This window comes from Homarus americanus, unplaced genomic scaffold (assembly GCF_018991925.1).
Source record: "Homarus americanus isolate GMGI-L3 unplaced genomic scaffold, GMGI_Hamer_2.0 scaffold2539, whole genome shotgun sequence".
NCBI lineage: Eukaryota > Metazoa > Arthropoda > Malacostraca > Decapoda > Nephropidae > Homarus > Homarus americanus.
Window position 1 is genome coordinate 1328902 of NW_024725489.1, and position 72089 is coordinate 1400990.

At 38.1% G+C, this 72089-nt stretch overlaps 4 protein-coding genes across 7 annotated transcripts in view; 2 read left to right on the top strand and 2 right to left on the bottom strand.

The window, feature by feature from the left end:
• Positions 1-5228: 5228 nt before the first annotated feature.
• Positions 5229-9860, top strand: LOC121864946. Its single transcript, XM_042364157.1, has 3 exons — positions 5229-5469; positions 7766-7939; positions 8608-9860. Exons 1-3 carry the CDS (start codon positions 5404-5406, stop codon positions 8797-8799), a joined length of 432 nt encoding a protein of 143 aa, XP_042220091.1. The 5' UTR covers positions 5229-5403; the 3' UTR covers positions 8800-9860.
• Positions 9861-9983: 123 nt separating this feature from the next.
• On the bottom strand, positions 9984-30978 carry LOC121864944 (protein downstream neighbor of son homolog). Of its 2 annotated transcripts, none has more exons than XM_042364154.1 (10): positions 30954-30978; positions 25709-25919; positions 24666-24846; positions 21108-21221; positions 20630-20871; positions 19833-20011; positions 17438-17660; positions 15543-15738; positions 14743-14943; positions 9984-11212 (listed from the first exon to the last, which is right to left on the bottom strand). In XM_042364154.1, the coding sequence occupies exons 1-10, from the start codon at positions 30961-30963 to the stop codon at positions 11051-11053; spliced, it is 1719 nt and encodes a 572-aa protein (XP_042220088.1). In that variant the 5' UTR covers positions 30964-30978; the 3' UTR covers positions 9984-11050. The 2 variants fall into 2 exon arrangements, with proteins under 2 accessions (XP_042220088.1, XP_042220089.1); XM_042364155.1 differs by lacking the exon at positions 30954-30978 and adding an exon at positions 29714-29859.
• On the top strand, positions 30618-50497 carry LOC121864945 (nitric oxide synthase-interacting protein homolog). The gene is given in 9 exon segments (XM_042364156.1): positions 30618-30817; positions 32828-32946; positions 32948-33023; positions 38955-39061; positions 46287-46389; positions 46608-46738; positions 47524-47711; positions 48923-49031; positions 49918-50497. Coding segments are annotated over 8 exon segments (888 nt in total). The 5' UTR covers positions 30618-30817; positions 32828-32844; the 3' UTR covers positions 49990-50497.
• A 2622-nt stretch (positions 50498-53119) lies between these two features.
• Positions 53120-72089, bottom strand: part of LOC121864947 (amino acid transporter ANT1-like) — a 27930-nt gene continuing 8960 nt past the window's right edge. Inside the window, exons 3-10 of one of the 3 annotated variants that reach the window (XM_042364160.1) lie at positions 69700-69859; positions 66409-66556; positions 65354-65501; positions 64495-64639; positions 63240-63415; positions 62548-62699; positions 61607-61748; positions 53120-56306 (exon numbers count right to left, since the gene is read on the bottom strand). In XM_042364160.1, the coding sequence (XP_042220094.1) occupies positions 56304-56306; positions 61607-61748; positions 62548-62699; positions 63240-63415; positions 64495-64639; positions 65354-65501; positions 66409-66556; positions 69700-69859 (1074 nt within the window). In that variant the 3' untranslated portion in view covers positions 53120-56303. Of the gene's footprint in view, positions 56307-60127; positions 61749-62547; positions 62700-63239; positions 63416-64494; positions 64640-65353; positions 65502-66408; positions 66557-69699; positions 69860-72089 lie in introns of those variants that run through there. The other 2 variants (XM_042364159.1, XM_042364158.1) reach the window with 2 other exon arrangements.

The following is a 72089-nucleotide window of genomic DNA, read 5'->3' on the forward strand; positions in this document are numbered from 1 at the left end:
AAACTTACTGTTTCATCACACACAGATTTACTTCACACACTTAATGTTTCTGCCACACACTTTTGTTTCATCACACACACTCTTTTACCACACGCTTACTGTTTCACCACACAGTTTCATCACACACTGTTTCACCACACAAACTTACTGTTTCATCACACACAGTTTTACCACACACTTAATGTTTCACCACACACTTACTGTTTCACCACACACTTACTGTTTCACCACACACTCTTACCGTTTCACCACACACTTACTGTTTCACCACACACTCTTACCGTTTCACCACACACTGTTTCACCACACTCCCTCTTGTCGTCTCGCTTAGCTTTTGTCCCTTGATACACCTCATCTCCCACACTCTGTAGTCACCCCCTTGTGTTCACTGCATTCCTCCGTATTGTTAACATTTGCTTTCAGTTTCTTTTCAATGTATAGAACTCTCTCTCTCTCTCTCTCTCTCTCTCTCTCTCTCTCTCTCCTTTCCGTTCACACATCCAGCTATCCATCTTCCCATCCATTACTACATACTCCCAACCATCAATCAGTTCATCCATCCAACCATCCGTTCGTTTAGCCATCCATCTATCCATTCATTAGTTTCTAAGTTGTACTATCACCACCACCTCATTGTCACTACTATCATCATCACTACCATTATCATTCCCATCAAAGCACCACCATCATACTTTCACTATTGCACCACTATTACTACCACCACCATTATCACCATCACCACCAACTTCCACGCCATTGACACCATCGCCACCATTCCTACCATTATATTTAATAATGTAACACCACGACCAATCACTGTCACAATCATAATACCACCTCCACTACTACCACCATTACCACTGCCACTACCACCATCATCACCACCACTACTCATCAGTGTACCACTATGACTACCACTAGTACCACCATTATCACCAACACTACTCACCAGGGTCCGGGAGTCAGTGTACCACTATGACTACCACTAGTACCACCATCATCACCACCACTACTCATCAGTGTACCACTATGACTACCACTAGTACCACCATTATCACCAACACTACTCACCAGGGACCGGGAGTCAGTATACCACTATGACTACCACTAGTACCACCATTATCACCAACACTACTCACCAGGGTCCGGGAGTCAGTGTACCACTATGACTACCACTAGTACCACCATCATCACCACCGCTACTCATCAGTGTACCACTATGACTACCACTAGTACCACCATTATCACCAACACTACTCACCAGGGTCCGGGAGTCAGTGTACCACTATGACTACCACTAGTACCACCATTATCACCAACACTACTCACCAGGGTCCGGGAGTCAGTGTACCACTATGACTACCACTAGTACCACCATCATCACCACCGCTACTCATCAGTGTACCACTATGACTACCACTAGTACCACCATTATCACCAACACTACTCACCAGGGTCCGGGAGTCAGTGTACCAGTAGCACGGCCTCCTACCACCATCTAGTCACCGTGTCGTTCACTCTATACCTAAATCCACCCCTGGTTGCCCCGCTCTGCTGCCTGCCTCACCCACCACACACCTTCCCCCTCCCTTTCTCTCACCCTCTCTTCCTCCAAACCTCTTCCCTCTCCCTCCATTCCTCTCTTCCTTTTTCCAGGGGCTGATCCAGAGGGGTCCTGGGGTCTGAACCCCCCTTTTCATCAGAAAATTCCAATACTTTTTTCGGTATTTTTGCGTTTACACACCGCACATTCCTGCCACTAATCTATTATCATATTCTAATTAAACGTCTAATTATAAGATAATTTTTATCTATTACATTACCGGCGGAAATGTATAATAACGGAGATAGCGTATCCAAAATCTTCTCTATTTTGTTCCATTAATCTAGCGCCATTATCGCCTGCCTCTCCTCCAACACTGCTGTCTCCTGCGTCTCCTTCATAAATCATCACGCGAATGCGTTCCCGTACACGTCACGTGGCCAATCAAAAGCTTTTTTGTTTTAGCAACCAATTAAAATGATATTGGGTTTAATTCGTGGCATATTTGGCCCAATCAAATTCAAGTTTTATTTTGGGTCTCATATTTCGAAATTCAAGTTCAGTTCCGACCATGGAAGTCTGCTATGGGTGTCACTTAAATTACATGGAGCTGACTGCGAGTTTTGGGGGAAAAAACGAAGAAACTATAGCATTTTTTCGATCGCACGGTGTTCTTCCAACCTCAGTAAAGTGTACTAAGAGCAAAACTGAATGTAAATATCGCAAAGACCAACATATGTGGCGTTGTGTAAGACTCAGAATCCAACGACGAACAAGAACCAGGCCAATAAGGTAAGAAATAGGTGATTCCATCATATGGTGAGTCATTTAGGTTAGGTTAGGTTAAGCTATGTTAGGTTAGGTTTGGTTTTTGTTTTTCAAGTGCTTTTTTGGTGTATTTTGCCATTATTTTTTTTCGGAAAACTTCCAACGAAATAAATTCGATAAAAAAACCCGGCTAATTTCCGCCAGAAATGAAGGTCATATTCGGTCTAAACACACACAAATACACTTCAAAAATTTATTTTTGACTTTCTAACAGAGTGGGGTGTGACACTGCAAATTTACCTATTTTTCTTTAATGCAGTATTGTACTCGGGCGTTTTTGTATAGTAAAAAGAATTTACAGTACTATTTACTTCAGAGTATCTCCTAATATCAAATGCACATGGCTTCAAAATGGCCTTAAAATGCCCATGATATTGGTAATATTTAAAAAAAATCGGGTGCTTACAGCGCCCCCCCCCCCCTCCAAAGCCCCCCGGCTGGGTGGGCTCGCTTTGGTCGCCCTGTTCCCCCACCCAAAACTTCTTGGACCCCCCTTTTGATATTCATGGATCCGCCCCTGCATTCCCCCTCCATCCAAACCTATTTCCCTCCACCCTTCACTTCCTTGCTCTATTCGTCTCTCATTCCTGCCTCCCTCCATTCCTCTCCCCCCCATTCCTCTTTCCACTCCATTCATCTCTTCTTCCACCCATCCAAATTATGTCTATACATATCTTAATAGTGCTCTATTATTACTCATACAAAAATAACTAACTTAATATAACCTAACTTAACCCAACCTAGCCTAATCTAGCCTAACCTACTCTAACCCAATTTAACCTAACTTAACATAACCAAACCTAACTTAACATAAGCTAACCCCCATGTAGCATTAGGGTGTTTAATCATCAGGTGAAACAAGGTGGAGAGGCCAATTTTCAGGTGACGAGAAGTTTATCATTCATAGTTTGTAGAGGAGCCCGCAGGTCCTGGTGTCTGGTCCCTGTGTTCTCTTCTTCGACAACAGGTACATGCATACTCGTACATTTCCGACCGACGACTCTGCTTGGCTTGATTAAAATAGATCACGAGACAGAATTTACCATCGATAACTTCAACATCATTTTATCCGTATTTTTTACTGATTGAAATAATGCCTGTTGTCGACGTACTGAGAGTAGGGAACCAGTTTCAGCGAGATTCTACATGAGAAACAAATGACTCGCCAGGAATAATGGTGGGCGGGGCTGATAATGTTGAGAGCCTGAATGCACGTTTGCAACTCTACCTACCTCGTTCAAGATAGAAAACGTGACTCTTGTCTCATCAAGTGTTTTGGCACTAATTGAGAATAGAATTAGTTTTTTAATGGTTAAGTACACAAATTCAATATTAATGATACCATAAAGCTCCCTCCCTTGATCGGGTCACCTAAGGATTGGACACCCCAGCTTATATCACCTAAATATTAGACACCCCAGCTTATATCACCTAAATATTAGACACCCCAGCTTATATCACCTAAATATTAGACACCCCAGCTTATATCACCTAAATATTAGACACCCCAGCTTATATCACCTAAATATTAGACACCCCAGCTTATATCACCTAAAGATTAAACACCCCAGCTTATATCAGCTAAAGATTAGACACCCCAGCTTATATCAGCTGAAGATTAGACACCCCAGCTTTTATCAGCTAAAGATTAGACACCCCAGCTTACATCAGCTAAAGGTTAGACACCCCAACTTATATCAGCTAAGGAATAGACACCCCAACTTATATCAGCTAAATATTAGACACCAGACACCCCCAGTTCATATCACCTGAAGATTAGACACTCCAGATTATATTTCCTGAAGATTAGACACCCCAGTTGATATCATCAGAAGAATATGTATCCTTAACTAACTTAGCCTAACCCAATCTTGAGATGATCCGAGGCAAGTGTCAACCTTAAATACTGTGTAACGTGACGTATAGGAGCAATAGTGGTAAAACTAGAACACACTACTCCTTTTATAAGATAGATATAGGGGAGAGAAAGCGTGCAGACGGTTGTAAAGGGAGGCTTTGTAGAAATACGACGCAGCCTCCCTCCCTTCACCTATAGTACCCCAAGCATTGCTACTGTACTGTGTACATTCCATGGGGCACTAGGAAAATATGGCACAATTGTCAAATTAGGAGTGAAATGGCATAAAAAAAAGCCACTAAGTTAGATTGGTTAGGTTAGGAAAACTTAGGTTACAATGTGTTAGGCTACCTGGCCCTCTCGTCTGAGCCTCGTCAGCGGGAATCATCAGACCTTGGCAGGGGGTCGAGGTCCCCCACTATCCGTTAATTAATCATCAAGGATGGCAGCTAAAATTAGTGTATATATCACAGTTCGCTTCGTACAGTCGTTAATAGATAGGAGACTTGTGACAAGTAGTGACCGCTTGAAAAAAGAATGAACTGTGGGCGTTGTATTATCTCCCTCCAGATAATTATAAACAAAGCCAACTACTCGTGTGTTGCCTCTATCCCCGCACGCGACGCTGGCTTCAGCTTCAATGGTTATTACTATCGTATTTTGACATCCATATTAGTGTGAAGACAATTTTATATGATGTTGTAAGACTGTGATGAACAATTGTGATTTTATTGAGTTTACTTTTCTTTCATTACGCTAATCAACTGACAGTTCTAATTTTTGGAGATGAGACGAGGGAGGCGTAGATACTACAGACAATTCCCTGGCTGCGTGCAAAACGGGCCAATGTCAAAAAATGCCAATTTAGACTTTGGCCCATGAAACCTGGGTTATATGTGCCAATGTCTAAATTGTTATTTGACATTGGCCCTTTTTGCACTCAGTCCGAGAATTATGACTGGGAGTGCGAACCAGTAATTCTTGAGAAAAATCGAACTTAGGTATTTTCATCATTGTGCTGCTAGTCCTCGTGAGGTTAATATATAGGTTCCCTGAGGCACTTATACTCACTAACATAACGAGACCGTCCGCAGTAACGACGTATAGAAGTATTGAGCTACGGTACGAGTGAGGAAAATATCTAAACTTGTTCGTACCACAACATCCCAGCAATATGCCCATCGAGTTAGAAGCTGCTGTCGTCAAGACTCCGTCTGGTTTTCTTAAGATCTGTGAAATGGTGAGTCAAGATTCTCATTCTCATTGACCCCATTATAAATGTTCAACCCATAACTGGAAACGAGGCAATTGATATTATACAGTACTGTTTTGGGATCCTGTGTGTGTAAGCGTCCGTCCTATAGGTTGCTGCTGGTTGTCGCCTATAAAAAATAAATAAATCCGACAGCCTAATAATCATCGACCAAAATTAATATATATATATATATATATATATATATATATATATATATATATATATATATATATATATATATATATATATATATATACTCATCTTAGTCGATGATTACTTGGCTGTCGGATTTTTTTTTTCTATGCACGGTGGTCAATGTTCTGCGTCCCGGTACCAGTCCATGGACCGGGGGTTAGGAACCCTTGTTATACCCCCTACTTTGCTGTCACTCGCAATCGAGTATGACGATCAATCAGCTATTATACAATGGCATGAGTTATTAAGGATGTAACCTACGTTGCTGAGTTCTCAGATGACAAAATAGGCCGATACGGGACCGGCATGGTCGTTTACAGATGTTGCACTTATGGGGGGGCTACATCTAGTGCGGGAGGGACAGAGGCAGCGTCTTTCCAGCGTTGGCGCTTGTCTGCCTCGTTATGCAGTCGGGCTAACTGGAAGGCATTGACACCTTCTTGTGTGCTCTTTCAAGCATTACGGTGTGGCAAGGGGTGACATAAGAGGGCTATAAACACTTCAGAGGATATTACTCGGTCAAGTGTTCATAACTGGAGCTGGCGGATGTTCGTCCAACTAGGGCCACGGGCTAAAGTTGAAGAAACCATAAGTTCAGAAAACTGTCAGGGTGAACTTTTTTGGGGTGAATGATGTGAACTTTTGGAACAATCTGCCACAGAGTGTTGAGACGACACCGAGTGGGAGCTCATTCAACTCTAGCGAGGTAGAGATATCTACCACACAGTGCAAAATTTCAACCATTCTCGGTAAAAAAAACCCTGACTTTTCCAATCACACGCTCAGTTGTTCAGGTATCGCCGCCAACTCGTCACTCTATGCAAAACAAAAACAAAGTTGGCGGGTCGTCCAAAAATGTCGTTTAAACTTTTCTTAATATACAATTATGTCTGAAATCCCACGACACTCTGCCATCTCTCACCTTATCAAGAATGGAAGTTTCAGTCTCGTGTCAAAATAATTGGTGAGCGCTTGAGAATCCATGCTGGCCGCCTCACTGCATTTAAACAGGAGTCAAATGAAATGTCTTCAGTCTTCTGTAATTTTCATTTGTATGAATAAAAATATTCTTATGATAATACATTAATTCTGCATTAAAATCACTTAAAAATCCTATAATTTGGTATAATAAAATCAATTCCTTTCAATTATGAATAATATAAAACCATAATTGGACCGAAAGCATTGTCGTTGGTCTATCCCTCCTTGAGACCAAGGAATATCTAATAAGGAACGCCACCTCTTACTGAGTGAGTGCACTACTAGAGAGAACACATTAGGTAAACTAAAAAAGTTATTCATAGAAAATGAATATTGTTTCAGTAGTAACCATTTTTGTCACAGGTAGAACCAATAACTATAATATATATATATATATATATATATATATATATAATTCACTATATGTGAATTATTTTGGGAACTGTGTTTTCTTTCCTTGTGGTTATATATATATATATATATATATATATATATATATATATATATATATATATATATATATATATATATATATATATATATATATATATATATATATATTATCGTTCCATTTCTTATCATATCCTTTTTTGTTTTGTCTTGCCTTATCTTGTATCTTATACTCTTCACCATAGTCTGGTCAGCTAACTAGCTGGTCGGATAGAAATACTGTACTTTTGTGTAGACTTACCTTTCAAGTCAACTGGAATTAAAACAGAAGATAAATAGTGCTGCAACACCTTTGAATATCTGTAAGCAAATTTCAAGAAAATCTTTGAGATAATTGATAAAGTTGATAAAGCAATGTTGAAGGCTTACCTTAAGACTGATTTTTGGGGAACTGTTTATAACTACAGTACTGTGCATCCTCCGAGAAACAGTCACAAGTTTGTGTGTAAATTGTGTTACTGGATTACTGTAGTGAATGTCTGATTATTGTCATTCAGCAGATAGTCTAGCATAGAACTGAATAATTACCACTTAAGTTTATCATTTCGTTGCATACTTTTGGTTTAACGTTGCTTCTGTTCACGACTCTAGCTTAGTGGTGCAGTGGAAGACAAAGAACCAAATTGGTGTCCTCATGTTAACTTAATCCATTCAGGCACTGACCATCATAGCCCTGAGTGTCTCTCAGGGAACCGAGAACTTCAGCTTCGGAGACGAATCTCGCACGTTCTTTTGTGGGGGAGTTCTGCTGTTGTCCATAGTTGTCACTCCACTGTTGTTTTACACCTACATCAGAGGCTCGGCTAAGGACATACAGAAGACACCATTTGTAAGTCTCCAATTTTATGTGAAGTTATTTATTGCTATGACTTTTTCTTTTGCATCTGCAGTTGTATCATTCCTTTGTTTCTGAATCAGTTGTCTTCAAATTTAACCCCTTGGCTGCGGGAGGTTACCCTAAGCTGAATAAAATCATCTGGCGGCAGCCAAAATAAAATGGTAAGTGCAGGAATTGCAGCAAAAGGGTTAATGGTCACGTAAAGTTTTAAGTTTTGGATTTAGGATTTGGTTAGAATTTTGGCTGGACAAAAGTGAACAGCATCATCATGAGAGACTGACTGTGACACAGCAGGAGAGGAAATTATATCTTGCTAAGGCAAAAAAGAGCTACACAAACTAGAGTGGCATCACACAGCTTAAGTTTCCTAATTCCTGGTACTGTACTGTACTGTACTATACTGTAGTAATCTAATCTCAGTGAAACATTCATTCCATTAAGTGATTAAAAATTTTCAGCCATTTTGTGAAATAATTGACTGAACAACTTGACTGTAACATTTATGATTGAACTTGCTTCTTAGTTTTGTCAACAGTTGGGAGCAAATTCTCAAAAAAGGATTAAACAGTATTATCTTATATTTTCCCTTCCTTATCACTTCTCTTTGTCTCTTTGTTTTCTGGTCTATTCAAGTAACATGATCTGTCATTCTTAAACAGGAACTCCAAGTAAATCTGACCCAGGCAATTCTGATGATAGCAGCAGGAAGTGTAGTCATCAACACCTACTGCACTTCACCCGGGCAAAACCTAACTTTTGCAGATTCTGGTAAAACTGCAGGTTCTCTCTGTATCATAAATGGAGTGATATATGGTGCTGACACCTTCTTTGCTTACCAGAATATTAAGTAAAGATTTAGGTAATTATTGCTATCTGTACAGCTCTTCATATACACTACTGTATACTGTACATAAGTACTGTACTGTATATTATTTTTTGTGAAAACCAAGATAGATAACATCTTTGTAAGAGGTAAGATTTTTCCCTCACTAATATGACACATATAGGTCAGTTATCAGTTTTATTTAGTAGCACTGTACCTCATATAATGAAGTACAGTACAATCTACACTCTCTCCAGCCTTTCATAATTAAAAACATATTTTCTGGTCCATGAGATACAACTGTAAGGTTGTTGCTAAAGTGTGTACTGTACTGCACTATGTTATGTAAGTCATTTATGAAAATGAAATGACGACTGTGTTCCAGAATTTGAATATTATTTTCTAATGCATCTCAACTACATACCAATCAAAAGCATTTAAATGCAATATTTGTTAATCTTTTAAACCTAAAAAATGAACTTAGAATCCAGACTGCAGTGTAGTGCAAAAACTGCACTGCACTTGCAAATCTAAAGAATTCATCATGTAGATAATCCTGACATGAAAAACTCGCGGATTTTGCTTTCTCGTGGGGTCCATTTTACCTAACCCCAGCGAGCTTTAAGGGAATACTGTAGCTATAATTTTCTAAAATTCAAAGTACAAAAGTCTATATAAAGGATAATCAACATGTAGATAATTCTAATACAACTATAAATGAACAGCATCACTACTAACCTAACTAAAATGACAATAAATGACATCTTATATAATGAAGGAAACAGGACAGCAGATGGTATATGAAGGAAACAGGACAGCAGATGATATATGAAGGAAACAAGACAGTAGAAGTTAAGTGAAGGAAACTGGCAATTCACACACACAGAGTCAAAACTCTCAATCTTCTCCTTACCAGATACTGTTGTCTAAATAACACTTTTGTTTTTGGTCTTTGTAAAGCAGTTTTAGCAGAGCCTTTTGCATGGTATCACCCAACACCTGGTGACACACTGGTGGCTGCACAGGAAGTTATCTGTAAACTAACTGATGTATTTCCTTGTATCTACTTGGCCCTATCATTATATATACAATTCTACAATAAACACGAACATTACAGAGGTACAAAAATAGTGAAAACACTACTCCATTTTTTAGTCGCTACTGTATAAAAATATATAATTTATTTTCACTGGGAATAAGAAGATACACATCTGTGTTCAAAATTCATATTCAAGTTTTGGGACAAATGAATTTATAGTCAGCTCATCTTCTGAAAAATTACAATTAATACTCAACAGTACAAAAAATTACCAAAATACAGGGTATGTCATCTTCAAAAATCACCTCGAGACAAACTAGAGAAAATCCATTTCAAATAAAGGATACAATATCTGGTACACTGATCCCTGAGCTGCTCTGACGGGTTACACTGGTGTCAACTATATGACCTTAAACTGGTGGTACAGCGGTAACGCACATAACTCTCACCAATATGTCAAGGGTTCGAGCCTCGGCCCGGACACACGTGAGAAGGGTGTTATCCAGTGTGACCCTACCAAATACCACAGGTTTCCTGGTCCCCGGTTTCCTCCTGTACTAACACTGGATAAACCGCCCAAACGGCCAGTAAGCTGATAAGTGGCCAATATGAAAAAATAAATAAAAAATATAAAATAATTACTATTATGTATACTAAATATAACAAAATGTCTGACTGATTTGTAGCACAAAACTCATTACAGTACCTCTACAAAAAGATACTTAAACATTGGAATACCTCTTGAACTTGGTGTATGTGTTTGTGTGTTGTGTGTGTTTGTCTATGGTGATAATTACTTAATAAAGTGATGGAACAATGAGTCAAGGTCTGCTTCCTCAGGTGCTTGGAGAAGATGACGAGGGTACTCATTATTTTCCATCATTCTAAGTGTTATGAGGTGTCCAGTAAATGCTTTGTAGATGGCACATAATCTTGTGTCTTAAACAGCCTGGGAGTGAGAGTTAACATTTGTAATAATAAAACCTAGTTAGCATATTGAAAAATATTAAAACTTTATGCTCAAGAAAATTGTGCATTTCACAAAGACAATACTCTTTGGTCCAGCAACAAAATAATATTAAATTACAATATTTCTGCCCTTTCATTTATAAACATGTGCAGAACACTTTACACATATTACTCTGGTGTTGTTAAGATTCAAATTTATCCCAATTAAGCTAATCTTTACATGACATACAATATATACAGCACACTAAAAGAGTTCAACCTAATGACTAAATCATTGTAATCTGTCAGTCCAAGAGAATTTGTTTTCCTTGAAGGTAATTTCCTTGTAAGTAAGTGGGAGTTTGGACTCCCCTTCACTCTTGTGGGGCACACAGATCAGGTGTCGTACTGTAGCGCTGAGGCCACAGTCTACGAGTCCTTCCTGAGCAAACGCCTGAATTAAAAATATAGAAGTTTGTTAATTATTTACTGCTTTTACTGACCTGTTCCTTCCTATGTTAATAGTAAGTTGCATAAATAGTAAGTCCTTGCTTAACGTAGCCCCGCTTAACGTTGTTTTGGTACTACGTCGCTAAACTTTAGAGACCAAAAATTCGTTTAACGTCCCGGTGATCGGATACTACGTCGTTTTGTGTCATCAGGGACTACTTTTTACAGCGCATCACCCTCTCTTGTGTGGCCGCGCTACGCTGTCTCGGCTCGGCGCGCTACCCTCACTCGCGGAAAGTCACAGCGTCCCCAAGCGACTCCGAGTCAGTCTTTGTTACGACTTCACATCATTTGTGTGTGTTTCAGTGCTTTTGCTCTACAACTGTACTCTAACCATTCAAAATGGCTTCCAAGAGCCCATCAAGCGCTACTGATGCTAGTGTAGTGAAGAGGCAACGTAAGAACATTACGTGTCTGTTTTAATATTCTACGTATTAATGAATTGTATTGTTCAGTTCACATACAGTATATAAAGATCAATTCAATTAAAAACATATTCAGTAATAAACAATAATGAATCTTTTGTACATATTCTTAAAAAGATAAATGACACAGTAACCTTAAATGCGCACGTATATGTTGGCGTTCCCAATCCATCTCTTTTTTTTCTTTGCCATTAGTGGTTAGCTACTTCTATTGCTCCATTTATTAACATTAAATAACATTACTTAAAACATATATATTCATTTTTTTACATTAATCTTACTACAGCTACAACCAGTCTTATTTTCTTCATTTTCTCGTGAAGAACTATCGTCCCGGACTCCCGGCTGTAAACACAAACGAAAACAATGGCATCCCATCTCCTCTTGTGTGACCATATTATTATTCATTTATATCGTATAAGGTGCATTCAGAAACATGATTTAAATACTGTAATATAGTTTGCAATTTTCATTAATAATACTGTTTTGGGGGGAAAAAGAGGATAAAAAGCCACACAAAAGATATGAAAAGGTCACACTGGGGAATGCATCTCAATAATATTGCTTTATTTTAATGGTAATTAATGATTCGCGATAAGATGATTCACCTTACACTGCAACATTGGAGGACACATTAACATCGTTATTCGAGGCTTTACTGTGTGTGTGTGTGTATATATATATATATATATATATATATATATATATATATATATATATATATATATATATATATATATATATATATATATATATATATATATATATATATATATATATATATATATATACAGTATTTTCTCAATTTAACACACTAATTTGAGCCACCCATTTCGTTAAATTGAAACTCCAGCTTTCTGCCGTTCAGTCTGAGTCCTGTTGCCACCCCGTGTGTTGTTCACTGCTACCTCTCGGTCAACTAAGTAAACACTGCAGCACCTTAGCTTTTGTTTCCCTTTAAGACATCTTCAGGGGCTACTGAATTTACAAGGATGGAAAGTCAGGTTACCCTTTCTTAGGTGGGGGATTAGTGGATCTCATGACCTGAATATGTCTTGAATAAAGACAAAAGCTAAAACATTTTGGGGGAGACCTGACCTGATGCAATGTCAGGTGGAGGTAAGGTGGGGGATTAGTGGTCTCATATTACTGACCTTCTGATGGAATGTCAGGTCACCCTTTCTTGGGTGGGGGAGATTAGTGGGTCTCATGACCTGAAGATGTCTTGAATAAAGACAAAGCTAAAGTATTTTTAGGGAGATTGTGATAAATATAAGTATCCCTTCAACATTACTTTACATAACATTTTAAAATATGGAGTGAGAAAGCAGAAAGGTGTGGGTGATTACAGAGATGGAATGGAAAGGAGTGGTAACATGCACTGGTGTTGCCAAGCGCTCCTCAACAGCTGATGTTTATCTCACCCCAAGGCAGTCACACAAAAAGATCCCTACTGGATGCGTGTTGTTTTAATTCCTGTGTGTGTGTGTGTGAGGAACAAACCTCAACATCACATACACACACCCTCCAACACCTCCAACACACACCCTCCAACACCTCCAACACACACCCTCCAACACCACCAACACACACCCTCCAACACCACCAACACACACCCTACAACACCACCAACACACACCCTCCAACACCACCAACACACACCCCTACAACACCACCAACACACACCTCCAACACCACCACCACACCCTACAACACCACCAACACACACCCTACAACACCACCAACACACACCTCCAACACCACCAACACACACCCTCCAACCCACCAACACACACCCTCCAACTCCACCAACACACACCCAACACCACCAACACACACCCTCCAACACCACCAACACACACCCTCCAACACTACCAACACACACCCTCCAACACCACCAACACACACCACCAACACGCACCCTCCAACACACAACCTCCAACACCACCAACACACACCCTCCAACACCACCAACACACACCACCAACACGCACCCTCCAACACCACCAACACACACCCCGACCACCCCCAACACACCCTCCAACACACACCCTCCAACACTACCAACACACACCCTCCAACATTTATTATTATATATTCTTGTATGATCAGCCTCTTATGGTGTATGTCTTATCATTGATAATATAAAATATTAAATACTACTATAGAAAAAATACAATACTGTATATAATCAATAATTTGCATACAAATTAAGTGACAAGCTAAATAATAAGGTAAAAATAAGTATGTTATTGTATATGAAGGATACTGGTATTTATAAGCTCAAATTATTACAGTAACAACTTAACTAATTAATAAATAACAAATAAACAATATTTTGTCAAGTTACAGTAAGAATGACAGAGGCAGGGGTGAGCAGTGAGTTCCCCCCCACCCCAAGGGTCTCCTCCACCACCAGTCAATGTACAGAACTAAACAAAGATGTTATTTGAAATACTCTGTAACAGTCAATGACATAGTATCCTGACCACTGGGGTCAGTTATTCAGAATTTTCCATGTGAAAAAGCCATAATTTTGAGCAACATATTACTGTACAATACTCACTTTGTACTCAAAAGTACCAAGCTAAAGGACTAAAAATTTTATCTCTTGTGCAAACTATGAGATGTTTATACTCAAATTAATTGCTATCTTGCAAAGATTCCAGACAAGCATGTTATATTCTGCTAAGTCAAGTCTGTGACATTTTATAAAAGAAAAATTTTAAGCCTAAAACCAACTTCATCCCATTAATCTTTATCACCCACTGCCAACAGGATATCATTAAGGTATTGTTTTATCACCACACAACTAGTGAATGTTATTGTCACTAACTGTAACAACATTAAAGCTCTCTCAAAATAAAGTACTGCAATACTAGCTATTCATGAGTAAGGTTGTAATTAAGTTCAAGAAAAAATAAAACAATATAAACTTAACATGAGTACCATATCGATAGTTTATAGAATTTGGAATACAATATATCAGTAATTCATTAATTACAATTTGCCCCCCAAAAAACTAGTAAAATTAAAAAAAAAAACAGACCTGCGGTGCTGCCATAGTTTCATGATGACTGTGTTGAGAAAATGGAAGCGTAGACGGTACGGAATGCAGTGACACAGAAAAATTATCCACGGCCATAGAGAGAAGAGATGTCAACTGTTGGACTGTGTGAGGGAGAACTGGGCCTGATACCTCCATGCTGTTTTGAACATCACCATCCTGACGAACAACACCGCCCTTTGCCTGTTATTAATACACAGTAAATAATAATATGTACTGTTGATGGATTTTGTGTCATGTGACATGGGGTAGACAATATTTGGGACCTTGATTTAGAAAGGGAGGAGCTACTGTTGCAAAGCACAACTTTTAAAGCAGTAAGAATGAACGAAGGGAATTTGTGTACCCTACTGTATATTTGCTCTTGTTAGTCAAGGAACAAAAAATCACTCATAAAGGTTAATAAATTAGTGTGGTTAAAAAATAGGTTGTGCACAATCACACGGTGCCTTGTACCTTTATTCTGCTCCTCATATTAATTAAATAAATATATTTCTGGTGCATAATCTCGCAAGTCATTCTTCCCATATCCTTTTTTTAAATTACTATTATGTCCAAGTATTCTAATGGCCCTTCTTAACTAGTTAATTATGTCACAACTCTACTTACAACACTTTTCTTACTATAATACAGGCTGGCTGGAATCAAGAGCACATAATTTGTACACATTTAATATCATCCACTCACTGCTATAACAGCTTTGCTATGCTATGGTACAGTATCCCCTCACATGCATTTTAGTACATTCACACCCAACCCTTATGAAAGAAATAGAGTTGTACCTTCAGAGTTGTGAGTGTGGCACCCTGGAAGGCCACTGGGGCCAGGAGGGTTGGAGGAACACCAGCCAGAGACCCAGTGGTAGATACACAACTCTTACTATTCAGTAGGAAGTTAATAAGGCCTTGTGTCTCCATGCCTTCAACATAAACAAGAGATGAAGGGGTGTTATCCACATTCTTGTATTTATCACGTTCTCTGAAAAATTTGAGTGGAGGACAATAAGTAAAGTGGTCCAGTTACTACAGAAACAAGTTTGAAAGAAATGGTAGAACCCAGACAAAAAAGTAGCCTACTGTAGTGTAGTACACTATTAGACATTTATCAATGTGCTCGTATTTAATGATGTGTAACATTGTTTTTCTCTGGTATTAGGTAAAAATTCTACAAGTAAGATTACCTTGTGGTTTTCATGTGTTAAATACTGAATATATAAATATGTGTAACCAAATACGAGGTCTGTCCAAAAAGAAATCAAACTTTTTAAAAAACAAATTTATTGCTTTACTTACAACTTAATCAGACTTGTCTCCTTCAAAGTACTCCCCTCCACTGTTGATACACTGCTCCCAATGTTTTATCCATTTCTGGAACGCGTCCTGGAATGCATTTTGAGGGATGGTGCGCAGGTTTCATAGCGAATTTTCTTCTATCGCCTAAAATCGGCGACCTTGCAGGGTGGATTTCATTTAAAAAAAAAAAAAAAAGTCCGTAGGGCCAAATCCGGAAAGTAGGGCGGCTGGGGGACGATAGTCGTCTCGTGCTTCACCAAAAAGTCACGGATAAGGAGCGACACATGAGCAGGTGCATTGTCATGTGCAGCATCTAGGTCTTGTTTGTCCACGCCTCAGGCCTCTTCCTTCGCACTGCCTCCCTCAAAACGCTTCAGGACCTCTAAGTAAAACTCTTTATTGACTATCTGACCACGTGCAACAAACTCATGATAAACGAAGCCCTTCCAATCAAAAAAGACGATCAACATCACCTCCACATTTGGGCGACTGTGACGTCCAGATTTGGGATCGTCTTCGGTGGATGTTCTTCCCCTTTTGAAACGCTGGTACCACACGTGACATTGTGTACGGCTCAAACAATCCTCCCCATGAGTCTGTTGCAACATTTGACAAGTCTCCTTAAAAGTTTTTCCCAATTTGAAACAGAATTTCACGCAAACACGTTGCTCTTCAGGATCCTTCATTGTTCAACTTGCAACAAATCGCCAAGTGCACTAAACACACGTTCCCTCTAGCGCGTGTAGCTTGATGACTAATTGATGTGGCGTGATGCGGCTAGTGTTAGACTAAACGTCAAGGTCACCGCTACACAGCGTTTCCATTTCGAGCACGCTGCGCTGGCTTGTTGGCGCGCTATTTAAAAAGTTTAGTTTCCTTTTGGACAGACCTCGTATGCTTCAACCTACCTTATGCTAAGCTAATTCAACCCAAATTAATCTAACTCAATGCTACCCCACCTAAGATTCTAACCTAACATAATCTATCAGTTCTGAGCATGAATTTTTCCGCTTCCACACATCATGATGTTGGCAGAATCATCTTGAAGTACAGTATTTAAGTAACCTATCTCTACACATATGAGACCCAGCAAGGTCACGAGAAATTGGGTAGTGGAGAGGGCGACGAAAAACATCTCAAGATATTTTGTTCATGTGGTGTAATGGCGAGACAACAACAGTGTGTGGCAATAAACCTCTCCAAGTGCTGACTTAACTGAAGCTACACATTAAATCTTACTTCCATTTTCAGGTGAACTCCATCAAGTCTTCTAAGCACAAAAACTTAGATCAGTGTTGATGCATAAAATAAAATAATTATAGACTGCACTGTACTTTCATAATATACTGTACAGTACTGTACAGTATAAATAATGACACACTCACAATTTAACTCTGTTAGGATTTAAGTTTGGAAACTGCGAGGTTTCTACACCAAGGTTTTCAAGCCATGATGTTGCTTCCTCTCTCTCCTCTTCTTCCTCCTCATCTTCATCTTCCTCCTGTAATCCTTTTTGTCTGTCTTCTACATCTTTATCCATGTCTTCACTATAACTTGCATTTGTCTTCACTGGTCCAGAGTTTTGGAAAGGCATTTCAAATTCAATATCTGAAAAAAGAGTACTGTAAATGTAAAAAAAAAAAAAAATCCTAAAACATTCACAAAACTTGTTGATATGTCTCAAGTGAAGCGTTATTGAGAATATTGTCAAACTAAATAACTACAAAAAAGATCTATAGCTCTTTGTAATTACAGGGGGTCCCCAACATATGAACATCAGACTTACAAACGCCCGCCAAAATGAACAAAGTTAAACTTTAAATTTACAGTACAGTGGTCCCTCGGTTAATGAGCGCCTCGGTTAACGAGATTTCGGTTAACGAGTTACCTTCCATTAGATTCTTAACTTCGGTTAACGAGCAATCCCTCGATTAACGAGTTTCTTACAAGCCGACCTCAACATGTTTTTGCTTGCATTTGGCGGTCCACCAGCTGTAGTATTAGTCCGCCAATACAGTAATCGGTTCTAGGGCTTATATTCCTTACCATTTTAGTAAATATCAAGAAGTTTGTACTATTCACTAATTTTAAAAGCTTAACATTAAATTTTTTAGTCATTTTAACAATTATTGAACATAATTGAAGGTAATGAAAATAGTTTTATGCACGCCATCCAGCCTGGCAACACACCAAACAGGCACAAGTCTCTCTGTCTTTTCAGTGGAGGTAACATCTTGTTTGAGACTCTCTTCAACTAAATGCTTTTTTTTCTGTGTTTGCAAGCAAATTATTGGTCATTTTGAAATTTATTTTACATATTGACAATATATAATGCAGTGCAGTGTTGATTTAAAGAAAATAATCTTGAATTATACCAAGAGAACTAAAATTTTATGGGTGAAATGGCGCCATGGGGTGACTTCTCTTCCACCCCAATGCCTTCTCTTCTCCCTTCTCCTCCACCCCCATTCTAATTCCCATCATCATCATCATCATCATCATCATCATCCAGGAGCCTTCTACATACACACCTCAAAGTAAGTGTACTTTTCTACCTTTTTTGTTGAATTTAGGCAATTTTCGGTGAGCTGGAACCAATTACCCAGAAGACCCATTGAAACAATGGTTTCGGTTAACGAGCAACCTTCTAGAACGGATTGTGCTCGTTAACCGAGGGACCACTGTACATATATATATATATATATAGTAAATATATATATATATATATATATATATATATATATATATATATATATATATATATATATATATATATATATATATATATATATATATATATATATATATATATATATATATATATATATATATCGATAAAATCACACAGGAAAAAGGAAAACAATGGAGCACCTTAGCTTTTGTCTTTCTTCAAGACATCTAAAAAGATGCTGGAAAACCAATTCTTTGAAGTGAGAGATTGTAAGATATGGAAATATTGTACAGAAAAAAGCAGAGCATTTCACAGTTTGGCTGTGTGAGGAAAGAAGGATATACAGGTACTATAATGGGTTATTCTAGTGTGACTGACATCCACACAGAAACTGTGGGTACCGTGGGCAAGACAAGTGTTACGAACCCACGACCTTTCCGGCAGTACAGTGGTCCCTCGGTTAACGAACACAATCCGTTACAGCTGGTTGCTCGTTAACCGAAACCATTGTTTCAATGGGTTTTTGGGTAATTGGTTCCAGCTCACCGAAAATTGCCTAAATTCAACAAAAAAGGTAGAAAAGTACACTTACTTTGAGGTGTGTATGTAGAAGGCTCCTGGATGATGATGATGATGATATAGTGGAATTTTAAACACTGTTCTGTAAGTACAGTACAGCATGCATATAGCATGTGTTTCAACTTGCATACATTTTCGACTTAGGAACATCCTCAGGAACCAGTTCATAACCCAGGGTCCCTCTGAACTACTGTACAATAAAATACTAAAATTAAAGTACAGTATTGCAGTTTCCTCTCTGATTTTTGGGATAATATTATAAACTAATTTCCGAGAAATCATACACTTAATTCTTTCAAGGTTTCTCTCCCCAAAAATTAATATTTATGTTTTCCATCAATTTTCTCATCCACTTCCAGCACGTGGATTGTACCCGTGGTTACCCAGCCTCATTCAATCCAAGGAAGTGTTCTATAGGTAACCACAACTGTTGTATTCTCTGCCATGATACATAAATAATTTGCTTATATACAGATTAAAACTAAACATTAAATCACGAACAAAGAAAATAGAACATCAAAGTTACGGACCTTCTTGCTTCATTGCTTCTCGGAAACCTCTGGTGGTGGGGGTAATTAAAGCATGGGCCTGCGATATCCCCGCTACACCCGCTGCCCTAAATAAACAGGTGAACGTTGGCCCACAAACATAGAAGTAAGGACACTGACGGACTCTTAACAGCTGGTGCAATGAACGAAGACTTTCACTCCTGTTGGAATAAGACATTATATATACAGTATATTATATAATTTGTATTAACTATTCCATTATATTTGGGCCTTATTATAGTAAATGGAAGCCATAGCATAATGCATCTGTTATAGAAATAAGAGACAGTAAATCAAAACAAACGAAGGAGGAAGAGAGTGTGGTGATCCTGCATTACAGGAGGAAAAAGGTGTAGAGTGAAAAATCTTGAGAAACTGAAAAAAAAATTAATTGAGCTAAAAGGGAGATGACCACTTTGTGAGATCCTGTTCAACAACTGGAACTGTTTGGATATCCTTGACAGCAATACAGTATAGTACAGTAGTTTGTATTTACTGTACAGTATGTCAGTTTCTACAGTTTGATCATCACCTAACTCTTAAGATGCTATTGATAAATCGCTGATAATTAAACTCTACCAATATTGTGTCTGGGAAGTTTAGATAATACTTAGGAATTTATAAAATACTATACAGAAATATCAATATGTCAGGTAACCATTAAATGCAAATTTCTGAGACCAATAACTTATATAATGCATAGATGACATTTTATTACCATTATTACAGTACAATACATTTATTACACATTCTAACATGGTCAAGACAAAGCCTTTTACCATTCAGAGTGAAGTGATTCTGCTAATTTTTGGTCTGTACCAAAAAGTCCAGTTTGTGATGTTAGCTTTATGTTGTCGCGGGGGAACAGTTGTAACCAAGGGAGATTAGGATGCTGCCACACAAGACAACACTGATAGAACTGAGCATTGGCTGAAGTGTCTAGAGTGCGGTCATCATTCTCATCTGATACAGAACTTAGACATCTCACAAATCCTGTGGTTCCTGAAGCTTCCTCGGAGGTCTGTATAATAATAATAATAATAATAATAATAATAATAATAATAATAATAATAATAATAATAATAACAATAATAATAATACGAGTCAAATATTCTTGGAGAAAATAATTTCAGAGGTTATCAATTTCTCTGAAATATGCTGTTTCATTATATAGATGGCCTCTATACATACACACTTGTGCTGGCTAACAATAAGCAAAGTTTTTTTAAATGTCAAAGATAAACTACAAATACCTACCTTAAAGTTATGTTTCCACGGCAGAGATTTGTGTGATTTAAATCTGATTCTGGTTTTTAAACTCCAGTCAACTACCAACTTGTCAGTCCAAGTTACCCTTGGTGAATCTTTGTCCTACAAAATACAAAATAATTGAAAATTACAGTACAGTATTAAAAAATTACAATGTTTCCATTTCTCTCTTTACGTCATAATGGTGAGCAGGAACACTTAACGAGTTATAGCTTAAATTACAAGAGATACATACTGTACTGTGCTGTAATGCTCTCTACTGTATATCAAACCATCTAATGGCTTAATCAGGCTCTGATTCACAAGAGTGGCTGATATAGAGAGAAGTATATACCTGTACAGTACAGTACTCTATTTCACTCAACAATTATGAGAGAAATTATCAGTTTTAAAATTATGGAAACTTCTGCAAGATGGAAGAAAATTAGTAATATTAAAGTCTTTTCCTACTTATAGTTTGTCTATCACATCAACACAATAACTACTTAATAAAAACCCAAATAACAAATTCCCTAGAAATATAAAAATACTGTATAAACGATTAATACAGTACACAGTTTTCCTTAAGAATCATGTACCAGAAAAATTATTTAAAAGATCTATGAAGGTGAAAAAAAAAGTAAACTGGTACTGCATATCATTATTACACTTGAAAGCCTCTTATAATAATAGCTGGTCATTTGTTTCTCAAACGCGCCAGTTCATCTAAAGAATCATTAGCACTCGAAACTCAACAAAGTCAAAGGCAGCTTTCTTTTTTCTTTTTTTTTTACTTATCTGAATTATTATTACAGGAGTATTAAATTTTTGCCCCTCAGGCCCCAATGTGGGTCAGTGACCTATGCCTGGGTGGGCTAATCCCCATAAATAAAAACAACAACAAAGCCGCAGGAAATTAAGGTTTGTTTACATCTGGCAGTTCGGCTGCTCTCTCTCTCTCCCCCTCTGCTTGTCTATACAGAGTACAACATTTAACCCTTCAATATATATGAGCAGTAAATAAGTGTTGCTTTCATATTCTTATGTAGAGTAATGACGATATGTTTTCACATGTGCGCACTTACATAGAGCAGTCTCACTTTTTTTTTTACCATTAATGGTTAGCTACTTATATTGTTCCATTTATTAACATTAAATAACATTACAGGTACTTCAAACAACCATATTAATATTTTTACATTAATTTTACAACAGCTACAATCAGGGTCTTATTTTCTTCAGTTTTATATGTAGAACCAATCAGTCACTGGTTTTGTAAGCTTTAACATAAACAATGCCGGCAGCCGTCTCGTCTCATCGTGTGTTTTCATATTCCACGTGTTATTAATAGATTGTAATGTTAATTTTGCACACACAAACATTAATTCAATAAAAACAAATTCAGAAACATGAATTAAAATATATATGAACAGTAAATAAGTGTTGCTTTCATATTCTTATGTACAATAAAGTAATGACGATATGTTTTCACGTGTGCGCACTTACATATGCGATCTCTCTTTTTTCTTTACCATTATCGTTAGCTACTTCTATTGTTCCATTTATTAACATTAAATAACATTACAGTATTACCCCGCTTTACACGGTTTCACTTTCCTCGATTTCTCATTTACGCGGTACCTTGCCAGAACTGGACTTTCACTTTCTGCGGTGCATCTACTCATATACGCGGTGAAGTATAATTTTTTTTTATTTAGCTCATAAAATTCATACAAATTACCCTGCCAGAATATAATCTACATTGCTGGAATTCTTATAATATGATGATCATTTTGAATATAAACATCATGGATTTTGCATTACGGGTAGACATACAAATTTTAGATCTAATGTAATAATTTGGTTTACACAAAGCAAATATTTTATTGTTTGTGCAAAATATATGAAGTTTACATTCAAAATATTCCCTGACCTGCAAGGAATCTAGAAATGTCAATTATATTATCCTAACTTTAGTCTAGGTTATTATTTATTACTAAAAATGTAAATATGCTATTTTCTCCCAATCGCTTCTCTGGTAGGGAGGGAAGGTGGAGGGTGGGGGGAAGGAAGGGAGGGAGGGAGGGCAGAGGTGGGGTACTTTGATTGACAGATAGTGTCCTTGAAGAATATTTCTTTGTTTATTTACTGAAGATATTTGTTTTAGCTCATAAAATTCATACAAATTACCCGGCCAGAATATAATTTACATTGCTGGAATTCTTACAATATGATGATCATTTTGAATATAAACATCATGGATTTTGCATTAGACATACAAATTTTAGATCTAATGTAATAATTTGGTTGACACAAAGCAAATATTTTATCTTTTGTGCAAAATATATGAAGTTTACATTCAAAATATTCCCTGACCTGCAAGGAATCCAGAAATGTCAATTATATTATCCTAACTTTAGTCTGAGTATTATTTATTACTAAACGTTAAAATCTAGTGCTTTCACCCAAACATTTCTCAGAGAGTAGGAGCTAGTGAGCTGGGAAGGGGGAGGGGGGATTTGAGTCCATTATTTGAGTGGACATTAACCTGGCGACTGTATTTCTCTTAAATATTAATTGTGTGAGCATACCATCATAAAATTTAGATGTTATTTTTACTACAACATAGGTATTGTGTCGGAAAAAGTGGAGTTTGGGGGTCGGGCCAGTCTCTATTGGAATTAATCCCATATGTTCTGTTGTTCACTTTACGCGGTTTTCACTTTCCGCGGTACCCTGTGGGTTCAATTGACCGCGTAAATCGGGGTACTACTGTACTTAAAACAACCATATTAATTTTACTACAGCTACAACCAAGGTCTTATTTTCTTCAGTTTTATATGTAGAACCAGTCAGTCACTGGTTTTGTAATCAACGAAAACAATGCTGTGTCATTTCCTCGTGTGTTTTAATATTCTACGTATTATTAATGAATTGTATTGCTCATTTTGCACACATAAACAATAATTCAATAAAAAAGACATTCAGTAATTAACAATAATGAATCTTTTGTACGTAAGAGAAATGACGCTGTTTACACGATTATGCACGTCGTCTGCACGTTGGCGGGCCGTTCAAACCCGTCGAAATTCAAGTTTCCGCAGTCAAAATTTTTATTTATTTTTTTTTGTGTGTGTTCCAATAAAATACATTGAATTAAAAACTCGCGAATTTTGAGAAGCTACTATACGACATTTAACCCTTCAATATGTCTTCAAAGAGACCATGATGCAGAGAAAGTGGTGCTAGTGCTTCCAAGCATAAGCACAAGTCACTATCTATCCAGGAAAAGGGTGAATTTCCATGGTCCGGCACCGGTCAGGTCCCGAGGTTGCCGGACTAGAGAGGTACAACCTGTACTATAAAAGATCACAAAAACTGACAGTTTGACTCCTATCATTCATAAGAACAACATAAGAAGTATATATGTGTGACTATGATGACTTCAACACTAGAATGAAGATTATATTCCCTATTCTGTAAAATCCATCATGAGACATTTTTTAAAGCAAATAAAACATGTATACTGTACTGTATACAGTACTATACAGTATTTGTATCTCTTACTTCACCAGTTGCTTCAGCACCAAATTCTTTACTGAAAAGATTGGAAAAGCTGAATGTCTGTGGGACCCTGTCCTTGGTGTTCACTGCTGCTGGGTTAAGTAACTGAAAGAGCGTTATGTCACTTGTTGCTTCTAAATCATTGTCTTCTCCGTGTACTCTTAATATCTTGTTGGGGGAGCATCTGTTTAGGGAGAGAAACACTTTAACACAACTCAAGCTAAAACTGCACATGTGAAATCATATAAATAATAGATTCATATTTTGATAGTCTTAAGACTGTCACCAAAGAACTATAGTAATATATGTCTTCCATAACATAACAGAAGGCAGGCTATAACTCTGTCAGAACAAATAACCTTGATACTGTATGTGCACATCAACCATCCATGAAAATTATTTGCACTAAGTTTCATGGGACTACATTAAAAATATTGATTTTCCAAATACAGTACCTGTATGTGTTTACAGACAGATGAATGTTACTTTAAGTTACAGACACGTCATGACTACAGAAGCATCTCTAACAATATAAAAATGAATGACCTAAGGCAATGTAGGTGATTTACAACTGTATATTATCTCACCCATTATATTACAAGGTCATCTATTTACTGATAATAAAAGTTCAATATACTTTACTGTTGTGTCTAACACAGGTACTGGAGACCCAACAATTTAAACATACAGTACTGTACAAGATGCTACAGTATATCACATCTTGCCCCAAACACTCCACATACACTACAGTGTCTGTGTTATGGGACCACACCTGTAATTCATACAGAAATGACTTCCAATAGTAATTTATTTTTAAGTGTTCAAGCTTTTCTCACCATAAAGCTGGCTGGCCACAGACAAATATTTTACAAACTTCATTCATATTGTTGTAATAGAAGTGTTCTGCTATGATATTCCCCTTCCACAACAATGCTCCAAATAATGTAGCTGATCGAGTTGTCCACCCACATACTGTACTAAGTATAATACCCTAAATAAACACTGATCCTTAATTACTGGCAAGCAGTTATACTTAGAAACTTTACCTAAATGGATTCCTTCTCTTCAAACTGTGACTGTTGGCAGCACTATATTGACCATTAACAGGAGCCAGTATCTGCAGGGGAGCAGCTGAGCTCTTCATGCGTGCTTGGAGTGCTCGACTCTTGGCCTTCAGTTTCCTCACTCGCATCACGTCCCCCGGCCGTATCCAGCCAGGGGACGCTGCAGGATATGACTCAGCACTCATGGTCAATACTGAAGAAATTAAGGTTTATAAGACAGTAATAATTTATAAGTACAGTAATATAAAAATGCTTCAGTTCAATGTTGTGGAAATAACCCAACTAGTGACTAATGCTAAGACATCAAATGGTCCTTAGTCAAGCCAGGTTTGAACTTACAGGTACTGTAAAGCAGATGACACAAACCAACCACACTTAATCCATCAAGCTTAGGCTGTCTGGGAGTTTATTAATGCTAGTTTTGGTTATATTAAGTTGTTACATTAGTCTAAGTTTGATTTCCTTGGTTCATGTCCTCTGTCTACTGCACTTTGTGAGTGGTTTAACTTCATACAGTACTTTTATGGCTCCTCTTTCATATAACAAGTGTAAGCGAATTTAGTTCTGCTTACAAAATACAAATTTTCTGAATTATAGACAGTGTCAGTGAAACACAAATATTAATGACCTCTGCCATTTAATTAATGTAACACACCTGTTGTATGTTTGAACCAGTAGCCTGAGGACTAACAATGGACATAAAGTTTTACTACATAACAAAGCCAGAAAGTGGACGAAGAAAATATTTTACTTAATACCATACTTATAAGAAAACTGTTGTTCTCAACCAGTTTTTATGGTAGCGGTCCTAATATATATAAAAACACAGTCTTAGGCGATAGGTATAGTCTCCAGCAACCAAAATAAAATGTAACATTGTAAATACCTCATATATTTACTCAGCAATGATAAATTTGGGGTAACATCTCACTCGTTGCCACCCGAAGAATTTAGAGAACTTTATGGTTGCAATCAATAGCTTAGACAATTCTAAGACACCTTTCTTCTACGACATTTCCCTCGCAAATGACCTAACCTAACCTCCTAACATAACCATCGGCATAAAATTAATCGTTTGCGAGAGAAACGTCACATAGGTGTCTTAAAATTGTCTAAACTATTGATTACCGATAGGCAGACCAGGAAAGGAGGCGGAGTAGCAATCTATGTCAGGGATAATCTGAAGTGTGAAATAAATAAAGAAATAAAAACTGAGCGGAATACAGAAACAATTTGGACAGAATTAATCGACGCTAGGGAAAAATTAATCACAGGAGTAATATATAGACCTCCTAATCTTGATAGAGTAAATGAGCGACTTATCTGGGATGAAATGTGCAGGGCTTCCATACACAACAAAGTCTGTATAGTAGGCGACTTTAACCTTGGCCAAATAGATTGGACTGACCTTACGGGTAACTCAGAATCAGAGGATTTTCTCGAAACGATCCAGGACTGTTTCCTAAGTCAACATATAACCGAACCCACCCAGGGTAATAATATACTCGATTTAGTTCTGTCGAACAGAGAAAACCTCATTAGCAATGTCGAGGTAGGGAACGAGCTTGCAAACAGCGATCACAAAGAAATTAGATTCCAGTTAGAATTTCAGGGCAAACGGAAGGAAAATTCCAATAAAGTCCCAGATTTCAGAAGGGCAAACTTTGACAGTTTGAAGAGGCAGCTGAGGGAGGGGGTGTCGCACTTGGGAGTGAGCTACATGACCTCATATGAGGTGACCTCACTCAATGCACCCACAGAGGGCGACCTCACCGTACCAGGAGACCCGACGGTTGAGACTGACTTGATAACGAGATCTGAGATTGCCGAGTTACACGACAATTTAAATAATGAGTTACTTAATGCACAAATGCAGAACATACCATACAAAAAACTCAGATCAGAAAACAATGACCCTAAATGGATTAATAATTATTTAAAGAGCATTATTGGACAAAGGAAGGCTATAGGTAGAAGGATAAATCATGGCGAAATTTACCTCCGGGATTATTATAAGGTATTGGCGAGTAGTGTAAAAACCGAGATAAGGAAAGATAAGAGGAATAATGAGGTAAGGATAGCAAGGGAGGCAAAGACAAACCCCAAAGGACTCTACCAAATGTATCAAACTAAAACACGAGAAAAGATTGGACCAATACGGTCAGATACCGGCGAGCTAACTGATAACGACGGAGAAATGAGCAATAATCTGAATAAATATTTTTCAACAGTTTTCACCACCGAAAATTTAAACATGATACCCGAGGCACCGACTCTATTCAGAGATAGTGAAGAAAACAAATTAAGCGAGATAGTAGTGACTAGTAACGATGTTAGTAAGCAAATAGACACACTAAAGCCTAATAAGTCACCTGGTCCCGATGAGATATTTGCCAGAGTATTAAAGGAATGTAAGGAAAGAGCTTAGTATGCCCTTAGCAAAGTTGTTTAACATGTCCTTAAAAACAGGTGTAGTACCAGAATCCTGGAGGATAGCGAACGTAATACCGATTTTCAAGAAGGGGGATAGATCACTATCCTCTCACTGTCGTCCAATTAGACTAACATCAATAGTAGGCAAATTACTGGAAGCAATCATTTCAAACTCTATTTGAAATCACCTGGAGAAGCACCAAATGATCAACAATTCCCAGCATGGCTTCACAAGTGGGCGTTCATGTCTAACTAACCTATTAACATTCTTTTCACCAGTTGTCAAATTGGTGGACGAGGGGCACAACTATGATGTGGTATATCTCGACTTTAGCAAAGCCTTCAACAGTCCCCCATGAAAGACTAATTAGAAAGGTAGAAGCACATGGCATCAAAGGTAATATCCTTAAATGGATTCGGGCGTGGTTACAGGACAGGAAACAGCTAGTGAGCATTCACGGCACTAAATCCCATTGGAGCAACGTCACTAGTGGAGTTCCCCAAGGCTCAGTACTTGGACCATTATTATTTATTATATACATAAACGAAATAGATATCGGCATTGACAGCAACATAAGTAAATTTGCTGATGACACTAAAATAGGACGTGTTATTAAATCTGATGAGGACTCCGCAAAACTACAGGAGGATCTAAAAAAATTTTTCGAATGGTCTGAAAAATGGCAGATGAAATTCAACATCGACAAATGTAAAGTACTCAGTATAGGAAATGTAAACAGGGAAACCAGATACCAGATGAACAACGATGCCATAGAGAAATCCGACTGCGAGAGAGATTTAGGAGTAATGATAAGTAGGAACCTTAAGCCAAGTAAACAATGTGTTTTTGCTCGTAACAAGGCTAATAAAGTACTTGGGTTCATACAAAGGAGTGTTAGTTACAAGACTAGCGAGGTCATCCTAAAACTGTATCTTGCGCTTGTAAGACCACACCTGGATTACGCAGTTCAGTTCTGGTCACCGTATTACAGGATGGATATAGAATCATTGGAAAGAATTCAGAGGAGAATAACAAGACTAATCCCGGGCATTAGGAACCTTGAGTATAGAGACAGGTTAAAGCATCTAATTTGCACTCCTTTGAGAGACGAGAGCGCAGAGGCGACCTGATAGAGGTGTATAAATGGAAGTCAGGGCTAAACAGTTAAAAACAAAACTGTCCAAATCAGGAGCGAACTCGTGAATAATGGTTTTAAATTAGACAACTTAGATTTAGGCGTGAAATAGGTAAACACTGGTCGGAAACAGAGTAGTGATGAATGAACAGTGTGCCAAAACAATACCATTAACTCCTGAATACGCTGAATAGCTGCTTCAAACATAGTTGGATGCTTATATGCATAATAGTCAAAGTAAAATGACTGTCTTGTACATGTTAAATAGGGCCCGCTGTTTCTCCATTCTTATGTTCTTATGATTGCAACCAAGAAATTCTCAAAATTTTTGAAACAAAAGTTGAAATAATAACGAATTTATTTTTTACACACATTGACTTATAAGTAACTCTGGACTCTGAACAACGACATTACTCACAAATATAACAGAGAAGTTATTCTGAAATAAGTAAATGTTTCCTCAGAAGATTGTTCACATTGTTTACGGCTGTCTACTACACACTGTTGCCACACACCTCACACAAGACACCTAAGTCTATAACTGGTATCGCCTAATTTTCTTAACTTAAGGCCCTTATCATCAATATGATTTTTTTAATAACCTCGGTTAGGGAGATAACAGCAGAGAAACGTTGTGGTGGCCTTTAAGAATTTGTTTTTTAAATAATAGCCTAAACTAGTAACACTGTTGAGACGAGGTACGGCCCCAAGGGAGTTGTAAAATATCAACAAAATTAATATAATATATGATTTAAATAGATATCTTAATACGGTTATTAAGCACAAAATATCTGACAAAAATATCTGAAGATAACATCAATACAATAGATCTTATTGAAGAAAAGGATGAGTCAAATACAAATTAAAGAGCAGTGATGGTGACAACTGTCTGACATAATTTGTTCATTACTCCTACTAGCAGTAAGCATATTCTTAGTGTTTCTCTTTTTTTAATGAGGAAGAGCCCGCCCGGACACAAGGGTGCCTAGAGGGCGAAAAAATAACAGTACTGTACTGTACACGGCGTCTTGTATTACAGTAGGTAATTATCAATGTCTGTGATTGTTTAGTTGAAACTCATGGTCCAAATTATTGTTTCATTTAAGGGTCACCATTTATTACTTGTGATATTTCTTTAGGGCTAATATGGAGGACTTTACAGCCAAAGTGGTATTTGTTTTGATGTTTATATTCTTACTATATTTTCATTAGGGAGTTTGATATAATAGTCATTTGAAATTATTTTACTTTCAGACATAACGCGCCCGAAAGTTATAAACTACTGAAACATTTAGATCTCCCTATTCTGAGCATTTTGAACTCCATATACACCAGGCGGAAATGGATAATAGAGACGCAATTGAATTTAATTGATTTTACGTTGTTTCCAGTGTTCGTCAATGAGATGTTATCACTCATGCACAATACTGACTCATGTGACCCATGGTGTATCGATATCATCACCCGATTTTTTTCGACCAATCACATTTGATTTTTTCAAAGGAAGCAGCCTTAGACCTGGGTAATTTCATTGACCAGTCTCACAATGGCCGTGGTGGAGGCTGGTTGTCATTTGTGCTATGATTATTTTAAGTTTATTGCTGAGTTTTACGAGAAAGATGATCAATCTCCTCCCACTTCTAACTAAGGTATCGTACTTTTGGACATGGCGCACCCCGGTGAGAGTTAGGTTAGACGACTGTTTTCGTTTCCTCCCCCGATTTCCAGGCTCTCCCACATTATTGTTGGGGCAAACGAGCAATTTCCGCCAAAATGAAGATAAGATTCGTTTAAAAACAACAAAATACACTGGAAAAACATATTGGTCAACCCATAGGGTCTCAAGTCCTAAAGTAAAAATTTACCAGTCATTTTTATGGAAATTGCTTCGTCTAGTAGTTGATCAGGCGATTAGGCACACACTTCTTTATCTGGTGCACACTACTTTGTCTTTCTCAGCTTGATGCGGCGGTACACAGCCAATCATCTCCAATTGATGCCAGTGTATGTTTATGAGCCACTCAGATTGGCTCACTGCTCTCATGTCCACAAAAACCCTGAAATTATACCATATAATAGAAAGTGCTTTCTGTTTAATATGCCAGGGGGTTAAGCCTCACGGCTAGCATGTTAGGTAAGATTAGGTTGGTGAGGTCTTCTAACGCTTCTGCCACATGTTTTTTCATATCAACTAATGTTAGGTTAGGTTTAATTTGGAAATTAACACCTTTTACACATTTTCCATAGGTAAGACAATATCCACTATAAAACCTGGTGAAATTGCTGCATTTTTTAAATCGTTTTCTATGAAAAATTTGCGGTGGGTCAGTCATCAATAATTACTGAACAAATACTGTTACATTATACTGTATATAATTTATCGTTTATAGAATGAACCAAACTTACTTACTTTACCTAAATAATTGATAATGTTTATTGGTCAAGTTTAGGAAGGTTAGGTTAGGTTAGGTCAGGTCTTACTAAACACTTATAGGACCCACTTTCACTCACATAAATATTGATATTGTTTAAAATTTTGGTGTTATTGTACTTTGAGTGTCCCGGCCTTAACACCAACCTGACAAATTTCTCCATAGACGATAAAGCTTTCTGTTCATAGAGACAGACTAAAAGTATTAAAAAACATGTTAACCGTTGTTTGATACTGTACAATACAGTATTCAGACTTACCTTCCATTCTTCCCCCCTGGACTGTATTTCATTCATTAGGACATACAGTACAGGTGACTTCCAATGCTCATTTCGCCACCAACCCGTCTCGTCACTACTGCTTTACCCGTTTCGTCACCGTGTTCATTCCCATCAATATATACACGTAAATAACTGTTACTTGGGATAGAAAATAATAAAATACAGTAAGACAATTTATTAAAGATGAAAATTTAATATAAAAACATTGTTATTACACCTGCAACCATCTCACTATAACAATATGAGTGTTATTACACCTGCAATCATCTCACTATAACAATTTGAGAAAAACTAAATTTTGCTCATGCAAGCTTGGCAGAAGACAATGACAATTTTTTAGGAAATTAGAAGTGGTGATATTTTTTTCTTCATATTCATCCCACAGCTTACAGAGATGGACTTGTTTGTCATGATTTGCTTTTCATGTGCATGATTTTAGCTTGAGCTCAGCAACTAGTTGTAATTGCAAATCAACCATTAAGGCTTCTCTTTGAAGAAGAGGGTCAAGGAGGTACAGAGCGAGATTGTTCTTTGCTGCTCTGTGGTTTATCTTGCTGTTGCCATATCACTTTAATTTTTTCTGTATTTTGTTTATTTACCAATGTTAATCGTTTTCATTATTAAACAATTAATATTCATGTGTAATAATAACACAATACTTCTCAAGTCGTCTTCATACGCGTGTAATTTCTATTAGGTGTAAAATAATAACTTGCAATTTGTCACTAATATCAGCGGCTGTTTGTGGTAATGAAAGCAGTTTGATATTGGTGACTGTAATTATTAATTTTAGTAACATTACAAACAAAATTATTTTCAGCATATTAGCTGGTTACAATGACTCGACACTCCAAAAACTGCACTGCCAGTTCAGTCTACTCTTATAATGAGAAGAAGAAGGATGCTAAAGCCTCAGGATACGGATCACTGAAATTATTATGGTAAAGATGGCGTAAAGGATTTTGACTGTTGCAGCCTCTCCCTCCACCCCTGTCGCAACCCAGTAGTAACACCAGGTAAGGTATTATTGTTTTGCTCTCCCTCCACCCCTGTCGCAACCCAGTAGTAACACCAGGTAAGGTATTATGCTACTTGGCCTCTCCTCCACCCCTGCTCATAACCCAATAGTAACTTTCCAGGGAGTAGTATTGTTACAGCCTCTCCCCCACCCGTCTAGCAGTAGTAACACCAGGTGGTATTATTATTTAGCCTCTCCCCCACACGTCACAACCAGTAGTAACTTTCAGAGTAGGTATTATTGTTACAGCCTCTCCCCCACCGTCTAGCCAGTAGTAACACTGGGTAAAGTGTTATTGCACCCCTCTCCTCCACCGTCCTGGCCAGTGGCTTGGGTGGGTGTGTTATTTGGCCTCTCACCCCCACCCCCGTCCTGACCCAGTGTGCTTACCAGGTAAAAAGGTGTGTTATTTGCAGCCTCTCCCCACACCCCGTCACAGCCCAGTAAACAGCACCAGGTGGAATGTGCCTGGCTGGCCTCTCCCCCACCCATGCAACCCCAGTGGTAACACCAGGTGGTGTGTTACAGTACCTTCCCCCCCACCCGTCCTGGCCCGTAGTAACACCAGGTAAAATTATTATTGTTACAGCCTCTCCCCCCACCCGTCTGGCCAGTAGTAACACCAGGTGGCGTGTTACAGCCTCTCCCCCCACCCGTCCACAACCAGTAGTAACACCAGGTAAGGTGTATTAGTACAGCCTCTCCCCCACCGTCTGGCCAGTGGTAACACCAGGTGGAGTATTATTATTTGCAGCCTCTCCCCCCACCCATTTAGCCCAGTAGTAACACTTGGGTAAGATGATATTGTTACAGCCTCTCCCCCCCACCGTCTGGCCCAGTAGTAACACCAGGTGGTATTATTATTTAGCCTCTCCCCCCCCACCCGTCCTGGCCCGTGGCTGCACTTCAGGTAGGGTGTGTTATTTTGGCCTCTCCCCCCACCGTCCTGGCCAATGCGTAACACTGGGTGGAGTCTGGCCTGGCCCCTCCACCCCCCCACCGTCTGGCCCAGTGACTCACGCAGGGTAGGGTGTGTGTTGCAGCCTCTCCCCCCACCGTCCTGTACAGTGGTAACACCAGGTGGGTGTGTGTGCAACTCCCCCCACCGTCACAGCCTATTGTGCTGGGTAAGGTATCATTGTTGCAGCCTCCCTCCCCACCCGTCACAACCCCTAGTAGTAACACCAGGTGGGTATTATTGTTACAGCCTCTCCCCCACACGTCACTTGGCCAGTAGTAACACCAGGTAAGGTATTATTACAGCCTCCTCCCCCCCACCACGTCTGGCCAGTAACACCAGGTAGTTAGTATTGTTACAGCCTCTCCCCCCACCATCTGTATTAGTAACACCAGGTAAGGTAATTATTCTTGCCAGCCTCTCCCCCACCCGTCCTGACATAGTAGTAACACCAGGTAAAGAGTATTAATTATTGTACCTCTCCCCCCACCGTCCTGACAGTGGCGCAACACCAGGTGGGTATTATTATTTACAGCCTCTCCCCCCCACCGTCCCCAGCCCAGTAGTAACACCATTAAAGGTGTTATTTCAGCCTCCCCACCGTCACAATACCCAGTAGCTTACCAGGTAAGGTAGTATTGTTACAGCCTCCCCACCACGTCACAACTTAGTAGTAACTGGGTAAGGTATTATTGTTGCAGCCTCTCCCCCACCGTCACCAACCCAGTAGTAACACCAGGTGAGTGTTCCTTCCAGCCTCTCCCCCACCGTGCATAGTGGTAACACCAGGTAGGTGTTATTGCAGCCTCCCCCCGTCCTGGCCCAAATGCTTGGGTAAGGTATTATTATTTTATCTCCCCCACCGTGTAGCCCAGTAGTAACACCAGGTAAAAGGTATTATTGTTACAACCTCTCCCCCCACCGTCTGCTTTAATGCTGGGTGAGTATTATTATTTATTTCTACCATCACAACCAGTAGTAACACCAGGTAAGGTATTATTGTTGCAGCCTCCCCCACCCGTGCAGTGGTAACACCAGGTGGGTATTATTGTTGGCCTCTCCCCACCGTCACAAGCCCAGTAGTAACTTTCAGGTAGATTATTATTGTTGGCCTCTCACCCCCACCACGTCACAACCAGTATTAACACCTTGGGTGGGTCCTTCTTGAATTTCTGGCCCTCTCCCCACCGTCCCACAACCCAGTAGTAACACCAGGTAAGGTATTATTATTTACAGCCTCCCCCTACGTCGCAACCCAGTAGTAACATAGATTGAGTGTGTTATTACAGCCTCCCCCCGTCTGGCAATTAGTAACACCCGTTGGGTATTGTTGCAACCTCTCCCCCCCACCCGTCCTGACGGTAGTAACACCAGGTGGGTATTATTGTTACAATATCTCCCCCACCGTCTCACAACCCAGTAGTAACACCAGGTAAGGTGTGTTGTTTCAGCCTCTCCCCCCCTACCCGTCTGGCAATTAGTAACACTGGGTGGGTATTATTGTTGCAACCTCTCCCTCCACCCGTCCTATTTAGTAGTAACACCAGGTAAGTGTTATTGTTGGCCTCTCCCCCCACCGATCACAACCTGATGGTAACACCAGGTAAGGTATTATTATTGCAGCCTCTCCTCACCAAAACCTGTTTAACCCAGTAGTAACACAGGTGGTGTTTATTGTTACAGCCTCTCCCCCCACCGTCACAACCCAGTAGTAACACCGGGTAAGGTATTATTGTTTGACCTCCCCCACCGTCACAACCAAATTGTTAACACCAGGTAAGGTATTATTATTTACAACCTCTCCCCCACCACGTCTAGCCGAAGTAGTAACACCGGGTAAGGTATTATTGTTACAGCCTCCCCCACCGTCACAACCCAGTGGTAACACCAGGTGGGTATTATTATTTACAGCCTCTCTCCCCCACCCGTCCACAACCCGGTAACACCAGGTAAAAATTATTATTGTTGCAACCTCTCCCCCCCACCCGTCCCACAACCCATTAGTAACACCAGGTAAAATTATTATTATTTAGCCTCTCCCCCCACCCGTCCTGACCAGTGAAATAACACCAGGTAAGATATTATTGTTGCAGCCTCTCCCCACCGTCGCCCAGTAGTAACACGCAGGTAAGGTATTATTGTTGCAGCCTCTCCCCCACCGTCCTGGCTGGTAGTAACACCAGGTGGAGTATTATTGTTGGCCTCTCCCCCACCCGTCACAACCGTGGTAACTTGGGTAGTGTTCCATTGTTGCAACCTCTTCCTCACCCCTGTATGTAAGCAGTAGTAACACCAGGTAGGTATTATTGTTACTGGCCTCTCCTCCACCGTCACAACCAGTAGTAACACCAGGTGGTGTTATTGTTACTGGCCTCTCCCCCCACCCGTCCACAACCCAGTAACACCAGGTAGTGTTATTTGTTACAACCTCTCCCCCACCCACGTCCACAACTGGTAGTAACACCAGGTAAGGTATTATTGTTGCAGCCTCTCCCCCACCGTCCACAACCCAATGTGCCTGCCGGGTAAGTATTATTGTTACAACCTCTCCCCCCGCCCGTCTTTATTGATAGTAACACTGGGTAAGGTATTATTGTTACAGCCTCCCCCACCGTCACAACCAGTAGTAACACCAGGTAATTATTATTGTTCAGCCTCTCCCCCACCCGTCTGGCAATGTGCTGCCAGGTAAGGTATTATTGTTACAACCTCTTTCCCCCAACCGTCTCTGTGATAGTAACACCAGGTAAGGTATTATTGTTGCAGCCTCTCCCCCACCCCACGTCTAGCCAGTAGTAACACCAGGGTAGGGTATTATTGTTGGCCTCTCCCCCCCACCGTCTAACCTGTGTAACACCAGGTAAGGTATTATTATTTACAGCCTCTCCCCCCCACCGTCCTGGCAAGTAGTAACACTGGTAGGTATTATTGGTACAACCTCTCCCCCACCGTCACAACCCATTAGTAACACCAGAGTAAGTGTGTATTTGCAGCCTCTCCCCCCTACCCGTCTGGCCTAGTAGTAACTTTTAATTAACAAGGGCGACAAGGGCGATTCCAGGGTGTCCGCCGTCCGGACCCCTGTTTTTCATCAGAAAATTCCAATACTTTCTTTTAATGCAGTAGGACAGGTATTGTACTCAGGTATTTTTGTACAGTACAGTATAGTAAAAAGTATTTACTATCGACCTCAGAATACGGTGGTCCCTCTGTTAACGAATGTTCGATTAACGAATTTTGTTAACGAATTACCTCCCATAAGGATCTTCAATTCGGTTAACGAACAAAACTGACAGAAATCCCACGACAAACATGTTTTGTTGTGAGCATCAGCTGATGGGCTAGTCTGTCAATTCAGTAATCTCTTCTATGTTTACATTTGTTTCCAGTGGAGTAAATATCAAGAAAGTTGTGCTCTTTAATATTTTTGCATTTTTTATATTAAAATTATTAGTACGGTAATTTTAAAATTTAGTTAACATATTAATAATATATGCAGTACAGGGAACTAGTTTTTTGTGCGCCCATCAGCTGCTTCACTCACCCACCAGGCTGAGTTTGGCTTTGTTTACAGTGTAGTGAACATCGATTTTGTTGTGTCTTGAATATTTTTGCACTTTTACATTAAAATTATTGGTCATTCAGAAAATTAGTTAACATATTGATAATACTGTATATAGTGCAGTGTGGATTTAAATAAAATAATCTTGAATTACACCTAGTGAACTTAAAATTTTGCATAAAATGACTGCATCAAGCATGGGTCCCCTGAAAGATTATTTCTTCTCCATCCCCACTTCCTTCTCTTCTCCCTTCTCCTCCACCCCCACTTCTAATTCCCATCATCATCGACCAGGAACCTTCTTCATACACACCTTTACTGCATTTTTTTTTTTACTTTGTATGTACTTTTCTGTGAGCTGGAACTAATTACCCAATATCCCATTGAAACAATGGATTCGGTTAACGAAATTTTGTTAACGAACGACTCTGTGGAACGAATTGTGTTCGTTATCCCTGGGACCACTGTATCTCCTATTATCAAGTGCACTTGATTTCAAAATGGCCTTAAAATGCTTATGATATTGTTCAGATTTAAAAAAATTGGGGGGATATAGCACCCCCAAAAAAACCCCATCAGGGTGGGCTCACTTTGCTTACCTTGTTCCCCCACCCAAAACTTCTTGGACCCCCCCTCTTTTGAAATTCCTGGATCTGCCCCTTTGTAAGGTATTATTTTACATTTACTTTTATCCTCTTCACTATTGATCGGCTCATTCGCCGCTTGGGCTGTCTGTCATATTTCTGTTATGCACTGTTGGCAAGTACTGGGCATGCACTGGCTCCTGAATGTATATGAACCTGCTCCAGTGTTGGTCAAGTCTGGTCTTGAAAGAGCTCACACTCAGTGCCGTCACAACACTCTCTGGCAGGTTTTTCCAAGAGTTCACAACTCCCATTCAAAAAAAGTTTGCCCTCACAGTTTTCTGGACTTAAGGCTTCTTCAACATTGAGCTGTGACCCCTTGTGGGGCGGACGTCTGCCAGCTCCAGGTATGGACACTCGACTGAGTAGTGCCCCCTGAGATGTTGCAACCTTGCCCTCCACCCTTGTCACAACCCAGTAGTAACACCAGATAATTGTCCTCCCCAAAGTACCTTTGATATGATATATATTATGATGTACTGTACAATAGAACCACATAACTGGGGCTTGTTAAGTGGGTTTTCAAAATAAGGGAGATTTATTTTGGGTTGTCCCACTACCATTCTTGTCTTAGTACAGTACAGTATACAGTATGGTATAGTACATAGCATACATCTTAAAGTGCTGTTTCAATATTCAAACATTCTGCACTTCTTTGGATTCTACTCAATACATTTTTTTTATAAAAACGCATTTACATTCATAAAAGTGCTCAAAGAGTCCATGTGCGGTTGCATTTTTAACACTGATATTTTCAAATTTCAGATGGTCATTTGTTTGATAAAGAAGCCATATTTGAATACATCATCTCAAAGAAAAATGAAATTAGTCAGAAGATTAAAGAATATGAGAAGCAGTGCAAGAAGGACCAGGTGAGTGATACTGTTTTGTGTATAGTAATTATTATTTTTTTACAGGAGTACTGTACAGTCCAGTACTATAATATCTTATCAGCCCACTAACCTATCAATAAGAGATCTCAAGTACAATTACTTTTACCCCTGGTCATGCGATGGATTTCAAACTGAACACTACCTTTCCTGTCGTCTCAATGGGGGTTGGTAAGTATGAGTGCGACATCAATCCCCCTATCTTTGTTTTTCAAAATATTAAAATCATTTTTGAAACAGGAACATACACTGGAAAAGAAATTGCATTATAACAAGTGACAGGAATAGTGTCACTGGTAGCCAACATATTCCCATATAAGGAAAGCAAGGCTACTACTGTAATGTAAAGTCAGATGCAAGACCTTTGTATGGAATTTTTTGTCAATTTGACATACTGTATTGTTTGACACCAAAGGGGTAAAAGTAATTTAATGTCTGACTACATTTTTTACTTGTGGATGGAAGTCTAAGGAATATCTTTTATTTAATTAATGTTTATCTACCAAACAGTTATTAGGGAAATGGATTTAGATGGATTGTCAGATGGGCATACAGTACAGTAATGCTTAAATGTATGTACTGTACTGTAGTTGATGATATGTTGGGTTTACTTCTTGAGACCAGGTAACACAAGCCACTAACAACTATCACAATGGCCAATACCACAGTTTATTTACCTCAGTACTACTGTATATTTAATTATTTTTAAGGTACAGTAATCCTGTGTTTTTTAGTGGTTTTTATCGATTTTGACCATTATGAAACAAAAATTATATATATATATATATATATATATATATATATATATATATATATATATATATATATATATATATATATATATATATATATATATATATATATATATATATATATATATATATATATATATATACACGCACGCACGCACGCACGCACACACACACACACACACACACACACACACACACACACACCTCAACCCGCCAGGATTCAAAACCTATGAAGCATGAACAGACTGGGAATTTTCTGAACCACCAGATGGAAAGCAGTCCTATTAGTTCAATATATGCTGCGGCTTATCAGGGATAAAACCGCTCAAACATGATTGTATATAGAAGTCCGCATGCTTTATTGGGCTAATGAAATATATATGGATCCTCGTGTTTCGCCGGATTTAAAACGCTACTCTGACCACCCACGTGATACGGGTAGTCCCCATTAGAGGTTCACGGCGCCACAAGCTCGCTGAACAGGCTCTTGTGAAATATAACAGAGTCTAGGACTGTTTTAGTATCCTGGTGGTCCAGCGTACGCTCCCGGTCACAGTCAAGGGTTCGTGGCGGTTGATTAAAACCGATGGTTTTGGCTATATATATATATATATATATATATATATATATATATATATATATATATATATATATATATATATATATATATATATATATATATTGAGTAAATATATATATATATATATATATATATATATATATATATATATATATATATATATATATATATATATATATATATATATATATATATATATATATATATATATATATATATATATATATATATATATATATATATATATATATATATATATATATATATATATATATATATATATATATATATATATATATATATATATATATATATATATATATATATATATATATATATATATATATATATATATATATATACATATATATATATGTCTCCTAAGTTAATCAACTCCGTTCCAGAAGGTGGATTCGTTAACGAGAAACGTTCGTTAAACGAAACCATTGTTTCAATGGGTTTTTTGGTAATTGGTTCCAGCTCACCGAAAATTTCCTAACTTCAACAAAAATGGCGGAAAAATTTACTTACTTTGAGGTGTGTATGTAGAAGGCTCCTGGATGATGGTGATGATGTGCATTTGAAGTGGGAGGTGCAGGAGGAGAAGGGAGAAGAGAAGGAAGTGGAGGTGGAGGAGAAGCATTTTACTGCTTCTTGGAAGGTGAGTCACCTTCCATGAAAATGTCAGGAACCTCTGGACTGACAGATTCTCCACCATGAACATCCTTTCTCCTTCTTGAAGTGGAAGGCTGAGGGATAGCATCTTGTTCCCTGTCTTTTACTGAAGAAAGTGTTAATTGTGGTCTGTGGGGCATCTGTCCTCCTCACCATTAACTTATGTTTAAAGAAGGAGACCACTGAGTCCTCAACATGACACAAAGCTAGTTCAGTTTTTTCCACTTCTGGGTGCTTTGAAGCCAGTTCCCTGAACTTCTCCCAGTGGTAAATCACATCTTTCAACTGTGTAGCTGACATATGGTCATCACTTTCAATTTCCTCCTCACCACTGTCAGCCTCTACCCGTCACATCTCATCCAGTTCCTTCAAGTCATTAGGAGTAAGTTCCTCCTCATGAGACATCACAAGCTCTTCCACATCCTTCTCCTCCACTTCAAGACCCAATGACTGACCAATGGACACAATCTCCTGGTCCAACTCTGTGTCATCCTCAAATCCCTCAAAATCATGGACTACTGATGGCCACAGTGCTTTCCATGAAGAATTGAGGGTTCTATTGGAGACTTCTTGCCATGATGACACAATCAATTTTACAGCCTCCAGGACGTTGAATTGTGTGTTCCAGAACTGTTTCAGTGTTAGTTCAGGATCAATGGAAGTTGCCTGATGACACCTCCTAAACATTTTCTTCATGTACAACTTCTTGAAGTTGCTGATCACATTCTGGTCCATTGGCTGTATGAGTGATGTAGTGTTTGGAGGCAAAAACAACACTTTCACAAAGTCAAATTTATACTCCAAATTTCTGGCAAGGTCAGGGTCATGACCAGGAGCATTATCCATGAGGAGAAGAGCCTTTACAGGAAGTTTATTGGTGGTTAGGTAGCTCTTGACAGAGGGGCAAAACACATCAATAGCCCATTCATTAAAGAACTGTCTTGTCACCCATGCCTTACGGTTGGACTTCCAATACACTCCAAGCATTGTTCTTACCACTTTCTGTTGCTTGAACACCCTGGGGTTTTCAGAGTGGTAGACAAGCATAGGATTCAGTCGGAAATCCCCTGAAGCATTGGCACCAAGCAATAGAGTGAGACGGTCTTTCATGGGTTTATGCCCAGGTAAAGAGGCTTCATCTTTGGTGATGAATGTTCTTTTGGTCATCTTTTTCCAGAACAGCCCAGTTTCGTCCACATTGAACACTTGCTGTGGAAGATAATTTTCTTCTTCCATCAGTTTTTTAAATTCAACTAAAAACTTTGTTGCCCCTTCTTTATCAGCACTAGCAGCTTCACCATGCCTAACAACACTTAAAATGTCACTTCTTTTCTTAAATTTTTCGAACCAGCCTTTGCTGGCCCGAAAATCTTCAAATTCTGTGCCTGAAGAACCAGGTTGATCTGCCTTTAAATGTTCATAAATCTCCCTGGCTCTTTCACAAATGAAATCACCAGAAACTGAATCACCTTTCATCTGTTTTTCCCTAATCCAGATGATAAGTAACCTCTCAGTTTCTACGATTAGGGATCTACTTTTAAACACTCTTGTAGATTTACCTCTCAAGTTCACTTCCTTAAATTTGTCTTTTTGTGCAAGAATTGTCGACACAGTTGATGCCGACATGCCATATTCTTTGCATAGCGCATTTGATTTAATGCCTTGTTCGTGTTTTTTTTATTATTTCCTGCTTTATTTGGATTGAAATTGCTTTTCTTGATCTCTTAGGCCCCATGCTGGATTCAAACAATGGCAACACGTATTTTTCAAAGTTAAACTAGCTGTAAATAAAGAATATTTTCTTTAAAATAACACTGCACTGCACTGCACTATATATTGTAAATATGTAAAATAAATTTCAAAATGACCATTAATTTGCTTGGAAACACAGAAAAAAGCGTTTAGTTGAAGAGAGTCTCAAGCAAGATGTTACCTCCAGTGAAAACAGAGAGAGACTAACGCCTATTTGCTGTGTTAAGAGGCTGGATGCCATTAAACTAGTCACTTTACCTTCAATTTTGTTCAATAATTGCTAAATGACTAAAAAATTTAATATTAAACTTTTAAAATTATTGAATAGTATAAACTTCTTGATATTTACTAAAATAGTAAGGAATTTAAGCCCTAGAACCGATTAATGTATTGGCGGACTGATACTAAAGCTGATTGCCCGATCAGTGCAAGCGAAAACATGTTGAGGTCGGTTCGTAAGAACTTCGTTAACCGAATTTTTTTTCATTAACCGAATTGAAGATCCTTATGGAAGGCAGTTCGTTAATCGAAATTTCGTTAACCGAGGTGTTCGTTAAACGAGGGGTCACTTATATATACATATATATATATATATATATATATATATATATATATATATATATATATATACATATTATATATATATACAGTAGTACCCAGATTTACTTGGTCAATTGAACCCACAGGGTACAGCAGAAAGTGAAATCCGCGTAAATGGAACAACAGAACATATGGGATTAATTCCAATAGAGACTGGCCCGACCCCCAAACTCCACTTTTTCCGATACAATACCTATGTTGTAGTAAAAATAACATCTAAATTTTATGATGGTATGCTCATACAATTAATATTTAAGAGAAATACAGTCGCCAGGTTAATGTCTATTCAAATAATAGACTCAAATCCACCCCCCCTCTTCCCAGCTCACTGGCCCCTACCTCTCTGAGAAATGATTGGGTGAAACACTAGATTTTAACGTTTAGTAATAAATAATACCTCAGACTAAAGTTAGGATAATATAATTGACATTTCTGGACTCCTTGCAGGTCAGGGAATATTTTGAATGTAAACTTCATATATTTTGCACAAACGATAAAATATTTGTACAGTGAGTTCTGCTATAACGCGTGTTTTGATAACGCGAATTTGCTCTAACGCGATTTATGAATTCGGAACAATATTTGTATAACGCGAACGCTTGTTTGCTATAACGCGATTTTTGCTTACTATTTCTCCAATTTTGTGGTATTAACTGTGAATATGGTAAAGAAGAATATCTCCAAAAAGCATTCTGATGATAGAATTCCCGGTGATTATCGTAAAAGAAAGGATATAACACTTGAAGAGAAGCTTGATGTTATCGACCTCAAAATCACCCTTCTCCCCCATCAAGTTACATTCATATTTTTTCAAGGTAAAGTGTTAAATTTACTGTATGATTTCATTATTAGATATGAATGTAACATTTATTTAGACTGTGCTATCCTTTGTGTTAGGCTAACTACTAAATTTTTTCGATTTCGAGTAAACTGCACCTAACCCTATTTTCTCCATAAGCCCTGTTATTTCTATTACGCGATTTTCTATAACACGATATTTTACAAGAACACAATTATCGCGTTATAGCAGAACTACCTGTATTGTGTAAACCAAATTATTACATTAGATCTAAAATTTGTATGTCTAATACAAAATCCATGATGTTTATATTCAAAATGATCATCATATTGTAAGAATTCCAGCAATGTAAATTATATTATGGCCGGGTAATTTGTATGAATTTTATGAGCTAAATAAAAAATAATACTTCACCCGCGTATATGAGTAGATGTACCGCGGAAAGTGAAAGTCCGGTTCTGGCGAGGTACCGCGTAAATGAGAAATCAATGAGAAATCGCGGAAAGTGAAACCGCGAAAGTGAAACCACGTAAAGCGGGGTAATATTGTGTGTATATATATATATATATATATATATATATATATATATATATATATATATATATATATATATATATATATATATATATATATATATATATATATATATATATATATATATATATATATATATATATATATATATATATATATATATATATATATATATATATATATATATATATATATATATATATATATATATATATATTCCCCTGTGCGGTGCGGCAAACAGAAGCCACCCTTTCCCGTCTCAGACACCCGCTGCTCTGTGAAGCCTCAGTCCACACATGCCTACCATACTGTGATTACCTCTTCTGTTTGTCCTCCCACCTGCATTCCACATGGCTCCGGGACGTAAGCCAGCCTCATCAAAGGCAAATATTACTAGCAAAGACTCTAAAGTGACCAAGAGATCAAGAATAGTGATGACCTTAACGGAAAGAAACTGTTTTATTGAACGAGCTCAGAGGTGGTATGAGCTATGGCTCGAGATGTGGTGAAAACTGACAATTCATTTGTGTCTTTTGTCAGAATACAAGTCATCAAGTGGAGGAATGTGGGTGGAAGAGGACTGGCTGGCTGGGGTGAGGGAGGGCAGACGCCGGGACAGCAGGGAGAGGCTGGCAATGCGGGTGTTGCCGACCTCAGCAAAATATAAAAAATGTTATTTACTTGTAAATAATTTTTTTGGTATATAACTGTGTTTACTTTTTTTCCATTATTATACTACAATATGATTAGTTTCAAGTAATGATGTTAGTAAATACTGGTACAGTGCATCAGTGATCAGTGTGATCACTGGGCCGTGAGTGGAGAGCATGGCGTGGTTAAGTGCATGACTTACCTGAGCTGCTTGGTGGACACAGGTACAGTGATTCTTAAAGGAGTATTCGCAGTTTTGGCTTTTTGCGGGGGTTTCAGGAACGTAATTCCCGCGAAAAACACGGGATTACTGTACAGTACAATATGATAGTCTTTTTAAGATTATATTTTTTACTTTCATTTGAAAAGAATTTTTTTTATTAGTTTTGATTTTAAATGTTTACCCATTTAGAGTTTTTCTTCATAAATTTTAATATATACTGTAGTGTTCAGTGAAGGTATTTTTAGTATATGTACTGTTCAATGAAAGTAGTAGTTTTGTCTACACTTGTAGATTGGATGCTCTTGACAGATGCTCTAGATGGTAGTCCTCATATTTGAGAGGAAGACTTGTTGTCATTGTATCTGTGTATCTAATGTCATGACACCTTTCCCGGTGTTGTGTGTGTTGGATCAAGGGTAGAAAGTACTAAGAGAACAAGTAGATATACACTTGCATAGTAGTAGGTTTATATCCTCAACTTGGGTGCTTGACAACATATTTAGATACGGTCCAATACAATGCTATATATTAATGTGCACTTTTCATTGCATGTTTTGCTTACTGATGTTATGTTCCAACATTATCTATTATTATTTTTCTGAAAGTCTAGTAATCATTCTCTCTAACTTTTATCTTTACAGAGGGAACTTGCTGAGCTGGGAGAAGCAGAAAACAGGTCCCGTGTTGAGAACTTCCTTAAGACTGAAGCAGCAGTGTCATCAGCTTCTCAGGCAGCACAAGGAGGTCAGTCTTCCTATTGTTGCTTATTGCAGGATCACCCATAGTTATTTAATTAATAGGAAATGAATGACTCAGTATTTTGAGTCACTTACAGTAGCAAGTATGAAGCTCATCTACCGATATAAAGAGTTTACCTTGGGGTATTCCCAAGATAAAGATGTGATTTTAAAAACTAAGAAGTATGGTTTTAGTTTTTAAAGTTATTTTGATGTGTCATGCAGGACCAAGTACTAGTGCGGGGAAAAGTGGGTCGTCAGTCTCCAACATGGCTTCTGGTCTGGACAAGAAGCTGCCAAGTTTCTGGATCCCATCTCTCACTCCAGGAAATAAGGAAACCAAGTTGCAGAAGCCTGTAAGCATTTTATATTATACTTGTGTTTAATGTTTTATAGTACCATTATATTGTACAAGGAGTAGTTATTTAGCTGTAATACATGTAGCAACATCATCTTGTACAATTACTGGTTGTGTAGCCCAGCTGTCACCTGGTGGGTTAGAGGAAGGGGATCACTCCTTGTACACTGGCTTTGCATACTTAGTAATGAAATGATTTTACTAATGTACTGGGTGTACTTGTGATGATTATACAACCTTGGATGGACCAGCATCCTGCCACAGAGGTGTGGTAACCCACTGCCAGTTGATTGTTAACAATGAGGGAGTCAGCACCTGTGGCCACATGAGGTACACTAAAGGCTCTATGGGAGGGTGGGGGGATGTCTACAAGTACAGTAGATTGGTTTTCCTTGGGTGTTCTTAATAAATATTAAGAGTGTTGTTGCTATGTCTTCAGCACATGAAAAGTAAAGTGAAAATGAGTCCCATATGCATGACTGTCCATTAAGTGCAGTGTGGACACAGCAGCTTTATGTATACAAATAGGTGGTGTGGCCGGAACTGCATTCAGCCACCTTTACTTCTACTTTTACAGCTGGGTGGACTGGGCGTGTCCCAGGATCAAACCAGTGATGCTCATAATAGGAGTCAAGCGCTGTATCCACTAATCCACCTCACTGCTTCAGCACATAGATATATAATAATAAAATAGCTGAACAATTATTCAGTTGTGCACAGTTACTACAGTACTGTACTTATATTTTATAAATATTTGTCATAATTTAATTTTATGTTTTACAGGATAAGACTGTCTTTTGCCCCATCAGTGGTAAGCCGCTGAAAATCAAAGACCTCATTGATGTCAAGTTCACCTTAGCTGTGGATCCTAATGACAAAGGTGCCCTGGATGGCAAAAGAGAGCGATATAAGTGTCCGGTCACGGGCGACATCTTGAGAAACAACGTACCTTGTGCAGTACTCAGACCAACGTAAGGAGATGTTAAGTTTTTGAGGTCCAAGTCATTATTCACTGTCTCAGTTTTTATGAATATATTTGAGAAAAGTTGATAAGTGAGCATGAAAGTCTTACTGATGACTGATGAATGATGCTGACATGTATGATGTTACTGATGAATGATACTGACTTGTATGAAGTTACTGGGATAAACCAATACAGCACTGTAGATATATTGAGGACCATGTTGGGAAAGGGAACACTTGGGCAGACTGCACATGTTACAACAGTAAGGATAAGTGAAGGGCAAGTATGTGTTTGCTCATACAGTACTGTACAGTACTTCCAGCCACCCAACAATTGGATATATAGAAATGTATTTATTCAGTAAAATTATCAAACTAGTTTACAGTTGGTTTAGCTTGTATTTAGACAATGCAGGAAGAGTATACAGTACATCATGCACATAGACAATGCGGGAACAGTAAACAGTTCATCATGCACATAGACAATGCAGGTACAGTATACAGGTCTATCATGCACATAGACAATGCAGGTACAGTATACAGTTCATCATGCACATAGACAATGCAGGTACAGTATACAGTCCATCATACACATAGACAATGCAGGTACAGTATACAGTTCATCATGCACATAGATAATGCAGGTACAGTATACAGGTCTATCATGCACATAGACAATGCAGGTACAGTATACAGTTCATTATGCACATAGACAATGCAGGTACAGTATACAGTTCATTATGTACATAGACAATGCAGGTACAGTAAACACTAAACAGTCCATCATACACATAGACAATGCAGGTACAGTATACAGTTCATTATGTACATAGACAATGCAGGTACAGTATACAGTTCATCATGAACATAGACAATGCAGGTACAGTATACAGTTCATCATGCACATAGACAATGCAGGTATACAATTTCCAATGTACCCAGACATTGTGGGTTTACAAACAATGTAAATAGAAGGGCAATTCAACCAAGGAAAGCCAACAAAGTTACCAGGTGCTTTTTTCCAAGTAGGGTCCTTGTGTGAAGTAACAAGGATAGACTGATGAGATAACTTAAGGCATTGTTGTGGAAGGGAAGACTTGTTACAGCAGTAAGTGTGAGTGTATCATGTATAAAGGGAGAGTGTCTTTCTTTGGCCACCCTGTAATATTGTGTAAAAATGTTTGTAAGATAAACAAAATTATTCACTTTGTTTCCTCAGGGGAGATGTTGTGACAAAAGAGTGTGTGGAAAAGTTGATAAAGAAGGACATGCTACATCCTCTCACTGGGGCCAAATTGTCTGAAAAGGACATAATACCACTACAAAGGGTATGTACTGTACTTCTTTAATAAACTAAACTAAACTATGATAAGTTAGGTAAAGTATAGATAAGTAAGGTTAGGATAGATTTGGTTTGGTTGGGTTAGATTTGGGTAGGTTAAGTTTGTTTAGGTTAAGTTTGGTTAGTTTAAGTTTGGTTATATTAGGTTGCATTTGGTTTGTAAGTTAGTTGATAAAACTGACTTGCATTCAAAATGTTTTGAGGAGACAATATGGAAAAGTGCCTTCTTTTCTGCACAACTTTACAGTAGCCATGTCTGCCGTGACATGGAATTTTGTCCTCAAAACTACACAAATCAATTATCACTTAAGTCACTGGGTAAGTGAGTCTACTGTATTGTCTCTTTAATAGGTACAGTAATGTATACATTATTTCTACTCCCTCACATGGTTGACTCAGGGTTGTTGTTACCTACATGGACCTGAAGCTAAAATGCTGGTCCGTCCTTGACTCAGGTGTACACAATATCCCTTAAAATTGTCTTTTATCATCTTGATTCTGTACATTGTTTATTTTTACATAAGCTCACTTTCTTGTAATATTTTACTCAATAAAATTTTCTCAACTCTTTCCAAATTCCTTGATTACCTTGACAAAACTGTTGCTTCACATGATCATTTATATTTCCTGTACAATATTACTGTACTATCATCACCATTCAATATGTTACCAGTACCTCTTATTTCAAATTATTGTTTCTATTTCAAACTAAATGAACTTATAATTGATTACACAGACTTTCATCCAGAATTTCTGAGTGTTGAAAAAGTACTTCTTAGTTTGCTTGCTATAGTTGTGTTAATGTTTTTTTTATACTGTACAGTATATTGAACTGTAATTCATAACAACCTGCATATTTTTTCACTTGGCAGGGAGGAACTGGTTTCACAACAGCTAATGATCAGCTGATGAGTAAAAAAGCCCGCCCTGTGCTGCAAGCCTGATGTGGACAGTTGGTTTCTCTTTTCATATCCAAGAGGAAGGATCTAGGATATGCAACTACTGTACTGTCTCCTCTTCCAGTTGGGGGTTTAGAAAGGTCAGCTTATTTCACACTGTATTACAGGTACTTGGTTAGATTACCAGAGTGAACTGAACCTCTCTTAGGTATTAACTGTAGATATATACTGTACATTAGTTAATTATTAATATTGTCCTATTATAAATTTTGCCGTACACTTTGCTTTGAATATCTAAATTATGTTTACTATCCGTAAAATGTATTTTTGAATACAGTACTGTAGTTCCTCCAGGCACTTTGGTATATAATTAGTGTAATAAATTGGAATAAAAATTATTTGTATGTGTTAACATACATACCTGTCTGCCACTGTTGTGTGGAGTGGAGCAGAAGACTCCAAGAGGTGGTTGCTATTAGGACAGTGAAGCACATATTGGTTCCAGTGCTTTGCTTTGAGCCTAAATTCTACTTAATAAAATTATTTTTATTTTCACTACTTTTGATTGACTTGTGCGGATGAAAAATTTGTCTCTAAAGGTTTTGAGATAATGTCTACATGTTCCTTTTGGCTTCTCACACATTGAACTATTTTTTTCATGTCCAATTCTTTTAATAAGAGTATACTGTACACTGAATGTTGTAAATGGTAAGTACAAACAAACTAGTACTGCATTTATTATTTTATTTAGTATTTCTGTTCTTTACAATTATGCATTATATCCACCACCAGAGTAAAAAATATGAACCACAAAATTGCAATTCAGTGTTACACCAGCAAAGCTACACCTGTTACCCAAACCTTTGACTTTTTTGTGAGGAGGATTTGCTGCACCAGATCTGAACACTTTAATAATGTTTATTAATATTCAGTAAACACACCACAACTGTAGCACCTTACATAATTGATGAAGTTATCCTAATAATATTACCGGTAATTTATATTGAGGATTAAGGGTCTTTTTTGTAGGTTAGGTGTAATAGATTTCTTGGATGTCAATAACCATTCTGGACATTGATCTTGGGTGCATCTAGCTAATAGCCAGGCCCTAACTTAGTCTCTGTCAGGAGTAGTCTCCATACAAGAGTAATTTAACATATGGTAACCTTGCAGCTGTTTCATAAAATTCTTAAGAGTTGTAGGAAAAAAGGGAAATTTCAAGAGATTGTTGTTCTCAAGATGATGGTCATATTTTGAAAATTCTGGTCCCTAGAAAGGATACTTATACTGTATCTAAATGAATTTAAAACAAAAGACTTCTTGTCATTACATTAACTGAAGTCAAGAGACAATGATGGAAAGGTACATAGTTTTCAGTCTCTCTCATTGTGTCTTGGTGAAGCAATAAACTGATGCAAACTTATACAGAGAACGATATATCCTGGTTCAGGTTTGTCAAGAGTAATAATGGGAATAGAGTTTAAGAATAACTTCTAAATTGGTGACAATTTACTGGAAAACCGAGTTAGTCTTAAAATGGCTGCCCTAAAGAGGGTTTACAATAATGGAATGAAAATATTTTATAAAGATTAGAAAACTGATGGACCGGCCATCAACACTTGGAACTAGGAACCTAAACACACTATCTTGTACATTAAGAGTTGTCCATATAAACAAAAGCCCTGGTAGACTTATTACATGAAGGGAAACACTCGTAAGAACACCACACCATAATGACCATTAGCACAGCAGCTCTGTGTCACTCTTACCAATGAACAAGATTCACAAACTATTTGGATTCTGGTTGTTAAGTGAGTCACCTCACACTTGAAAATTCACTGCCATTTTTTTCCATGTTTAAGACAATACAGTGAATTTCTTTTAGATGAAAAGAACATATTCATCAAAAAAAAAAAAAAAAGCTGGTGATGGTGAAGTCAGTGATGTGGCAACACACCTCACTGACATGATAGCAACCCATCAACTTGTACACAACCTTAATGGTCACTAAAGCCCCGTCCACACGATCGAGCAGTGCCCGGCGGGCTTTGCCCGGTAGCAAAGCCTGTGTTGTTGTACACACGGGTTGTTGGCGGCAGTTATAGTCGGGCACCGGTAGCTAGTAGGTGGTCGACAGTGGCGGGTGCGGTACAATCACCGTGGTGTGTCGCAGGAATAATCGCCGGACAGTTAAAGTGAAGCGCATAGCGTTGTGTACTATAATAATTGCTGCTCTGTGCAAAAAGAAGAACCAAATGTAGAAAAGGGAATGGTGCAAAGAGTGCTTAGGTCGAAGAACAGTATTGGGAAGTCATGCCACGATTTTACATGAACTGCAAGATGGACATGAGCAAGACTTCACCAATTACATGAGAATGGACCCCAACACCTTTTACAAACTTCGAGCGAAAGTGGAACCATATATATAAAAAAACAGGATGCCAATATGAGGGAGAGTATATCTGCAGAGGCTCGTCTAGAGGCAACGCTCATATATCTTTCAACTGGGTGCACCTACACATCACTTCAGTATAGAACGAGGATATCAAAACAAAGTTTGTCTCGCATAATACCTGCAACTTGTCAAGCCATGTATGAAGTACTCAATGAAGATTACTTGCAGGTGAGATTTTTAGTACATAAAAATTCATTGAATAATGTTAGAATTATGATATGCATAGACAGGAAGCTATGGGACTAGAGTGAGGAGAGCGGCAGGAACGAAGAACACACACACGAATGTCCTCATTACATAATACATAAACAATCTCCCGTTTATTGTCACACCAATAATGTACATTGCATAAGCTTATTTGGTTATACACTGGACATCTGGACCGAGCTGGGAACATACACGTATCACATTTGCAGTACTTAAAAGTCGTCGCTCCATATTGGGCAGCAAACCACCAGGCAGGCGGACCATGATTTCGCTCAACGACGGGCACGGGCACGGGCACTCCGCTGGTTTGCCCGATAACGGGCATTTAGCGCGTGCCCGCCGGGCACTGCTCGATCGTGTGGACAGGCCTTAAGGATGCCAAAAGTGGTTGGAACCACATAGATAAGTCAATTGTGGAAAAAAAAAAAATAGCCAACCGGCAGGTGAAATATTGTTTGGAATGAGTATCAGCTGCCCAAGCCATTGAACTAGCTAGGGGAGGTGTATGTTCTGCAGTAGCAAAACAAGCAACTACTGCATTGTTATTAAAAAAAAAAAAAACCCTAAGATAATGGATATGTTATCAACAGGCCTATACTGTAATGGGTGGACCAGCTGCAAGGTTTAGTTAAACTGGCTTGCATACATTCTGATGATCTTACAGTAAATTTTTTTTACTATGATTTTAATTTGCTGTAAATTTTGTTACCCCATGACATATAATAAGCATTTTCTAAGGCGAGTCTGTAACCTCCAAGTTTGAACCTGGTCACATTAACTGTGTGCTGTACAGTACTCATGTCATAGATAAGCATTATCTACATATATTAATGTGACTAATATCCTTGGATCAGGATCACACCCTAGACTAGCAGAAGGTTCAATGTTGGGTCTAGTAGTAAAGTGGTTATTACCCGAGGTCAATATCCTGCCAGTCGAGGGTAGCCTTACAATATTGTAGTCTTTACGTGACCAGTGATAAAACTCCTTTAGAATATTGTAATGTATATACATTTAATTTCTTAAAAGGATAAATATCTAAATAACAAGTTGACAATCATAGTTAGAGGCTACTGTACTGTACTCTATTTTGATGCAATCTTTTTGCAAGCTCAAAATATATTATTGCTAAATATACTTGCTTAAAAAGCAGTAAGACTTATGTATGTACACTTTGTAAGAGAACTCTGTTACTTCACAAAAAAGTGAAAAGATTGTCAAGTGTCAAAGGACTACAAATTACAAAAAATAGAGAGCTCTGAAATAGTCCATCTAAGGAAGCAATAATTACATCCTGATTAATGCTACATTGCTTTCCTATAGTAGCTTTCAACTGAAAGACAAGAGCAGGAAGTGCGCAGTGGAATGCCAGAAGCTTGTAACAAAAATAGCTTTCTTAATAACTGGATTAAAGTACACTACACTAAAACACAAGAAGCATTCAGTAGAAACATTAAATACAGTACAGGCATCAACTTCTGTTCAGTGAAATCAATTACAAAAATTAAATTATCAACCAATCACAACTCAAATGAAATCCTTCAAATCCAAACATTACATTACATTCCATATAACCAAATATTTATACATGTTGCTGAAAAGAAAACGTATGATTATTGAAGGAGAGAGAGAGAGGTGCACTACTGTATGGTGGCGGACTGGTTACCATACTGGGTTGGCTGGCAGTCCACTGGTTGTGGATTCAAATTCCCATTCCGGAGGTAACATGTAATTTATATCCAGTGTAAGCCAATACAGGAGGTCCACAGGTTATGTACAGCCTACTTACGAACAAGGTCCTGTAAAGTTAAAAATAAATAAATAAAATTTTTTGGAGATTAGCCCACCAAGGCACATTAGGCTTCCAATATCTTCCCAGGCAGTCGTACCTGTTTGATAGCTGCCCACTACTTACACCTGAGGCCTTATTTATTACTTTCATTTATTGTATTTTGTCATTCTATTTCTTTTCTCATAAATTAATTGATTTTAGATGTATATAAAGGTTTAGGCTATAATATACAGTAGTGGGATTTTAGACCTTGTTATATAAGTACGGTGTGTGCTTCGACTTAAGAACGTCCGTAGGAACGGAACTCGTACGTAACCCGGGGACTGCCTGCATGAGACCAGTAGGACCATATCCTCACCAGCTTATAGGAAAAACCCAACTGGTTCACATATCCTGTTTCAATCTGTAATATGATGCCAGGCCTAAGAGGCAGGTGTCCTGGGTTGACTCAAATTCCACGGAATATTGGGTAACCCTTACTAGACTACAGGTCACTGTCAGGGCATATCCTCACAATGTGGTGGGGGTGATGTGGGTGGCAATTGTGTACAGTGGTACTAAGACGCTGCCAGCCCTCCCACACTAGATGTAGCCCTCCACACATGCAACATCGGCGGACGGCCCTGCCAATCCCGGATCAGCCTCTCGAGTCCCCTTAGAGCTCGCCAACGAAGGTGACATCCTTAATAACTCATACCATTGTATCATAGCTGGATGATAAGTGGTGTGTGCATGTTACAAAGAATAATGTAAATCCTACAGTCATTGTTTGTAGGCCAAGGAGCAACATTGAAAGTTTAATACAGAAGATAAATAAAGACTACATAGTGATCAACGCCCTACGCCCCAGTTGATGTTCCGGAACGTGTGCCTTTTCGCTGCATTGTTTGAATGCCCAGCGTGGGTTATCATGTTCCAGTGTGACTATTTGCATGTCACACCACACGCTCGGCCACAGTGGAGCTTCCTGAATGTAAGTACCTACTTTTGTTTGTTTCATTTTCATTGTTTGTCCATTTTATTATGTTGTATCAAAGTACTATTGCTAAAAGTAGTGTAGTATTACTGGAAAACAATTCTATGATTATGTTATAAATGTATTTATTTGTAGAATTATTATTCCGATAATCCTTTATATGCATTACTTGCTCTACCAAACACAAATACAACCTGGCGACAGACTGCGTGTGTGTTACCGAGCACTTTTTATAAAAAAAACAACTAAAATATTCAAAATTTATTATCTTTAAGAAATAAGTACTGTATTATGATCAGTAAATATAAGCATTACTGGCCATCCCAGACACAAAGACAAGCAAAAAATGGCCGTTAAGTGCGTAGTGATCACGGGTGCTAGCCGTCAAAAGAACACTGTCCCCTTATCTCCCTCGCCACTGAGGCCCCAGGGAAGTTTCTAGAGGGTCAATATCGAGTTTTTCTTAATTATTTGTTTATTGTTTTATCATTTAAAAAGGTTCAATATTATTTTAGGAAAAGTTATTTTCTCGATTTACCCCGCGTGGATGATACGGCCAAGGGCACCCTAGCCTGGGGCGTAGGGGTTAATAATGAGGGTGTACAGCAAGTAGACAAGTAGAGCATGGAGGAGAGGAAATGTTTATGAGATACAGCTGGTGGAGTGTTTGTTGAAGTACCAGGCAGTGAGGGTTACTTGCACAACAGGATGAGGAAATATTGTGATTAAGAGGAACATCTTGATGGACAGATTCACAGAATTTATCTTGATCAAAGTTAATGGATGATGTTCTGAATAAGCTGTCTTGTTTTAGTGATGGCACAGGATATGCAAGACTGTAATGAAATGGGTGACATTCTTTTCCTCACAGAGCTTGAAGAAGAGCAGTAGTTTGAAGTATCTAAGCTTCCTTAAACCTCATCTTGAAATTACTGTAAATAAACGATAAACTTGGATTAGTTGGAAATTATATATTGAACTTGTACCAAAAAACTGTTACAGCAGGATTCAGACGTCTGGTTATCCATATACAGTATCATTTTATTACCCCAAAAATGACTATAATATGGAAAATACTTAAACTAGATACAATGTACAAACAGCACCTTTCATATCATTTAGTGAAAAGCTTCTACCATCATTCCTTATACTGTACTTCTCTACTAACCAATGGTTAAACAGCTTCAGAGTGAAGTGATGATGAAGTCATGTCTGGAGTCGACATTGAACAACAGTGCACCTGACAGTATGTCATGGTGTTGAATCGCGTTGTTTTATAAATACTGTACTACAACTTTGTAGAAGAAACTAACTACATTTTGTATTCACAACTAGGAAACCTGAGTTTGGTCTTCAGTGATTGGTTAAGCTGACATGTACAGTACTGTATTTGATAAAATGATGAGTCACTTGTTGTCACTTACAAATACGATGAGAAGATAGTCTAAGTGAAGCTCAAGTTTAACCAGCTAACTTTTCTTCATCTTGTTTCAGGTATGGTCAACATAGGGTGATAAAACTACTGTACATTGTTAACTTGGAATATCACTAACAATCTGGACTTTCTTAAGTACCATCAATATAATATTAACCAAGGATGCCACTTGTGACTTAACGTGCAGTAATACATTTTGAAGCCACAAACACTTCTTTTCCGACACATGACAAAAATGTGATCCAGCGTAAAGTCTGCCATCATCAGAAACAGCAGCGGTCGCACATACTACCACAACACTTTTGTTACCGATTCAAACTGAAAATATAAACTGTAAAGTCAATTTGTGACAATAAAATTTTATAACAGCAACACAACCAAAAGAAGGAAGATCAAATTTTTTTAAAATGTACTGTACTCCTGCACATACTTTTTGAGCACATAAAAAGCTGTGCATGAAAAGAAAGGTGTTACCCCACAAGTCACCAAGTTTATGCTGAACACCAACAATAACCACCAGTTTGAAAACAAGACTTGAGTTTTTATTTGGAAGCTAAATTATCGTGCAGCTGAAAGTTTAGTTCTATAAAACACTTATATAGTAAAATAATTACACAATATTACAACCATTTCTATTGCAGATTATAGCCTAAAATGTTCCACGAGGAACTTAATTAAAGCTGTCATAACAACGATGGCAGCAAAGCAAATGAATACTTCTTATATAAAATATAACAAAAGGCTGCAAATCTCCACACCCTGAATGTCTCCATACATACACTAGTTTATATACTGTACCTGGGAACTACTCTCCCAGAATGAAAAATTAAGCAGTTGACAGTAATGCTAAGCTTTATGTGAATTAAATAACTGTATCTACATCGTAAGCAAACTATTGGCACTTATTAAAACTTACATCTAATGCTCAGTAAACTTATGCAAAGTTTTAAAAAGATCTTGGAAGAAAGTTATTCTGTGAGTGCACATCACAGAGGAGAAAACAGTTTTTTCTTGAGATCATGCTATAGCTCTACAGTTACATAAGATCCTTTTTGCTAATTAACTGGCTATATATAAGTAAGTGAGGGAAGGGCTGGAAAAGAATGAATGTGGAAGCATAAGGGCATGTACATATTTTTTGTGAGCAAACAAATGTAAGTTTCTGTGCATGTCTGTTGCATTTATAAATATTAAAAGTAATTTCTTGGTTAACCAGAATTCCGGGGATGGGAGATTTTTCCGGCTTTGAAAGTTCTCTCTTTACCAGGAAATCTCTCATTCCCAGAAGTGCTCTACACCAGCTGTTCTGGCTAATGGAGATATCACTGCATTAGTATTTTAGAATGATTGAAATTAATAATATTGAACCACAATTAAAAATATACTGTACAGTACAACAATATTTTTCTACGTCATAAAAGTTCTTGAAATTATTCTTATTTAAATTCATACATACAAACTAGCACTTTTCGTAGTACAGTACTGCATACTGTACTGTAAAGTTGAGTAGAGCAGAATACAGTACCAAAGAAAACCTTGAAAGTAATGGTTCCTTCATGATGGTAGCTACAGTACAGTATTGAGAGGGAGGGCACTTAAGGGTGAGCTTACTGACCAACGTTGGTCCCATAACAATAAACTTATTCCAGCTTTCCAACAGTTACTGTATCTTATTGCCGTTACTTCCCCAACAGTCAATTATTTCATATTCCAAAACCCTCTTAATGTTTGTTCTTCTCATTAACAATCCTGCCCATCAAAACCCCACACAGTACAGTGCAGCACACCCATACTGTACCTCTTTACTGTTATTTTACTATAAAAATAAACTATCTGATATACCTAAATAATAGTTTTGCTCCCAATGAACTGTATCCAGACAGACACTTGTATTCACACAACATAACCAGATACCATAAACACTTAACATTAACAGCTGTATCATGGGACTGGTTATAAATGATTTATCAAACATTACAGTTTACATGACTTGCATACAATTAACATATAAAGTAAGGGATTCTTGTGAGAAGGTACAGTAACTGTGATTTGATTTTTAACAACTGAATGAGAAAAAACTTAGTATTTGTCTTAACATTTCATCACCTTTCCTTCATTCCTTCTGCTTGTCTTTTAAAAATAAAGAAGAATCCCAATGCACCAAAAATTTCTACTGCAGGTAGCTAATTAGTCTATACACCAATTCCCCCATTAACATCGTTGCTAGGTTCCTGAAAACCACGACTTTAAGTGAAACAGATTTTACCATAGACACAATGATATAAATAGGAGTTATATTCCTTGGGTACATTTCTGATTAAAAATTTTTCACAAAGTTCCTGAATAAAGATAAAAAACAACACTACTATATTCTAAATATAAATAAATGTGGACTACACATACAAATAAGAGTAATAAACACAAATAAGATAATATTTCCTTGATGGCTGATGCAGTAGTGGACATAGTGTTCGTACAGTTGTAGGCTGCAAACCGACAGCTCTTACTATGTCCACAGCTCGCTGTCCTTCAAATCTCTTTACCACATCTAATTTAACACTTTCCTCTTCTTTCTGTGACCACAACCAGTAATGGTGCATAATGCACATTTAGCACTCGCTGTTCTAGGGCTTAAATGAATTTATACAGTGGCCCCTCGGTTAACGAATTACCTTCCATAAGAATATTCAATTCGGTTAACGAAATTCTTATTAAAACGTTTCGACATGCTTTGGTTTGCTCACCAGCTGGAAGATTAGTCCGCCAATACATAAATCGGTTCTAGGGCTTACATTCGTTAAAATTGGAGTAAATATCAAGAAGGTTGTACTATTCAATAATTTTCCAAGTTTTATATTAAAATTTTTAAGTCATTTTAACACTTATTTAACATAATTGCAGTACAGGGAAGTAGTTTTTGGTGCACCCAACAGCCACTTCACTCACTCACCAAGGCCTCAGTTTGTATTTCTGTTCAGTGGAAGGAAACATCTTGCTTGTGGGTCTCTTGAACACAGAGTATTTTTACGTTTTTACAGTACAATTATTGGTCATTCTGAAATTTATTTAACATATTGACAATATATAGTGCAGTGCAGTGTTGATTTAAAGAAAATATTCTTGAATTACACCGAGTGAACTTAAAATTTTATGGGTGAAATGACAGCATGAAGCACAGGGTGATTTCTCTTCCACCCCCACTTCCTTCTCTTCTCCCTTCTCCTCCACTCCCACTTCTAATTCCCATCATCATCAACCAGAAGCCTTCTACATACACACCTCAAAGTAAGTGTACTTTACTGCATTTTCTTTTACTTGGTATGTAATTTTTGGTGAGCTGGAACCAATTGCCCAAAATCCCATTGAAACAATGGTTTCGGTTAACGAACGACCTTCTGGAACGAATTGTGTTCGTTAACCGAGGGACCACTGTAATTGGTTTTTAAGTGAATGTTGGAAGAGCATCAACCAACCACCAAAACAATATCAAACAAATATGGCACCCATGCTGGCCGCTTACATAGCAGGCTGTTATCACAGTCAGGCGCTGAACAACCTTTGTACTAAGTTTTTTAAATTATTGTATATTTATAATTTTCATACATTATTTTTTCAACGACATTGACAAATAATGTTAATGGGGGAATTGGTGTACTCAAGTTTCTTTTCAAAACAAACTTGTATGAACTATTTAAAAATAGCAACATATGTGGTGCTAAGTAATTAGAATACAGGGGTATTTAAAATTACTTTTAAAAATTTGTAGTATCATTACTACCAGTGTTTCTTTAAACAATAATTTTATAAGTGTAAACCTCGAGTTAGATTTATGGAGTGCCAGTTTGGCACAATGTTCATGTTGCAGCAAAACTTTACTTCTATGCTGCTGACAACAAGCTAGAGATGAAAGAATCAGCATTGTCTAAATAAAGGCTAAAAGTACTACCTGAAACCTAAAGTCAACTTCCATCTGCTACACTTAGCTATCCTTAATGATCATCTGTACCAAAATAAAATTATGCTCATTATAATAACTATTTAGACCCTTTGATGAGCGAAGCTTAGAGGAAGACTAGACCATTAAAACATCTACTTAGTCTTGGTACAGTATTGTGATATCACAAAATTCCAGTAATTTACTATAAACTTGTCAACCGAGTATAAACCTTTTTATTGTTAACTTATCTACATTTAAAAGTTTATCCAAGCGTATAAACCCTCCAAAACTACAAAAGATTTTAAATATTCGTGCTATAATGTTTACATTATTTTGCAAAGTATGTACATTATTAACATCCTATGTGTGAGCACTTCTCAGGTCTTGGTGTCCTCTGCAATGGGCTGTTGTGAGGTTCGTGCAACAGGCAGCCTAAGTGTTGGGGTGTCACCTGCAGGCTTCTGAGCAGGTGTTCCAGATTGTTTCACATCTATACTTGTACCTTTTTGGGACTCATTATGTGGCACCTTACTTACCCCATTTTGAGAAGTTTTTCCTGGTGGTCCAGTGCTAGTTACACTAGAATTCCCAGATGTGTTAATGTGTGCTGGTGTTGCTGTGGTAACACTCTCTTTGGCCTCTGCACCTTTATCTGTATTGTCACTAACTACCTTACTCTCAAATGATTGTGTCTTTGATTGCATATTTTCTTTGTTAAAGTTTTTAGTTTTATTAAATTTACCAAATTTCTCCTGTGCTGTAGACATAGTGGAAAGCACTGAGGTAGACATGTTATCCAGCTTACTGTCAGGAGCAACAAAGAAAGGTGTATGAACATTGTGAAGGCTGCCATTTTTTACCGATGAAAACTCATTGACGTCAATCAATGAGTCGTGTCCTTGATTCATGCGGTTGAAAGCATCGCACAGACCAACGACGGATCCAATAGCACCCAGCGTTATCAACAAAATGTCGAAATACCTCTGTCGCCTGGAGAGTCGCCTGTAAATTTGAACATTGCATTAACAATTAATATGCCACTAAAACTAAAAAGATTTGAAAAGTAAGCCGAGACCAAGTAATGAACCTCATGACTGTTTAAACTATGGTGACGTAAATAAGTTGTTCATCATTTCAAACAACTAATTAATCCAACACCCTAAATATATAACTTTAACCAAATTGATTTAATGGTTCAATGCTTTTAACATTTGCCATCAGAAGAATTAAAAAAAAAATGCATATTATTGAGGACATAATAACTACAGTACTGGTTGATGATGACCCTAACAAGGTCACTTGAAAGTGGGTCCTGTAACCTTAACTGCTCATTTGAGGGACTGTGAATGCAACACACCGTGGACTGAGTCTTTTTGGTATACAAGGTGGCAGTAATAATTGTGAGGTGCCTTGGGTATGAGCCAGTGACCCTCAGGACAGAACATGAGAGCTGTAGCCACTCGCCTACATCCTCAGTTTACAGTACAGTATTAAAATAATATTACTGGCTGGTATCAGTGTGATGCTGTAGACAAAATTCTTACAACGCTCATTCTTGTAGCGGAATTTTTTACTAAAATAATTAAAATCTACAAATAAGTTAAAAAGTTCCACACAAGACTGCACAGCAATGCTCTCATATCATTGAGTCATACAAACGAAAAGTGGTATTGTACTACACATTCTCAAGCAACCAATGAAACGGGTACCCCATTGGAGAGTTAACTCAACGACCCAGAAAAGGAATGAGGATGAGAGGGTATGTGTGTGTGTAATAGTGGGAACAAGAACTAACACTTACTGTTTGAATATTGAGAGATGGAAGGCAGCTGGAAGAATGAAGGCCAGGAGAGTGCAACATGTTGCACCAACCAAGCTCATCAGAATAGCAAAGTTGGGTACTGCACTCACCACCAATCCAGTCAGTACAACAAGTATTAACCGCAATATATTCTGTAAGAAGATTTATTACTTACTGCCGTGTGTTAAAATAAAATAACTGCATCATACGTATTCTGTAAATACATAACAAACACAAGAGTGATTTAAAATGAAGATATATACTGTACTGAAGGTTGCTTCCTTACACTAAGATATAGTAGATAAAACTTTTAAACTAAATTTTTCCATTATTTTTGAACCCCTTTATTGCTAAAATGAAGGGTGACTAGAACTGCACACACACAGAGACAAGGAGGATATACTGATATAGATGAAGAGGGTACAGTACATTATATGGATCTACACAGTGAGGAAGTATTCATGAAGTGCTCTAGAAAGATAGAAAATTTTCTTATACTGTCATCATTTTTAAGCCCATCTCACCTTCAAGAATCCTGTTAGAACTTATATTAAAATTATTTTCCTAGGCAAAACAATATTTATTCCTAAATGAAAGATAACTACACAGTACTCATAGTCATAAAATGAACTGACACTTGACTTAATGAAGTCTTAAAATCATGAAACAAGCTGGAAAAATTATCTACTCACTCCTCTGTATGAAATGTTGACAATTCCCAGAGTTTTGTCCATCAGGTGAGTAACCGGGAACATCATCATTGGATATGTGAAGAAGAGGGAGACCCCAAGGCAGATCTTGACCATGGCTGCAAAGTTCACTACTCCAGTTCCATGAGGAAGATTCAGTGTGATGATGTCTTTGGTATCTGGGAGGCAGGAAGGAAGTTGGGTCTGATTAACGGAGACTCGGCCATGTTCACTAAACTTTGACTTTCCATTTTCCACCATTTTATTACAATACATAGACTAAATATTAATTCTTGACTCTGCTTAGTGTGTGCTCCTACACCCACAAGAAACTTTCTTGCAAATGAAATACAGTGGGGTATGCTATAACGAACAGATCCTACTACGAATATTCCTATAACGAACGGTTTTACCTATAAAATTGAGAATGCTATAACGAACGCAACTCCTACAACGAACGCGGATGAATATGGGACTATTTCGCCTGGCGCATGAATATTGTTGTACCACGACCCACAACAAGAGCGTCAGGCGCCATCTTTGTCTCATTGTGTAGCCAGTGCACCACTGTTATTGTTGAAATTTCGTCTTTTGATGTGGAAATTCGCGTTATTTGTATAACTATTTTGTTATACAAATATACAATTGTAAGAATGAGTCGTCCAAAGCGAGTGAGAAAGCTAATAACCCTTGAAACTAAGAAAGAAATTATAAAGAAACGTGAGAATGGAAGAAGCATTGCGAAACTTAGTGATGAATATGGGATGGCTAAATCGACTATATGTACGATTTTGAAGACTAAAGAAGAGTTAAAAACTGTCCAAGTGGCTAAGGGAATCTTTAGACTTAGCAAAGCAAAGTGTAATGTGATTGAAGAGATGGAAAATTTACTCTTAGTGTGGATAAAGGAGAAAGAAATGGCAGGTGGTAACATTAGTGAAGCTATAATTTGTGAGAAGGCCAGACAATTGTTTGAGGACCTTAAAGCCAAGACTCCCAGTGGAAGTGATAGTGATGTGCCAGTGTTTAGGGGTACCTGCATGCTGAATAACACTAAGGTAAGATAAAGTACCGTATTTTTTACATTTTCCACAGAATTTTTTCAGTGTTAAGTGGTTGTATTTGGGGGCCTGGAACGGATTAATCCTATAACGAACGAATGCTATAACGAACGAGGTTCTGGAACCAATTACGTTCGTTATAGCATACCCCACTGTACAGAGAATTGAGATAAAGAATAATCTTTCTGGAAACTAACGCGGGCCAAATGATGCATAGCCAGACACTCCAAAGCAGATATAGAGCATTGTTAGTCCCGACATCGTACAAACAAAGATGGAGCGAAACTTATCACGCTTGTGCTCTGCCATTGACTCTTCAAGTGAGAGGATCATTCCTGCACCCTGGAGGAGAAGAAAAAGCTTAATATAGTTGTTACACATTAAGAATGTTTTCATTTATATTACTGTACTGTATGTTGTTCAGTGAATATTACTGTACAGTACTTAAGAAAAACAATCACAGGAAACAAAATAATTTTAAGATTGAACAATAAAGTAAAGTATTTAGTGTCACAGGAGACAGGTGATAAAACAATGATTAAGTTATCACGGTAAATATTAAATCACGGTACAAATGATTTCAAGGAAATACAGTACAATACTAAAGGGCTAATAACTTACAAACTAGACAATATTGATGAATATGTGGGTTGTTGTTGTGGTTAACATCATTTGAGTTTTCTGCACACACAACTGAGCCTCTAATAACACAACACTAAATCAATGCAAATTGACATAAAGTCACATGATCTGATGACTGATTATACAGTAAAAGGCTGGAAGTACAGGTAGCTAATTGTTTTACTATCATCCATCTTTTTCTTACACATTTTGCTGTTATACGAATTCTTAACAACTAATTTATTGCATTGTCAACATTAGCAACTTGTTGTTGATCTTTTGAGCAACTGATAATGTGTGATTGTACTGTACAGAAAAGTTAGTATTGAGGATAATAGAACAGAACAGTAGTCTTGTTTTAGCTTATTACTGAAGAATTGTATAATGTTATCTAAAACTCTTGAATGAAACACACAGTACATGTATAGTTCTTACCTCATAGCAATAGATAGCTACAGCAAAGAAGAAAGGAAACCCCTTTATGGAAAACTCCTTTGGAGTAAAAGGCACCTCCTCTGAGTGAGAGAAGTCAAACCAGAAGACCACTGTTAGAGCGAGCACATTGGAAACCTGTGCAAATAGGCTGAAAAGGGAATGAAAACCATATCAATAATTATCACACAACAATGAATAATAACCTTCAAGACATGATGTGTACTATATACAGTGGGGTATGCTATAACGAACGGATCCTACTACGAATATTATTTAATAAAATTTTTTTTTTTTTTTTTACTAATTTATTGTTTTTTTATTACAAGTATTAATGATATTCTTTATTTCAGGGGTTTAGAAGCATATTTAGGCACTTTTTTACAATTTTTACAATTTTATATTATATTTTTCAGTGTTGAGTGGTTGTATTTGGGGGCCTGGAACGGATTAATCCTATAACGAATGAATGCTATAACGAACAAGGTTCTAGAACCAATTAGATTCGTTATAGCATACCCCACTGTATAGAGCTGTGAGTGACAGTGTGTGCGCGTGTGGTGATAAAGATGGACCCAGTGAAGGTGTTGTTAGCACACATCACAATACAGCAAATGGTGTTGACAATACAGGAATGATGTTGAATATAGTTTCTAATGAATTATTTATAATACTGTACAGTGTAAAGATATTTCCAAATTGAACATATTCCTCAAAGTTTACACTCCAGTACTGTACTCTTAATTGAAAAGTACAATAATAATAACAAACATTAATACCTTTGTGAAGATGATGTGTCTGTTGGAAAAGTATACAGTACAGTATAATGATCAGAGTTTGTAAATGCTTTACTGTATACTATCATAATAAAATGTAGTTATGCTTGATAGTAAAAAGTTAGTTAAAATGAGTGTCCCCACCATGCCATACAATAGTTTAAGGGCCAACAACCCTGCCTGGCTGTGTGACTCCTAGGTCAAGACATTCAAATACAGGTATGATTTAATGAGTCAGGACCCCATCAAAACATCACATTATTCCTAGGCAGAAAAATTTACCTGAATATGGCCAGTTTGTTGAGGTGCCTCAGTAACGTGAGGCAGTAAAGAGGAGGTAACAGTAGCATCAGCCATAATCGTTGACTGAATCTTGGTATGTATATGTTGAGGTTCTTACATAAATATATCAGGTACCCACAGCAGAACCCTGTTAAAGATGGTAAGTTTATACAGCTGTACTGTATATTGTATTTTCAGACTAATGAAATTATCATCAATGATGAAGATAAAACTGTATGGTATTTTTAATTACACTATTACTTCAGTATACAGCACTGCAATAATAAGTTACTTGTACAGTAGACTCGCAACTTACGCGGGGGTTACCGTATGTTCCTGGGACCCAGCATAAAGCCCAAAAATGCGTACAGTCAGAAACACTCCTAAAAATCTCCTAAATTGCCCTTAAATCACTAAATATATATACATATACACCAGAACTAAAAAATCACTACTGTAATGTAATATCAACATCAGTAACAAGTGCATAGCAGCATTAAGAACACAGACACTACCTGTATGTAACAGACATGTAGACAGACACGTGTTGTTATTTTGAGATTATTCATCCCCTTCCCACGTCACCATGGGGGGATCGTCAAGCTCAGATAACAATGCAGGGGAGGATGTAGGCAGCTCAAGGTCACTGCGAGAAGTTGAGGGCATTGGCTGATCTGCTGACGATGTTGATGCTGAGGTTTTCTTAAAGAACATGGTGATGGGAAGCTGTCGTTGTTGTTTCTTAAGCTGCTGGAACATGATCCTATATTGAGGGATTCATTCGTCCTAACTTGGAGTACTGCTCTCATATCTGGGGTGGCTCTTCTTCTGTTCAACTACTAAATAGGGTGGAATCAAAGGCATTTCGTCTTAATTAACTCTCCTCCTTTAGTCGACAATCTCTCTTCCCTTTCTTTTCGCCGCAATGTTGCTTCACTTTCTCTCTTTTACAGGTACTTTAACGGGCCATGTTCGGTGGATTTGGCATCCTGTGTACCACCAGCAAGGCCGTGGGCTCGTAACACACGTCTTGCCCGCGTTGTCCACTGTTTCTCTGTGGATGTCGGTCACACGAGAATAACCTGTTATAGTACCTCCTTCTTTCCTCACACAGCCAAACTGTGGAATGCTCTGCCTTCTTCTGTGTTTCCATACTCTTACAATGTCTCACTTTAAAAAGCTGGTTTTCCGGCATCTTCGTGGTGTAGATTAACACAGTACTGTATAACCTTTTTCTTCTCTATTTTCAATTTCTTTCCGTTCTTTTTTTTGCCCCCCAGGCTCTGTTGTGGGTCGTTTGACCTGTGCTCGGTGGGCTAATTTCCGTAAAAAAAAAAAAATAAAAAAAAAAATACTCATACACTAAGTTTTTCAAGTGTTTGGCCACCTGAAACACTTCACTAAACTTGTGTATATCCCAATATGCTGGCTCTTTTTGTTCTTCATCATCGTCCCTACAGCCATCGCTGCCTTCTTCGTCTGCTCTCACTATTTCCTCCAACTTACCATCAGTCAGAGTTTCCATGTGCCCTTCAATTAATTCCTCGATTTCCTGGTCGACCATGTCTTCAAACCCAACACCACCTACAGCCCTGGTCACCTTCACGATGTGCCTTACTTCAGAGTCGATCATAGGGAATCCTTTGTAGTCACACACACAATCACTCCACAGTGCCTGCCAACACGAATTAACTGTCTCTGGTTTCAGTGTATCCATGGCCTCCTTCACAAAACTGATGCAATTGGCAATGTTGAAATCCTTCCAGCTTGACATAACACTCTTGTTAGTGCCGTCCTCCATGGCGTTGCGAATGCAGACAAAGGTGAGGCGTGTGTACTCTGCCTTAAAGCACCGAATCACGCCCTGGTCGAGAGGCTGGAGGTGGTGTTGGGTGGAAGGAACACTACCTCGACATCACTGTGTGCGAATTTTATGGCATTCGTGTGGCCTGGTGCGTTGTCAACAACCAGCAACACCTTGAAAAGCAGGCCCAGCTTCTCTAGGTAGCTCTTTACCTTGGGGATAAAACATTTGTGGAACCACTCAAGGAAAAGCATTGCTGTCACCCAAGCTTTCTTGTTTGACTGCCAGAAGACGAAGAGAAGATTCTCATTTTTTCCCTTCAGAGCACGAGGGTTGGCAGACCTATAAACCAAGCCTGGCTTTATCATATGCTCTGCTGCATTGCCACATAGCAGGATGGTGACATGGTCTTTCGCAGCCTTGAACCCAGGGGCCTGCTTCTCAGACTTGGAAATGTAGGTTCTGGTTGTCATTTTCTTCCAAAACAAACCTGTTTCATCAGCGTTGAAGACCTGCTCTGGAAGATATCCATTTTCCTCAATCAATTTCCTGAATTCTTCTGGGAACAGCCGTGCAGCTGCCTCGTCCGCCAATGCCGATTCGTCAGTGAGTAATATTTTTCAAGTTGAAACGCTACCTGAAACTGCTGAGCCAACCTGCACTGGCTTTAAAATTCTTCTCAGAACTGGTGGATGCTTCGTCCTCAGGAACCTCAGATTTAAACCGGTCATAAGGACTCGGTGCCTTCTCCCTGAGCACGTTGCCGTTGATGGGGACACGTTTCTGGTTCATATCCTCCACCTAGATATAATGCCTTCTGCACCTTCACTAGAGTTATGTCTCTAACCTGGCTAGTCACCTCAGCAGTAAATGAGGCACTTGTAGACATAAATTCACGAATTTCCCACTCTGAATCTTAATGGATCTCAAGCTTGATTTGTTCTGCCCGTACCTCCATGCCACAGCAGTGATCGACATGCTGCCTTTTATTAAGTCTAACACGGCCACTTTTTCTTCCAAGGTCATCACAGAGCATTGTTTCTTCACTGGAGGACCAGAGGCAGAGGTTGGCTTGTGTTTGGGCATCATTAACGAGTATGAGAGAGGTTTAAGCGCACTAAATTGACACACACGAGAGGCAGCTGTTACTCGGACAACTACACGCACGGCAACTGAGACAGACAGAGGTGGTGGGGTGGTGCATTTGGTGGGCTTGCGACCCACTTTGAAAGTTTTAACCTTGAAATTGGAAATTGTAACCTAATTTTACTCCGCGTATAGTTGAAATCGCGTAAGAAAAATACGCGCAAGTTGCGAGTCTACTGTACCTTCTTTCACACCAGTGTAAACTTTCTTATTTTTACCAGCGAGTCTTTATCCAAAGAGTACTGTAGTCTAAGTCAATCTTCTCTTATCATACAATAAATGTGTGTGTGTAGTCTACATCATCCTTGACTCCACTACCTTGAGACAGTGCTTTATCTTACCAATCTGAGAGACAACAATTGCAATGTCTACGAGCCTCTTGCCACCTGGCCCCAGAGCATACAGTCCCACATCCCCATAAGTCAGATCTGTTGAGGGAGTGGGAGGATGTCGCTCATCATCGTCCTCGTCGTCTGATGAGTCTGGTGGAATGAGTGGTACCTGTGGGAGTATAATATTATGTACAGTACTTCCCATGTACTGTACTACATTATACAGCAGTCACAATAGTTGTCATCGTACAATCAAATTACAAAATGCCACACTATATAACATGGCACTTATTGTCTAAAATCCATTTCAGTATTTTGCAAAAAATTTTTATATACACTATATATAATGTTAGACAAAAGTAAAAAAGGGCCACATTTTAGTACAGCATGCCCTTCAAATTCGAAGGGGTTAGGTTCTCAAAATTGGCACGAATCGCTAAATCCGCAAATAACATTTGCTTAGCGCTGCTGGGGTCCATTTTTACTCATGTACAAAGAAATGCATATTCCCTTTATGTGTTTGCCCTTAGGACAATTATTTCTTTTACCTGTATTGTACTGTATATATGTGTGTGTGTAGACTGTTACGACTGTGTCGTATTTTTTCTATTATTTTTTATAACATGCTTCCATGTTGTTCCATATTATTCCTGTAATGATGTGTTATATTTACTATTATATAATCTAGCCACTTTACCCTGTGCTGTTAAGGTTTTAACTGTTATTATTTGTTCAAGCCCATCTTATTTCTTCATTTAGTATTGTAACAAGCATTCTTTGTTTCTCTAACGACCATCTGTATCGTTAAACGACCCATGTTTCACCGGCGGGTCGCATTGGCGGGAGCCGACCCTATATATAGTACTCCACGAACAGACGGAGTTCAGTCCAGTCCTCTTGTCATTCAGTTCACGTTCTTTTGAGTGTCACCCATCATCTGTTACTTATACAGTCAACCCTCACATTACGCGGTCCCGCATTCCGCGTTTCACCGTTAACGCGGTGCCCTGCCGGAACCTAACATGCTCACATTCCGCGGTGCGTGTACCCCATTACGCGGAGAGCGGCTGGCAAGCCGCGCCATTTTTGGATCCAAACCTCCCGCCATCCGCCATGTTGTGTAAGAGGCGCGAAAATGGTGCGCACAAGGTCGCCCAGTCATCAAAACATTACCAGTTCTTCACCCGCCACCCACTACAGCCGGCCCAAGTCAGTGATAGTGATAATTATAGTGAGGATATGGACTTATATGAACTTTGGGGGGTTTGACAAAGAGGCCCTGCAAGCCTCTGTGGTGGATAGTGATACAATTGATACAAGTGATACAGGTGAGGGCCAATAATCTGCCCTCTGCCTCGGAACCAACCGCCCATCCCCGTGTGCCCAGCCATCTTTTCTACCAATGTAAGTGTTAAAAAACCTAATATTATTGATATTTCTCTTAATTATTAATTGTGTGTGCATGCCATCATAAAGTTAAGATAATATTTTTACTACAACATAGTTGTGTGTCGTCAAAAAGTGGAGTTTGGGGGTCGGCCTGGACTCTATTTCAATTAATCCCATATGTTATGTTATTCACTTTACGCGTTCCTCACTTTCCGCGGTACCCTCCGGGTTACATTAACCACGTAAAGTGAGGGTTAACTGTACTTAAATTTATTTCTGTGTTGTTCCTGTTGCCACCAATATGGTATATCTATGCGAGTACCTATTCATGTCTCTTATGTGTCCATCAGTGCTTGCTTAGTTACATTTAAGTAATTCAGTGTTGTTTCACAATAGTTAATTTCAGTGTTAGTTTTTATATGTTTATGCAGTGTTAACGTAACCCAATGCTTTATTTTTATTCTTTTGATGTTACGATGTTTTAGTATCATTTGTGTCTTAAAGGTTTCGATAGTGAATTAATTTGTTGTGACAGCCTACGAGGCTCTTTATTGTCTTAGTATTTTATTTAATTAAGTTCTTAAAGGTTTACTTTATTTATTTTTATTCCCTTTTGATTTGCTTCACTTTTCTTTTTGTTTGGTTACGCCTATAACCTGTCTACTCCGTGCTGTATTAATAACAAACCACGGAGTGGACTTGAGGGTAGACTCAACATTATTAATTTACATTTGTTTCTGATTAATCGTGAGAGGATTTTCCCATTATTATTTATTTTTATGTGTTTTGTGTAAATGTCTACACACACACACATTTATATATATGCTGTATATACAATACAGTGATCCCTCGGTTAACGAAATTTCGGTTAACAAATTCCTTACGAATTTTTCCCAACATGTTTTTGCCTGCTCACCAGCTGTAGTATTAGTCCGCCAATACAGTAATCGGTTTTAAGGCTTTAATTTGTTACCATTTGAGTAAACATCAAGAAGGTTGTACTATTCAAT

Coding starts and splice junctions, on each gene's coding strand:
- LOC121864944 (XM_042364154.1), bottom strand. Junction 20,872..21,107: donor CGTGGAAACATAACTTTAAG/GTAGGTATTTGT, acceptor ATTATTATACAG/ACCTCCGAGGAAGCTTCAGG. Junction 14,944..15,542: donor CCACACTCACAACTCTGAAG/GTACAACTCTAT, acceptor TATTAATAACAG/GCAAAGGGCGGTGTTGTTCG.
- LOC121864946 (XM_042364157.1), top strand. CDS start 5,404: ATGCCCATCGAGTTAGAAGCTGCTGTCGTCAAGACTCCGTCTGGTTTT. Junction 5,470..7,765: donor TTCTTAAGATCTGTGAAATG/GTGAGTCAAGAT, acceptor TAATCCATTCAG/GCACTGACCATCATAGCCCT. Junction 7,940..8,607: donor ACATACAGAAGACACCATTT/GTAAGTCTCCAA, acceptor ATTCTTAAACAG/GAACTCCAAGTAAATCTGAC.